Below are 72,089 nucleotides of genomic sequence, written 5' to 3'. Positions count from 1 at the left end.
TGGTAACACAGTAGTACGTCACTTAGGGAGGTCATAGGACACTGGGAGATGAGGTGGACAAGCCTTGTTTGAACAATGGATGCTTTTGGAACACTAAGAGTCTTGAAGACTCAATGAAAGGGGTATGTTAAGAAGACAAATATGTCCAGGCCAGTAAGAAAAAAAAAAGACGAAAGAGAAAAGAAAATAGAATATACTATAATCAATTAATGTCATCAACCTTACAACCTTACATCAAGAGATATGGAACTGGATCCGATTAAGAAGCAGATGAACTGTTAGGAGCTCAGTCAAGCATTCCAAAATGTGGGAACACTTCAGAAGGATGCAGAATTCGAGGGTCATACATAAATCATGCAGAAACAAAATGCTGTGGATAAAAGAAATATTTCCATTTCTTTGAGGTACCACAGTATTTTAGGATGAAGCACCACATACAAGGCCTGAAAGATCAAAGGCTGAGGAGATGCTAGATTCTAGAATGGAGCACATTGGTGGAGGGATTGGCTGTCCTGAGCCTCCAAGGGCCACTGGCTCCCTAGGATTACATAGCAGCTTTGGTTCACCCTTTCTCTCAGAGCTGTTCTTTGGCTGAAATTACAATGAGGACAAGGGGAAAATTGTGCCTGTAAGGTTTGCTTTAGAAGCCTAAGTGATTCCATTGAAAGAAACAGTGGCCATAGCTACTGTGGCAAAGGACTTTTGTCACTAGAGACAGATCTCACTTGATGCAACATGAGGATGCCAGGAACACAGAGACCAGAGAGGAAACGAACATCAGGAGGTTTTGAATAAGGCCAACGGGACAGAAGTGCCTCAAGAGTGATTTTGGAACCTGGGGCCACCACCAAATTTGTGACCTTTGCAAAGGTACCATAATGTAAACCAAAAATAAAATTCTAAGGCCCCAACTATCTGAATGGACTTCCTCCTCAGCCAGGGCTCTTTTAAAATTTAACTCAAAAGACTGGTTCAGGCCTTGATGGGAAGTGGGGGTCGAGCATGCCTCCTTATATCTCTCTGGCATTAACATCAACACACACTTTAAGTCTGACAAAAAAAAACATTTTACAGCCTATTGCCTCTGAAGCCTGCTACCTACAGGCTTCATCTTTATCATAAAACTTTGGTCTCCACAGCCACTTATCACAAACCAGATATTCCTTTCTATTGATTCCAGGTCTTTGAATAAACTCAACCAATTATCAACCTATGGCCTGGAAGCCCCCCCACCCTGCCTCCTGCTTTGAGTTGTCTCACCTTTCTGGACAAAAGCAATGTCTTTCTTAAATGTATTTGATTGATGTCTCATGACTCCCTAGAATGTATAAAACCAAGCTGCACCCTGACCACTTTGGGCACATGTTCCGAGGATCTCCTGATGGCTGTGTCACAGGCCATGGTCACTCATATTTGGTTCAGAATAAATCTCTTCAAATATTTTAGAGTTTGACTCTTTTCATCAACAATAATGTCTTAAAGGCCATGCTCTGAAAGAGAACATAATATGCACACATTGATTTCTCCATCCTCCACTGAAGGCAGCATGAAAAGGTGCCTGAATTCAGCGTTAATTGATTTTAACACAAATCATTGACTCTGAAAATCTGGAGTTGACTGTCATCCTTGAGATTGAAAATCAAGGTTTCTTTTTCTCCATCTACCCGCCTTCCTTGAGATACTCCTGAGTTATTGCTTTGGTGTCTGGAAGTAATATCATGGGTCTAGATGAAGTATTGGGTCTGGTACATAATTTTCCCTGGGCTAACTGTTTAAGAAGCTTGATATTACTGTCATCGTCTATATTTTGCAAATGTGAAGCTGGTACTAAGAAAAGTTGCAATACTGCTAAAAAAGAAAACAATCCTTAATCCCATGCAGAATTTAAGGGAGATATCACTGAATGCAAAGTAGCAAAACCAAAAAATGAAGCAGGATGATTATGGGAGTGTTTTCTTAACTCCCAGGGTAAAGGAGTTTTATTTTATTTTATTTTATTTTTGAGACGGAGTCTTGTCTGTTGCCCAGGTTGGAATGCAGTGACTTGATCTTGGCCCACTGTGACTTCCACCTCCCAGGTTCAAGCAATTCTCCTGCCTCAGCCTCCAAAGTAGCTGAGACTACAGGTGCACATCACCACACCCAGTTAATTTTTATATTTTTAGTAGAGCTTGGGTTTCACCATATTGGCCTGGCTGGTCTCAAACTTCTGACCTCAGGTGAGCCACCTGCTTTGGCCTCCCAAAGTGCTGGGATTACAGGGCTGAGTCACCGTGTGCAGCCTAATTTTTTGTTTTATTTCTTCCTGGGAACCTGGTAATGAAAGAGAATTTACACCAAACTGTGTAGCATAATTATATTGTTTATAATGTAGAATTGGAAAGTTTTGTCTTATTTTGTGAATTCACTATGTGCCATTTTAGTGAACTATGTTGGACAACATGGTTTAGCAGAACAGAGTGAAAAAAACAAGATAAAATATCTTAAATAAACCTTTCTATTAGAAAAGTTTTAGACTTACAGAAGACTTGTGAAGGGAGCAGAGAGTTTTCCTCTGCCCCACACCCGGTTTCTCCAATTATGAACATCTTACATTAGTATGATACACCATTAATGAACCAATATTGATACATTATTGCTAACTGAAGTCCACACTTTCTTATCAAGATTTCCTTAGATTTTGATCTAATGTTCTTTTCTGTTCCAGGATCCCATCCAAGGTGCAGCATTCCACTTAGGTGTCCTGTCTCCTTAGGCTCCTCTAGACTGTGACAGTTTTTCTTACTTTCTTTGTGTTTTATAACTTTGAGAGTTTTGAGGAGTACTGGTGATGTGTTTTGTAGAAACTCTCTCAATTGGAAGTTACCTGATATTTTTCTCATGATTAGACTGGTGTTTGGGTTTTGTGGAAGGAGATCACAGATATAAAGAGCCAGTATCATCACATCCCATGAACAGTCCACACTATCAACATGACTTACCACTGTTACTCTTAGTCACTTGGTTGAGGTGGTGTATGTCAGGCTTCTTCACTGTAAATTTACTCTTTTTATTCCCCTTTACATTCTGTATTCTTTGGAAGGAAGTCACTATTCACAGCCCAGACTTAAGGGGTGGGGAGTTACGTTTATGAATCCAAAGCCCGATGGCCTGTGTGTTCTTTTGCCATAGGCTCCCCTCAGTGAACTGAGAGGTTGCTGAGACCTGTGATTCAAACAGCAAATGGAGTCAATGGGGTCCAGGAGAAGGGTGGGGTGGGTGGCCCTTTGGAGGTCCTCCTGAGTGTCCTGTTGGTCGGGGTCCAACTCCACGGTAACGGTCTTTATGGTAAGCCAGTTGATAAGTATATTCAAGAGATCTACATCAGGTATTGTAGGAGTGATACCAGTAGCCAAATAGGTCTACTAATTGCTGGGGTTTTTTTTGTGGTTTTCGGTGGGGAGGGACAGAGAAGTTCAAAATCTTGACAACCATCTTTGCAATGAAAGGCTTTTCTCCTTTCTGAATTATGCCCAGGAGTTTTATTAGTTTCATTTGGATATTATTAGGTCTTTTTATCTTGTCTGTGTTAATGGCCCAGCTGTGTTGCTGCATGTGGATCAACAGGGTGTCTAGTCCTTGTTGGGCAGTCCCTTCGTCTGAGCCCACCAGGAAGAGACAATCAATATAGCAGAAGGGCAGAGCTTTCTACAGGAGTGAGACTGTGTGTAAATCATGGCCCATCACTCCATGGCAGATACCTGGGAGCTCAGGTGGCCTTGCCTGTGCATGTGCTCTGCTGTATTGGTGGTGGCTGTTCTCAGGGCACTGCGAGAAACAGTGTCTGGAGTGACATGGCCGCATGGTGCCCCTCTCCCTCACTAAGTTCTACAAGATTGCCTTCTTTATCATGCTTACCTCTGAAGTCTGCAGTGAAATATTATTAAACCACCCACGCATTCTCAGTATAATTACAACTTGGTAATGATATATGTTACACTGTGGGATTATATTTCCTTGTGTTTTAAATATGATTTTTCAGAGACTGAAAAATATTTGAAAACTTCTCCATCTCTTATTGCTCTGGTTGGGTTTAGATCAAGATCTTTTAAAATGAATTTGTAAGCATTCCCTTTTTAAAAAAAATCTTCTGAATATTTTGAATAATATTTCCATTGTCTATTATTTTTAGTATCATATAACTCACTTCTCAGGACATGGTGTTTTATTTATTTAATTATTTATTTAATTTGCATATGTATATTTTAAATTACTTCTAATTTTTAGGGTATTTAATATTTATTTTAAATAGTAAGTATAGAGTGTATTCATTTTTATTTAGATTACTAATATATCAGATTTTACATGTACAACATTTTATATTTTCCTTTCTATTCACCATGATTTAATTTTTCATTTTTCCAATTTCTTTTCTTGTATTAGACTGACAAAATTTTGTTTAATTTCCTTCTTATTCTTTGATGGAAGACCCAAGAATTGCCCTATGGATTAAACAATCACAGACAATCACCATGTAGGCCCTCAAATTTGTACCTTATATTAAGTTGGCTTTGCATTTTCTCAGTTCTCATGCTGGATATGGTTGAAGAGAGAAAAGGCAGTATTCATGGAAAACAGACCTGGAAGTGGCTGAACTGTCAGGCCAAGAAACACACACTACTATTTAGGAAGAGTTCCCCATTAAGACAGAGCTCCCTCAATATTTTAATGCAGTGTTAAGTGCATGAGGCTTTTGGTTTGACATTCACTTGGGAAAAGCTGAATGCACATCAATTAGCTGTGATCACTGTTGGAAGTATGGATCAGAAGAAAATGTCCTTGGGCGTAGGGCAGACAAAGGAGTGACCTGTAGCATGCACTTGTTGCCAGCCCAGAATCCATCTTCCACTTTCCTCTTCCCAGCAATCTATGACTTCTGATTGGGGATCCGTGTAATTCTGAGGACTGACCCCGCCCCTGCCTCCACTGTGCTCTGGCTCTAGGCCCAGTCAATGTGCTTTTCACCCCCACTTTACACTGCAATGATTGAATCAGTGTGGACATGTAACCTTACGTGGTCTCATCAGAATGATTCTCAATCGTCTTGTTTTGAAACTCTAGACTATTCTAAAAACACTATTCTTCCAAACTACAGGGTGATATATGGATGTAAGGCCTAGACTTGATGTAGACATTTTTGCTAAGAGGTGGGAAATCACCCTAAGCATGAAGCCAACACACAGAAGAGGGTAGAGCTAATACACTACACAAAGGTACACAAGAGTTGGGGCTGGAGCCTCCATGACATCTAAACATCTAAACCAGTAGCTCCAATCTTATCTGAAGTTTGCCTCAACTCTGCAGTCTTCAGATACATTAGCCTACATTTTTTGTTTTGACTTTCTCTATATGATAAATAATGTACTCCTCCCTCCTCCCATCCTTCGCATTTAGAAACACAAAAAATGATTTGTTTAATGTCACAAAGACCACTATTTCTCCAATTCAGATTGTAATTTAGATAAGTAAACAATCAAAATCCTTTACTCTGAGCCCTGGAAATGAAGGATGAAAATTGAGGAGAGAAAAACAAAGAAACCAGGGCATTCATGGTGTTGGATACAGTTAGGTTCCCACTTCAAACAGCTTATCCAGTTTCCCCATTCTCTATCCTATAATTCCACATACCCCCTTGCCTTTGCTGCACCCCAACTTGTCTGAACATGCCTAGGCATGCCTGAACTTGCTACAACCCCAGTCCACATTCCTTTCCTTATTAGGGAATAGGTTACCTTCCTAATGTCCCCATAAATGACCACTCATCTCTCTCTTCTCACCTCCCTTACATGTCTACCTTATCTAAGAAAGCTTAAATGTTTAGCCAGTCAGGACTAGTTTAGACTGCTGTCCAGCCCTAGCCAATAGAGGAAAGACACAGAAGCAGAAGCTGCATTAGAGATAATAAAAACCCCTGCTTTCCTTTGTTCTGTGTGCTCTCGCCATTGCTCCATATGCGAGACACACCCTTCTGCAGAAGTAAATTTGCCTTGCTGAGAGACCCTTTCTCCTTTGTCTCAGTGCTAGTTCTTTTTTGTGACACTGGGCATTTGTTTCCAACAATGGGGACAGGATATGGAAAAATGAATTGGAGAGAGGCAATAAAAATCTTTCTTCTCTTAACTAATATATGAAAAACACTGGCACCACCAAGTAAAAAAGATAAGATCCCATCCCACCAGGAATTTAGGCTCCTCCTTATGGGTACTTAGACAAACAGTTTTTCTAAGCTATAGGAAACTGATACTGAATTGACAAATCTTGATGAATACCTCATAGGCTGTGGCATTCAGTGCTACTATTTTGAACCTTACAGTGCAAAAGAAATATGTTAATACACCGCCTAACATTCATATCAAGTAATTACACTGTCTACTATTCCTACATTGTCTTATTTTGCTCTTGTTCCAAATTCACATCATTTTCCCTGTTGTTATTACTCTCTTTTCATGAATGAAGAGGTTTTTGAAAACAGATTTGCTACAGCAACAATTCTCTGCTTCACATAGGAGGGACTCCTAAGTGCCAGCCTCTGTATATGTGAACAGGGCTGCCATTTTAGTCTCACCAGTCTAGAGTTGTCCTAGGTTCCTATTCCAAATAAGCTACCATTCACAATTATTTTATTCAGCCAATATTTATTAAGTACCTGGCCCATGCAGCACTATGCCAGAGATCAGTAATACCTGTGGAAGATAATGTCCCTGACCTTGAACACAGTACATAGGGAGCATCACGAGAGCACAAAGTTCAGATATGCTGGCTAAAATTTCCCTTGGGAAGAGGAGGCTTCATTGAAAATTGACATTCAAATCGTGCTTTCAAAGAAGAGCAGGTGCTTGTACCATATGCATTCTAGGTAGGGGAATCGGTGTGCACAGAGGCTGGAGCCCTGAAACAGTCTGGCTTACTGGGGGACCTGCAAACACTTTGTTATGATTCTGTCACAGTGGGAGAAGTGACAGTTTCGTTTGGGTGAGAGGTAAGATCCTGGATGTGCAAAATGTGGAATTCACAGGACTCCAGATGCTTCCTGGAGACATTGGGCTTTGTCATGCAGGCAATGTGCAGCCACAGAAGGATTCAAGCAGTGCAGTGACAAAATCCCATTTCTATTCCAAAAGTTCCTATTATAGTAGTGAATGTAAGGGTAAAGAAAGGCAAATAAAGCTCAGAAAATCCAAAATAATAAGACATGGGATAGAATATTAATATTAGGCAATAAAAGATCTAAGGAAAATTCTCAAGTATGACAAAGGAGGGCATTTATAATGATACGTTGTTTAGAATCTTATGATCAATAACATATAATATTCTACTAATAAAAAATGCCTAGGAGTGTGAGAAACTAACAAAAACACAGTACTCATGAGAATTTTTAACATATATAAGTTTAGAGGAATGTAAGCCAAAAAAGGTGATTTGAATTATAAAATACTTGAATGAATCAACACTAAAGAAAGCATGCTTTTTAAGAATCCTTGGTACATTGGCAACAATTGACCATATATTCATCCCAAATAAAACCTCACTAAATTAAAACAAAAAATGCAGCCCACATTAACTAATCAATAAAACTAGAGGTAGATAATACAAATATTTGTTACCAAAATAAGATTAATTTCAAGCCCAATGAATATTTATAGATTTTTAATTGTTAATAATCAGATTAAATGCCTAAAGTGAATATATTTTGGTCATATTAAAACAAAAATATAAAGTGTTCAGTAATTCACTTAAGTGGAAACACGAAGAACTTTTATGAGGAAAGACATACGCCTTTTATTTAGAAACATAGACAGAGACTTGACTGTATTGACTTATTTCTGGTTGTCAGTTATTCCACATTTTTTTCAGATGTAATATAATATACTTTCAAATAAATCTCTTGTGGAAATTGACTTAATGTTCTTTATGTTCATGTGGAATAAGTATGACTAGCCAAAACTATTTTAATAAAGACTAACGCTGAAGTAAAGACAGTACTATTGGAAATTAAAACGGAGTATACAATAACTAATACAAGTGATGCGCTGTGTTGAAATAGACTGAATGGCAAGAAAATGAGAATAGAATGCCCACATAGTAATCATAGAAAACATATAAATGGATAAAGTGCATGACCAGACAATTTAACTAAAGAAATAGAAATGGCCATGCACTTATGCATGAAAAAATGGATTTGAAAGCAAATAATTTGTATAATGAAATAAACAAAAAGTGATGTGTCTTGAAATGCAAAAAGAAAAAAAAGTGGTTGATGGAGAACAGTTCTGAGAGTACCGCAAGAGGAACAGTTAAGATATGAAAGTCCCTGGAAAAGAGGAAGCTGGGACAGGACATGCAACATTGCACTTTTCACAGGATCAGCACCAAGAGTTTGGAGTTCAAGTTCCCAGGGACTTTAGTTCAGTAAGACTATGTGATAGCTGTTATGCGGTCATCTGGGGGCTGGTGGTGAAACTCAAGCTCTGCCGTCTTCTGATTGTGTCTAGTCAGAATGTACAACAATTATGCCCATGAGGCAATTTCATGGCATGGCATTGGTATATTTCCTTCAGGGCTACAGAGACAGTCAAGTGAGGAAGACTGAAGCCGGAGACTGAACATCAAAGTTATACATCTTGACATCCATTGTCCTTACTTGTGTTTTAAAAACCCAGGCCCAGATAACTCCAACACTAGGTTTCTCCTATAACTGGCATTTGGAATCTTGTATTATTTGTTCAGAAGAAGTATTGAAGAGGCCTCAGTGCACAGGCTCGGGACTGATCCTGTGACAAAGGTCATCAGATGACACCCAGGCCCAGCTGGTCTCAGCCAATGGCTCAGGGTTGACCCTAAATATGGAAAACCAGAGAATCAGGACTATAGCTGCCTACCATGCCCTGAATAACCAGTTATATGGATTGTATCTGGTAGAAATCCTGTGCAGGGGGTGTTAATGTCATCCTTTGTGGAGTCTCTTGGTTGGATCTTCAACCACTTAATATATTCATCAAGAATTTAGTTGCTGATCCTATTTGCAAATGATCCACAAACAAGAAGTATAATTTATAAAATGAGAGTGTCCAGATTGAAGATACAACCCAAAAGTCTGGAACATGAACGTTGGAATACGAATCAAATTTAATCAGATAAAATTTAAGTCCCAAGCTTATGTTTAAAAACAAAATCACCTGCACAAACCTGAGATGGGACTAGAACTTGCTTAACAGAAATTAATGTGAGAAAGGCCTGAGCCTTTCTACTAGTTAGCTGAAAGGATGGAGACAGAAGCAAAAGACTCTCCAAGAAGTCTGCCTTTGCCTCTAGAGCAACGGATCTCAATCTTGTCTGAGCATTGGGATAACTTAGGAAATTTTAACACGTACTAACACATGAGCCCCATTACCAGGTATTCTGATTTAATTAATATGGATTATGGTTGGAGAGTCAAAATTTTTTGTAGCTCTTCAGCTGATTCTACCGTATAGTCAATGTTGCCAATTACTGCTATAAGCCTGTAGATATCAAACTTGAGTGTGTATCAAAATCTGGAGGGCTTGTTAAAACACAGAATGCACACCCAGAGTGTCTGATGCAATAGGTCTGGGGTAGGGTATTTGCATGTCAGCCACAATGTCAGGTGATACGATGCTACTACTCTGGGAACCATATTTTAAGAGCTACTGCTCTAGACGAACCTGGAGTTCTCCAGATGCAACTAAAGCCTTTTTAATTCTACTGCTGGTATTGAGCCAGGATGCATAGAACCTGGCCCTGTGCCTATCTTCTCTTCTGAGTAGGATTTATTCCATAAGCTTTGGCCTTCTCTTTGCATCTTCATATCTGTGTATGGAGGGTAGGGCCAAGTTGGACTTGGGGAAACTAAACTGAGGCCTTTTATTGTAAGGACAGAGAGTAGGATGTGATGTCTTGATGCTGCTTCAGGTTACTAGAGGAGACAATGATCTCAGTTCAGAACCAAGCTTCAAGTTATAACATCTCTCGGGGACTATTTGTCTCAGGAATGCAAGCTGCAAGCTAGGATTTACTTTTCAATCTTTCCCCAGTTTCTTTCCCAAAAGTAACATATCTTTGGGAAGAAATTAGGATAAAAGAGCAATGGTAAGCTCAAATCCTGGCATCAGGAAAATTCTCCTAGCACTCGTGGTATGACCTGTTCACCATTGACCACAAAGACATGTAGAAGGTGGTGCACAATTTTCAGGAGTCCAGAAATACAAACAGTTCTCTTAATACTTGCTCTGTAGACTCAATTGTTGTCATCTCTTTCCCTCTTTCCACACACACATGCACACACACACACGCACACACACGCACACAGGCAGTTCTTACAATATTGAGATGCTTTGCTTAGACTGGGCTGTATATAAGAGACCTGATTTACATCTTATAAAAATAGAACATCAGAGTTAGAAGAGACGTGGAAATCTTCCTACACTGAAATATGAGAAGTCTGTGGCCCAGGGAAAGAAAGTGATTCACGTGAGTCATGAAGGTAATGAATGTATAACCCAGTTTTTCTGTTTTTCCTTTTATCCCCTTCATTTTGACACTGACGTGTCATATTTAATTGAGCCATAAGAGGGAGGCAGTGGACAAGAAATTGTGCTTTGAATTCCTACCTAATCTGGTGTCTTCTGGGAAGACCTTATGAAAAGTCAACTCCCAGCTCTGGTCTTGTGTACTAGCGCTGGGTTGGGTCCCATTTCTATCCCATATTCTCTGGGAATCTAGTGGATACAGTAAGTCATCCCTCTGACCCTCAGTTTTTTCATCTGCTAAATGTAGGTATTATTTAGATATTATTACTTGTATTGAAAGGTGCCTATCTGAGAATGAATATTAAAAACATCACAAGTTGATTTTCAAGATAATATTTAAGTGCTTTAATTTCAAAGGGTGCTTTTTGTACCATCCTAACTTTATACCACTTTTTTGTCCACCCCCACCCCATTCTCTGCACTCTGGTGAACTGAAAAACATATTTTAGATTTTATCTAATTGTTATTTACTCTAGTCTCCTCTCCCTTCTCCTGTCTTTCCGCACATTCTGTAAAATGTGAGCGCATGCATGATGGAGGAGGGTGTGGATACAGCTAGAGGGAGAGGCTGAGACTGCACATCTCACCTGGTCTCATATTCTGAAAAATCTGGGTTATAAATGGCACACCAGAGACATTACCATGCCCTCTTCTCTGCTTTTTGGAACATGGATCTCATTGCAGAAGGTGAGGGTTTGGGAAGGCTTCGGGATGAGTGGCCAGGTGGCACCATCTGTGCCTGGCTTCTTCCCTTCTTGGTGGAACAGCCACTGGCCTCTCATACAGGAAATAACCTGAACCAGCCCGACCCTGAGAGCTTCCCGCATGGTGTTGGACTTATAGATCACATATTAAGGAAATATGTCCATGAGAGATTTTGGGATGACTCATATGGTTTCATGGATCTAGAAGTGACTTTGAAAGTGAATGAGCCAACCTAGTCGTTTCTAGTGAAGCTGACTGATGGAAATGAACCAAGCATTTATTTTCCAGTGCCATAGAGTGGGTCAGTGAAAGCTGGGTGGAGAGAGGATTAAAAGAAGTGAAATAAAGTTAGGACTTCTTAACGTTTCTCTAATACCCATTCCCATAATGGCTGGGCCAGTACCATTTTTGGAGTGTTTTGTTTCTCTTTCCCTTTATTGTACACAGTATAGAAATTCACTGACTACTCCTCAGATTTTTCCAGTCCTGCCTCCCCAGAGGAAATTTACTCACATCCCTTTTCATGCCAGTAACCACTTGGTGTTGCTCGAGCACCTCCTAGGATTCTCACTCTTTACTCAAAATGGATAATAAAGAAATTTTCTCAAAAGCAATTTAGGTGAATAAAATTTAATCTAACAATATGTGTGAACTATTCTTCTGAAATAACAATGCTGATAGTGAGTGGAACCACGCATTTATTTTCTTGATCCTGATAATACAAATCCCTAGCAGTTATCTGGACCAACAAGTGGTAAGAGCAGAGGTCTTGAGGTGAGCACATTCCGTGCTTCTGAGGAAACAGTACGTCTGGAGATATGTTAAGACTGGAATAGGGAGAGGAGAAGGCAATGTTGTCTGAGGTTTCTAGGGGGCTGGATTATAAAACGACTTGAGGCTTATTAAGGAGATAAGGCTTATTCTGAGTGAGATAGGAGGCATTGGAAGATTTTCAGCAAAGGGAAGACAGGATCTAACTTGCATCTTAACAGGACCACTCTGGCTGCCTGTCTTGGTAAGAACAGACTGAAGGCAGGTGAGGGAAGATGTGGGGATAATCGTGAGGAGGCTCTGGCAGTAGTCCCAGAGAGAGGATGGTGGGTTGTGTTGTTGAAACACAGCATCTCTGCTCATTCAAATCCTGGGGGGGGGTGGGTGCCTATGCCTCTCTTTCGCTCCCCACATTCAATCATTTTGAAGGCTCAGGTATCAGTAAAGGTGTCCTCAAGAAACATAATTCATCCCATGTGACTTATTTAAGGGATTTTTATGAAGACCTCGCAGAATTTGGGCAGAGTTAAGGGAACAAAGAAGGAAAGGGAGGTCACTACAGACAAGAAAAGCAGGAAGGTATGAGAAGAGAACACAGTATTATGTGGACCAATAAAGAGCAGAAGTCTTGTAAGAAGAGCTGCTTTGTAGTATAATTGTGGAAGAAGTAGCTACTTTCAAAGGCTGTGTCAATGCAGAGAGAATAGGAGAAGCAATGCTTTGTCCTCTCTCTCTTTCCAGCCTCTAATTCTCCAAACAAACCTGAATGGTTTGCTTTACTATCACACATTTATAGGGGATTTCTGGAGATTTTCCCAGAGTCACACAATTGGCAAAATGTTGAATTGTCTTGAGCTCAGACCTGCTGCTTTTTAGCCCTGTGGCCTTTCTATTACACTACCTGGTCCCCCTCCAGAGAGAAACAATTAAATGAGACTTGGCTTTGGCTCACTGAGACAATGAATAGGGAAAGTTGGAAGTATAAGTAGGTGAGAAGATATATTGTCAGCTCATTCCCTTTTTTGCCCTCCCAGGAGAAAAAAGAGCTGGCATTTTTTTTTTTGGAATGAGATATTTTCTTTTTCTGATAGTGTTCCACGGCTCTTCCTGATGTTTTCTGTACCTTTCTTTTTTTTAAACTTTTATTTTATGTTCAGGGTACATGTATAGTTTTTAAATAAATAATCTGTACACCAAACCCCGTGACATGCAGTTTGAAAGACAACTGTAGGTACCAACCTCCCAGGATTTTAGTGAGAAGCAATGCTGCATCCCAACAACTCAACCCACCATCCTCTCTCTTTGACTACTGCCGGAGCCTCCTCACTATCCTCCCTATGTCTTCCCTCATCTCCCTTCAGTCTGTTCTTATTATGGCAGGTAGCCAGAGTGATACTGTTAAGACACAAGTCAGATCCTGTGTTCCTTTTGCTGAAAATCTTCCAATGCCTCCTATTTCACTCAGAATAAACCTAAGTCCTTAATAAGACCTCAAGTTCTTTTATAATTGAGGCCCCGCAGACACCTCAGACAACATTGCCTTCACCCCTCCCTATCCCAATCTCAATGTGTCTCCAGACACACTGCCCCCTCAGAAGCACAGGAACCTGCTCCCCTCAAGAGCTTTGCACTTTCCACTTCTTTGGTTCAAATAACTGCTAGTAAGCTCTAAGGATTTGCATTATGAGGTTCAAGAAAACAAATGCTTACATGTCACAGAGGTTTGGTGTACAGATTATTTTATCACCCAGGTAATAAGCATAGTACTCAATAGAGAGTTTTTTAATCCTTACCCTCTTCTCACCCTCTACCCTCCAGTAGGACCTAGTGTCTGTTTTTCCCTTCTTTGTGTCCATGTGTACTCAATGTTTAGCTCTTGCTCATAAGTGAGAACATGTGATACTTAGTTTTCTGTTTCTGCATGAGTGTGCTTAGGATAAAGAAATCCAGCTCCATCCGTGTTTCTTCAAAGAACATGAACTCATTCTTTTTTATGGCTGTGTAGTTTTCCATGGTGTATATGTACCGTTTTTTCCAGTCTACCACTGATGGGCATTCAGTTTGATTTCATGTCTCTGCTATGAACATATGTGGACATGTATCTTTATGGTAAAATAATTTATGTTCCTTTGGGCATATACCTAATAATGGGATAGCTGGGTCGAATGGAACTTCTGTTTTAAGTTCTTTGAGAAATTCCACACTACTTTGCACAAGGCAGAACTAATTTACATTCCCACAAGCAGTGTATGTGTTCTTTTTTCTCCACAATGTTTTTAGCATCTGTTATTTTTTGACATTTTAGTAATAGCCTCTCTGACTGGCATGAGATGGCCACAGTCTCATTGTAGTTTTGATTTGTGATTCTCTAATGATTAGTGACGTTGAGAGTTTTTTAAATATACTTGTTGGCTGCGTGTATGTCTTCTTTTAAAATGTGTCTGTTCATGTCCTTTGCCTGCTTTTTAATGGGGTTGATTGTTTATCACTTGTTAATTTAATTTCCTTATAGATTCTTGATATTAGACCTTTGTCAGATGCATAGTTTGCAAATACTTTCTCCCATTCTATAGGCTGTCTGTTTACTCTGTTGACAGTTTCTTTTGCTGTGCAGAAGCTCTTTAGTTTAATTAGGTCCCACTTGTCCATTTTTTTTTTTTTTATTTTGTGCAATTGCTTTTGACATCTTAGACATGAAATCTTTTCCAGGGCCTATGTGCAGAATGGTATTTCCTAGGTTATCCTTCATGGTTTTTATAGGCTTAGATTTTACATTTAAATCTTTAATCCATCATTAGTTGATTTTCGTATATAGTATAAGTTAGGGATCCAGCTTCAATCTTCTGTAGATGGCTAGCCAGTTATCCCATCACAATTTATTAAATAGGGATCCTTTCCACATAGCTTGTTTTTGCTGACTTTGTTAAGTATCAGATGGTTGTAGGCATGTCACTTTCTTTCTGGGCTCTTTATTCTGTTCCATTGGTCAATGTGTCTGTTTTTGTGCCATTATCATGCTGTTTTGGTTACAGTAGCTTTGTAGTATAGTTTGAAGTCAGGTACCATGATGCCTCCAGCTTTGTTCTTTTTGCGTAGGATTTGCATGGCTATTCAGGCTCTTTTTGGTTCCGTATGAATTATAAAATAGTTTTTTTTCTAATTCTGTGAAGAATGTCATTGGTAGTTTGATAGGAATAGCATTGAATCTGTAGATTGCTTTTAGCACTATGACTATTTTAATAATATTGATTCTTCCTATCCATGAGCATGGAATGCTTTTTTATTTGTCTGTGTCACCTCTGATTACTTTGAACACTGTTTTCTAATCCTCATTTTAGAGATCTTTCACCTCTCTCATTAACTAAATTCCTAGATATTTTATTCTTTTTTTTTTGCCTATTGTGAATGATTTGGCTCTCAGCTTGGATGCTGTTGGTGTATAAAAATGCTACTGATTTATATACATTAATTTTGTATCCTGAAACTTTGCTGAAGTTGTCTATCAGATGTAAGAGGTTTTGGGCAGACTATGGGGTTTTCCAGGTATAGAATCATATCATCTGCAATCAGAGATAGTTTGACTTCTTCTTTTCCTATTTGGATGAATTTTAGTTCTTTCTCTTGCGTGATTGCTTTGTTTAGAACTTCCAGTACTATGAAAAGGAGTGGTGAGAGTGGGCATCCTTGTCTTGTTTCAGTCATCCAGGAGAACTTTCCAGTTTTTGCCCATTCAATATGGTGTTGGCTGTTGGTTTGCCATAGATGGCTCTTATTATTTTATTATTTTGAGGTATATTCCTTCAATGACTAGTTTGTTGAGGGTTTCTTAACATGAAGACATGTAGAATTTTATCAAAAGCCCTTTCTGCATCTATTGAGATGATCATGTTTTTAGTTCTGTTTACGTGGTGAATTACATTTATTAACTCACCTTACGTTAAACCAATTTTGCATCCAAGAGATAAAGCCTACTTGATTATGGTGGATTCGATTTTTTATGTGCTGCTGGATTTGGTTTGCTAGTATTTTTTTTGAGTGTTTTTGAACCTCTGTTCATCAAGGATAGTGGCCTAAAGTTTTCTTTTGTGTGTGTGTGTGTGTGTGTGTTTGTGTCTGCCAGATTTTGGTATCAGAATGATGTTGGCCTCATAGAATGAGTTAGAGAAGATCCTTTCCTCCTGAATTTTTGGAATAGTTTTAGTAGGATGGTGTCAACTCTTCTTTATACATTTGGTGGAATTGGGCTATGAATGCATCTGGTCCTGAGCTTTTTTTGGTTGGTAGGCTTTTTGTTGTGATTCAATTTCAGAACTTGTTATTGGTTTGTTCAAGGTTTTAGTTTCTTACTGATTTACTCTTGGGAGGTTGTATGTTTCCAGGAATTTATCTGTTTCTTCTATGTTTTCTAGCTTGTGTTCATAGAGGTGTTCATAGTTGTTTCTGAACATTTTTTGTATTTCTGTGGGATTAGTGACAATGTTGCCTTTGTCATTTCTGTTTACGTGGATTTTCTCTCTTTTTTTCTTTATTAGTCTAGCTACTGGTCTATCAATCTTATTTGTTCTTTCAAGGAATCTCCTCCTGGATTTTTTGATCTTTTTATGGTTTTTCACATTTCAATATTGTTTAGTTTAGCTCTGGTACTGGTTACTTCTTGTCTTCTGCTAGCTTTGGGGTTTGTTAGCTCTTGTTTCTATAGGTCCTCTGTGGGTGATGTTAGGTTATTAATTTGAGATCTTTCTAACTTTTTGATTTGGGCATTTAGCACTATACATTTTCCTCTTAATGCTGCTCTAGCTATGTCCCAGAGATTCCAGTATGTTATATCTTTGTTCTCATTAGTTTCAAAGAATTTCTTGATTTCTGACTGAATTTCATTGTTTACCGAACACTCATTCAGGAACAGATTGTTTAATTTCCATTTAACTATGTAGTTTTGAAAGATCTTCTTGGTATTTATTTCAGTTTTTATTGCACTGTGGTCTGATAGTGTGTTTGGTATGATTTTTTTTAACTGCCGAGGATTGTTTTATGCCTGGTTGTGTGGTTGATTTTAGAGTATATACCATGTGCACATGAGAAGAATGTATATTCTGCTGTTTGGGGGTGGAGAGTTCTGTAGTAGTCTGTTACACCCATTTGGTGAAATGTTGAGTTCAGATCCTGAACATCCTTATTAGCTTTCTGCCTCGATGATCTGTCTGATACTACCAGTGGGGTGTCAAAGTCTCCTGCTATTATTGTGTGGTTATCTAAATCTCTTCATATGTATCTAAGAATTTCCTTTGTGAATCTGGGTGCTCCTGGGTTTGATGCAGATATATTTAGGATAGTTAGGTCTTCTTGTTGAATTGAACCTTTACCATTATATAATGGCCTTCTTTATCTTTTAAAATCATTGTTAAAGTCTGTTTTGTTTGAAATTAGAAGAGCAACTGCTTAATTTTTCTGTTTTCTTTTGTTTGCTTGGTAGATTTTTCTCCATCCCTTTACTTTGGGTTGTCATGGGTGTCATTTCATGTGAAATGGATCTTCTCTGGACAGCATACAGTTGGGTCTTGCCTCTTTATCCAATTTGCCACTTTGTGCCTTTTAATTGGTAAATTTATCCCATTCATATTCAAGGTTAATATTGATATGTGCAGGTTTTGATCTTGCCATCATATTATCAGTTGGTTATTATGCAGACTTGAATTTTTGTCCCAAAATTTGGACAAGAAGGCCCAAACAGAGCTTCCCAGCTTACCAGGAGCGGAAGTACAATAGGAACACATCAATTATAACTGATGAACTGCTGGATGTTCAATGTGGACTAACTTGGGCGCTAAAACTCCATGAGGCCCAGTCTTGGGGAGAGGTCAAACACTTGCATGGCTTTTACCTCCAAGTGTCCTAGCAGGTACTTAGTGTAAAGAACAGAGAAAAATCTTGTGCTTCTGATTAGGGAAGGTAATATAACCATTTTTGAAATACTCCAGGGCATTCTGTTGTCTTTAACAAAAAAGTCTTCCCTCAAGGGAAACTATTTTTTCAGATTCTGATTGATTCTGATTGATTTGGATAATATCAAAACCTAACCCCAGCACTTTGGGAGGCCGAGACAGGCAGATCATGAGATCAGGAGATCAAGACCATCCTGGCTAACATGGTGAAACCCCGTCTCTACTAAAAATACAAAAAATTAGCCGGGCGTAGTGGCGGGTGCCTGTAGTCCCAGCTACTCGGGAGGCTGAGGCAGGAGAATGGCGTGAACGTGGGAGGCGAAGCTTGCAGTGAGCCGAGATCGCGCCACTGCACTCCAGCCTGGGCGACAGAGCGAGACTCCACCTCAATTAAAAAAAAAAACCTAACCAGTCTTGGAAAAGGTCAATACACAACTCCACCTTCCTCTATCCTTCCACGTGGGAAAATTGAATATTCGGCTACATCTCTCTCTAGTATCCTGCCTGACCTAAGTTCAGGTGGGGGCTAAGAAGCATTTGTGAATTTGATAACTGAGGAGCACAAGCTGCTAAAGGGCTGCGACCTAATTATGATACTAGAGGATGTTTCCCCTCAATCTACACTACCATCAGATGAATCAGGATCCTGTATGACAGCAGGAGATTGCAGTGAATGAACTGTAAACCTCAGACCCTATTTAAGAAGTGGTGTCTAGGGAGATCCAACAATAATAGGGGAGACCAAAACAAGGACATTACAGGACATTTCAGCCTTTGACCCAAATAGCTACAGCAAACAATAAATGCAGCCTAACTTCTAGCCAGATAAACATAATACCTTAATAAAAGGCCTATTTACTTCCTTTTATGTCCAGCTATCAAAAAAAAATTACAATGTATGTTAAAAGGTAAAAGACAAAGTGTGAAGAAACAAAGCAAGCAACAGAACAAGATTCAAATGTGGCAGAGATTTTGGAATTATCAGATCAGAAATTTAAAATAACTATGATTAATATTATAAGGACTTTAACAGGAGAAGCGTACAACATGCAAGAATAAATGGATATGATAAGGGCAGGGCGCGGTGGCTCACGCCTGTAATCCCAGCATTTTGGGAGGCTGAGGCGGGTGGATCACGAGGTCAGGAGATCGAGATCATCCTGGCTAACATGGTGAAACCCCGTCTGTACTAAAAATACAAAAAAAAATTAGCCGGGCGTGGTGTTAGGCGCCTGTAGTCCCAGCTACTCAGGAGACTGAGGCAGGAGAATGGCCTGAACCTGGGAGGCGGAGCTTGTAGTGCGCCAAGATCGCGCCACTGCACTCCAGCCTGGGTGACTGAGCAAGACCCTGTCTCAAGAAAAAAAAAAAAAAAAGAATAAATGGATATAAGCAAAGAGAAGAAATTTCTAAGAAAGAATGAAAAGGTAATGCTAGAAATATAAAATACAGTAATAAAAATTTTAAAAATGTCTTTGATAATTTCATCAGTATACTAGGCGTGTCAGAGGAAAGAGTCAGGGAGCTTGAAGATAAGTCAATAAAAACTTTCCAAACTGAAGAGCAAATGGAAAAAAAAGAACAGAATAACCCCAAAGTGCAGGACAACTACAAAGGCACAACATTACACGTAATGGAAATACCATAAAAAGAAACAAGAGAGAAAGGAAGAAAAGAAATATTTGAAGTTTAAATAATGACTGAGATTTTTCCAAAATTAGTAACAGATGCCAAATCACAAATCCAGGAAGCTCAGACAATACCATGCATAGTAAATAGTAAAACATCTATACATGGGTATATAATATTCAAAAACAGAAAATCAAAGACAAAGAAAATTTTGAAAGAAGCAATAAAGGAGAAAAGGAAACAACTAGAGAGGAACAAGGATAAGTATTACATTAGGCTTCTTTTCAGAAACTATGCAAACAAGAAGTGGGTGAAATGAAATATTTAAAATGTTGGAGGTTAAAGGTTCAGGCACCATTCACTCTTCCTTGTTGCAGTAGACACTGGTTGAGATGTTAGGTCTTTCAGCCCTGGAGTTCTGCCTATGTATGCTGCTATGTTGTAGACAGGTCAATGCAAACTCTTCCATTTTAAGAGTGTCAGCATGTTCCATAGAGCTCAGTATATCTCCAGGCCTGGGATTTGTGAATTAATATCCTCATATTGGAAGAAAAATAGTCATGTGAATTGGTGGTGATGAGATACACATGGTAGGCAGTATTTATGGCAAGGGTGGTGCTCAAAAGAGCTGGTTCATATTGGCAATGAGATAATCAGATGGGAAGAATGAACCAGATGTAGAATCACTGGAGATCAGGCCGGCTGGTCCTTAGAACGTACCTATTCTAACTCTTGAGGATGAAGAAACAAAATATTACTCTACATCACATTGAGTTTAGTTTCTGAGTTGAGATTAAAACTTGGGTCATCTCACTCCCAGAGATATACCTTACTGTCTTCAGCTACTTTCTTTCCCAGACATCCTTCATAGCAAATATTTCTTGCACATGTGAGGAGACTTCATGGGTTCTCTGTGTCCTGGTTTTCCCTTAGTATCATTGATCATCTGTGCTCCCTCTTAGCTCTTAATCTTATGGTTTTAATACTTTTTTCCTAGAAATCATAACAAGAGCCATAATCTTGTTGAATCAAAGTCTGTTGGCCTATCCAAATGTTTATAACATAGTTTTAATTCATCCACTGTTACATTAAAGCAAATTATAATGAGCGACTGCTGGAGAATAGTATTTGCTTGGATTTCTGAATATAGTATAGGTAGCCTGGAATAGCCAAGGAATCTGTGTTCGTAATTCAAAGGAGAGACTATAAAAAATATATCAAAATACTAAAGTTGGTTTTGAATAACTACTGGCATTTTATTTAGCTTTTTGTGGAATGTATTTTAACTGCCTCAAATTCACAAGATAAAATCCAGTGTATTAGAAACATGACTTTAGGACACTTGATCAAATGAAAACATTGGGGAAATTGCTTGCCAGAGATGGTGATTATTATCCTCTGTGAAACTCAATGTTCAAGGGAAGTGAGATTAGACCTCTATAATTGTAGGCCTTTAGATGGCATGTGATGAAATAAAAAAAAGAAAGTTTTTGTTTCCTTTGATAACTTATATATTTGTTCAATTTGAGTGACTTGATTGGCTATAAGTCATTTTCTAAGAGTTTCAGATTAAAACTTAATTTCCTTAGTTGGCAAAAATGGTTGCAGAGCAGTAAATTGGTCAGAGCTAAGAGATCTTGTAATGATAAAGAAGAGAAGAATGTGATTTGCATACACTACTTTGGTGTCAGCATAAACGAGTTGGGCTATTGTCATTAAACAGACCCTGTCCTTAGGGGACGCTGGCATTTATTTTGCATATTAATATACATAGGCACCAGTATCTGAGGTTAAGTGTTAAGAATTTTAAGAGTGTTTTCTTAAGAATAATACCTTTCTTTGCTACATATGTACTATTTGAAGAACCATTTCTTAAGCACAAAGGAAACCCATATGGGAAAAAAAAAAAACATTTTGTGCTTTTAATTTAGAATTATATAGGCATTGGAAAAATATTTTTATTAAAAGGATACAAAATAATATTTTTTCTAGATTCAAAATGAGGAATTACAGTGCTTAGATCTATCACCTCAACTTTACATGACTCCTACTTCCTAATATATTTGTTTTCACATTTTCCCTCTGTTCTAATCTTTTATTCCAGACATCTCTAAGGCTTTTACCATCTCTTTAGCTGAGATTGGAATATAATTTTCTCTGATACTGTATCTCAGTTCACTGCTGACTGATGTGCCACCTACATCCATTCTCTGCATTGATTCTATTTTACCCACCCAATAGCATTCCACAGAAATGTTCCTACCTGGTGTCAGACATTGAGAAATGTTGAAATCAAAAAGATAAATAAGATACATTATCTGTCCTCAGAGATACAATGAACTGGTAAGAAAAACACTTAGAAAAATACAATTTTCAAATAATGGCTAATCTTGGTGGATTAAACACATCTATTTCCTCATGAAACCCAACTAAATGACTATAAAGGGTCTGGGAGAAAGTCATAAATCCAAAAATTCAAAAATAATGTGAGAGAAATTGCATCATTTTTTTAAATGTTAGAAACCAGCTAGACAAGCAATAAATGACTTAGCAGCCTCCAGAAAGTGAAAACCTGACTGATGGAATTGAAAGCTTAGAAAAAATTTGATTCTCTTTGCAGAACCCCAGTAAGTCTCAAGAATAATAAGTGCTTTCAAAAAAAATGTATATTCCGTTGATTTGGGGTGGAGAGTTCTGTAGATGTCTACTGGGTCTGCTTGGTGCAGAGCTGAGTTCAATTCCTGGGTATCCTTGTTAACTTTCTGTCTCGTTGATCTGTCTAATGTTGACAGTGGGGTGTTAAAGTCTCCCATTATTATTGTGTGGGAGTCTAAGTCTCTTTGTAGGTCACTCAGGACGTGCTTTATGAATCTGGGTGCTCCTGTATTGGGTGCATATATATTTAGGATAGTTAGCTCTTCTTGTTGAATTGATCCCTTTACCATTATGTAATGGCCTTCTTTGTCTCCTTTGATCTTTGTTGGTTTAAAGTCTGTTTTTATCAGAGGCTAGGATTGCAACCCCTGCCTTTTTTTGTTTTCCATTTGCTTGGTAGATCTTCCTCCATCCTTTTATTTTGAGCCTATGTGTGTCTCTGCACGTGAGATGGGTTTCCTGAATACAGCACACTGATGGGTCTTGACTCTTTATCCGATTTGCCAGTCTGTGTCCTTTAATTGGAGCATTTAGTCCATTTACATTTAAAGTTAATATTGTTGCATGTGAATTTGATCCTGTCATTATGATGTTAGCTGGTTATTTTGCTCGTTAGTTGATGCAGTTTCTTCCTAGCCTCGATGGTCTTTACAATTTGGCATGATTTTGCAGTGGCTGGTACCAGTTGTTCATTTCCATGTTTAGTGCTTCCTTCAGGAGCTATTTTAGGGCAGACCTAGTGGTGACAAAATCTCTCAGCATTTGCTTGTCTGTAAAGTATTTTATTTCTCCTTCACTTATGAAGCTTAGTTTGGCTGGATATGAAATTCTGGGTTGAAAATTCTTTTCTTTAAGAAGGTTGAATATTGGCCCCCACTCTCTTCTGGCTTGTAGAGTTTCTGCCGAGAGATCTGCTGTTAGTCTGATGGGCTTCCCTTTGTGGGTAACCCGACCTTTCTCTCTGGCTGCCCTTAACATTTTTTCCTTCATTTCAGCTTTGGTGAATCTGACAATTATGTGTTTTGGAGTTGCTCTTCGTGAGGAGTATCTTTGTGGCATTCTCTGTATTTCCTGAATCTGAATGTTGGCCCACCTTGCTAGATTGGGGAAGTTCTCCTGGATAATATCCTGCAGAGTGTTCCAAAATTGACCACATAGTTGGAAGTAAAGCTCTCCTCAGCAAATGTAAAAGATCAGAAATTATAACAAACTGTCTCTCAGACCACAGTGCAATCAAACTAGAACTCAGGATTAAGAAACTCACTCAAAACCGCTCAACTACATGGAAACTGAACAACCTACTCCTGAATGACTACTGGGTACATAAGGAAATGAAGACAGAAATAAAGATGTTCTTTGAAACCAACGAAAACAAAGACACAACATACCAGAATCTCTGGGACACATTCAAAGCAGTGTGTAGAGGGAAATTTATAGCACTGAATGCCCACAAGAGAAAGCAGGAAAGATCCAAAATTGACACCCTAACATCACAATTAAAAGAAATAGAAAAGCAAGAGCAAACACATTCAAAAGCTAGCAGAGGGCAAGAAATAACTAAAATCAGAGCAGAACTGAAGGAAATAGAGACACAAAAAACCCTTCAAAAAATTAATGAATCCAGGAGCTCGTTTTTTGAAAGGATCAACAAAATTGATAGACTGCTAGCAAGACTAATAAAGAAGAAAAGAGAGAAGAATCAAATAGATGCAATAAAAAATGATAAAGGGGATATCACCACCGATCCCACAGAAATACAAACTACCATCAGAGAATACTACAAACACCTCTATGCAAATAAACTAGAAAATCTAGAAGAAAGGGATAAATTCCTCGACACACACACCCTCCCAAGACTAAACCAGGAAGAAATTGAATCTCTGAATAGACCAATAACAGGCTCTGAAATTGTGGCAATAGTCAATAGCTTACCAACCAAAAAGAGTCCAGGACCAGATGGATTCACAGCCGAATTCTACCAGAGGTACAAGGAGGAACTGGTACCATTCCTTCTGAAACTATTCCAATCAATAGAAAAAGAGGGAATCTTCCCTAACTCATTTTATGAGGCCAGCATCATCCTGATACCAAAGCCGGGCAGAGACACAACCAAAAAAGAGAATTTTAGACCAATATCCTTGATGAACATTGATGCAAAAATCCTCAATAAAATATGGGCAAACCGAATCCAGCAGCACATCAAAAAGCTTATCCACCATGACCAAGTGGGCTTCATCCGTGGGATGGAAGGCTTGTTCAATATACGCAAATCAATAAATGTAATCCAGCATATAAACAGAACCAGAGACAAAAACCACATGATTGTCTCAATAGATGCAGGAAAGGCCTTTGACAAAATTCAACAACCTTCATGCTAAAAACTCTCAATAAATTAGGTATTGATGGGACATATCTCAAAATAATAAGAGCTATCTATGACAAACCCACAGCCAATATCATACTGAATGGGCAAAAACTGGAAGCATTCCCTTTGAAAACTGGCACAAGACAGGGATGCCCTCTCTCACCACTCCTATTCAACATAGTGTTGGAAGTTCTGGCCAGGGCAATTAGGCAGGAGAAGGAAATAAAGGGTATTCAATTAGGAAAAGAGGAAGTCAAATTGTCCCTGTTTGCAGATGACATGATTGTATATCTAGAAAACCCCATTGTCTCAGCCCAAAATCTCCTTAAGCTGATAAGCAACTTCAGCAAGGTCTCAGGATACAAAATCAATGTACAAAAATCAGAAGCATGCTTATACACCAATAACAGACAAACAGAGAGCCAAATCATGAGTGAACTCCCATTTACAATTGCTTCAAAGAGAATAAAATATCTAGGAATCCAACTTACAAGGGACATGAAGGACCTCTTCAAGGAGAACTACAAACCACTGCTCAATGAAATCAAAGAGGATACAAACAAATGGAAGAACATTCCATGCTCATGGGTAGGAAGAATCAATATCGTGAAAATGGCCATACTGCCCAAGGTAATTTACAGATTCAATGCCATCCCCATCAAGCTACCAATGACTTTCTTCACAGAATTGGAAGAAACTACTTTAAAGTTCATATGGAACCAAAAAAGAGCCCGCATCGCCAAGTCAATCCTAAGCCAAAAGAACAAAGCTGGAGGCATCACGCTACCTGACTTCAAACTATACTACAAGGCTATAGTAACCAAAACAGCATGGTACTGGTACCAAAACAGAGATATAGATCAATGGAACAGAACAGAGCCCTCAGAAATAACGCCGCATATCTACAACTATCTGATCTTTGACAATCCTGAGAAAAACAAGCAATGGGGAAAGGATTCCCTATTTAATAAATGGTGCTGGGAAAACTGGCTAGCCATATGTAGAAAGCTGAAACTGGATCCCTTCCTTACACCTTATACAAAAATTAATTCAAGATGGATTAAAGACTTAAACGTTAGACCTAAAACCATAAAAACCCTAGAAGAAAACCTAGGCATTACCATTCAGGACATAGGCATGGGCAAGGACTTCATGTCTAAAACACCAAAAGCAATGGCAACAAAAGTCAAAATTGACAAATGAGATCTAATTAAACTAAAGAGCTTCTGCACAGCAAAAGAAACTACTATCAGAGTGAACAGGCAACCTACAAAATGGGAGAAAATTTTCACAACCTACTCATCTGACAAAGGGCTAATATCCAGAATCTATAATGAACTCAAACAAATTTACAAGAAAAAAACAAACAACCCCATCAAAAAGTGGGCGAAGGACATGAACAGACACTTCTCAAAAGAAGACATTTATGCAGCCAAAATACACATGAAAAAATGCTCACCGTCACTGGCATCAGAGAAATGCAAATCAAAACCACAATGAGATACCATCTGACACCAGTTAGAATGGCAATCACTAAAAAGTCAGGAAACAACAGGTGCTGGAGAGGATGTGGAGAAATAGGAACACTTTTACACTGTTGGTGGGACTGTAAACTAGTTCAACCATTGTGGAAGTCAGTGTGGCGATTCCTCAGGGATCTAGAACTAGAAATACCATTTGACCCAGCCATCCCATTACTGGGTACATACCCAAAGGGCTATAAATCATGCTGCTATAAAGACACATGCACATGTATGTTTATTGTGGCACTATTCACAATAGCAATGACTTGGAACCAACCCAAATGTCCAACAATGATAGACTGGATTAAGCAAATGTGGCATATATACACCATGGAATACTATGCAGCCATAAAAAATGATGAGTTCATGTCCTTTGTAGGGACATGGATGAAATTGGAAATCATCATTCTCAGTATACTATCGCAAGGACAAAAAAACAAACACCGCATGTTCTCACTCACAGATGGGAATTGAATGATGAGAACACATGCACACAGGAAGGGGAACATCACACTCGGGGGACAGTTGTGGGTTGGGGGGAGGGGGGAGGGATAGCTTTAGGAGATATACCTAATGCTAAATGACGAGTTAATGGGTGCAGCACATCAGCATGGCACATGTATACATATGTAACTAACCTGCACATTGTGCACATGTACCCTAAAACTTAAAGTATAATAAAATAAAAATAAAAAAGGAATCAAAAAGAACCAAAAAGAAAAAAAAAATTCAGTTGAATATGTCTGGGGACACAGCTAACTGTCTGAGAAGGTAGTTGAATTAGTCTGTTCTCACATCGCTAAAAAAGACACAACCAAGGCTGGGTAATTTATGGAGAAAAAGAGGTTTAATGGACTCACAGTTCCACATGGCTGGGAAGGCCTCAGAATCATGGTGGAAGGCAAAATGCACATCTTACATGGCTGCAGACAAGAGAGATTGAGAGCCAAGCAAAAGGGAAAACCACTTATAAAATCATCAGATCTGGTGAGACTTACTCACTACCACGAGAAAAGTATGGGGGAACACGCCCCCATGATTCAATTATCTCCCAGTGGTTCCCTCCCACAACGTGTGGGAATGATGGTAGCTACAATTCAAGATGAAATTTGGTGGGGACACTGCCAAACCATATCAATAGTGAATACTTAAGTAAGTGAATTCACTGAGAATAGTGAATTAAGATCCCTGAAGGCCTAGAGTGTAACCAGTCTTAACTGGAATAGGAGAATATAAGGCTCCAGAAAGGGAGAATGTCTACAGAAAAATACTAATGAAACAGATCAATTACCCTGTGGGTCTATAGACACTGAGATTTACATTTATGGTGGAGTATTTAAAACAACTTATTTTCAGGTATGTAGAAAACAGCATATGAAACATGAGGCACTTACTAACTTCAGAGAGAAAAATGGTCAAAAGGAAGCGTAATCATAACACTCATAATGAATTAGCCATTAATGATTTAAATACTATAAATTGAGTTAACTAAAAAATCATGATAAAACTATATGGGAGAATGAGGGAAAAGGAAATGTTATGGTGGGAAGGTGTGTCCAGGGTAAAAATGAAGGATATAGGGGTTAGTCTATTGTCTTCAGTAGTAGGAAGTTAGTGGATAATATATAAAACCAAAAATTAGAACAGTATTTAAAATCATTCACTTAGAAATATGGAGTCAACACAAAAAGAAACAATTAAAAATTAAATACTTGCTTCTGGAGAAAGAAAACTGGTTGGGAACTGGGGAAGGGGGCACTAATGATTTCTTTCAGGCTAAATCCAGTGAACATTTTACTGTTGTTAGCTTGTCTCTCTGAACTATTTAATAATAATTGAATAATTTCTTCCTACTGAAATATTTCTGTGCTCAAAAAATGATAAGTAATTTATTTATATTATCTAATATAACCCTTTCAACAACGCTATGACATATTACTATCTATATTTTACAGAGAGTAAACTGAGGCACAGAAAGCCTAAGCAACTTGGTCCAGCTCACATAGGGCATAGGATTCAAAACTCAGCTCAAAGCCAGGCGCAGTGGCTCATGCCTGTAATCCCAGCACTTTGGGAGGCCGAGGAGGGTATATTACTTGAGATCTGGAGTTTGAGAACAGCCTGGCCAAAATGGTGAAACCCAGTCTCTGTTAATATATAATATATAATTATCTATATATAATATATAGATATTCTATTATATATAATAGGATATATATTCTATATAGAGATAATATATATATTTCTCTGTCAAATTTCATGTTATTGTTCTCTTGAAATTGTTATCTGCTAATAATAACCTGATAATGTCTCATTTCATACCATATGGAGTGGGAGGACAGACTGATGCCTGTCCTTAGTCTAGAATTTCAACCTCTCTTAGGAAGTCATGAAACTCTGTACCCTTGTCTTCTGCAATGCCGCATTTTCCGAGTTTGCCTGCTATCTTCCTTACCCTCTTTTTCATAATCTTCTGGGAACTCTTATTTCTGATTATACTGTCTCTATCCTCTGGAAAAAGGGTTCGATGTTTTCTGCCTCCACCCACGAGCCTGGGTGATCTCATCCCTCTGGGTGAAGAGTGGTTGGGTTTACCTCTATAGCCATGTTCTCATTCCCTAGCTCCTGCCAGTTATCCAATTCTTATCAACTTTATTTGAAGGTCCCTACACAACTCTGATTAAATACATTCAAAATTTTACTCTTTGTTCCTGCAGTTCTGTCCTGGTCCATGTCTATTGCCTTACTGAATGGCTCTATCACTCATTCAGTTTCCTAACCAAGAATCTGAGTGTCATCCTTTCCTGTTTTTTCTCCTGATTTACACATCCATTATACCAATAAGTACTGTCATTTCTCGTTCCTAAACATCTTCCAAATCCATTCATTCTCTCCAACTTCACTAGCATCACAGGTAGTTCAGGTAACCATCATCCCTTCCCTAAAGAACTGCCTCTACCTTGAGCTTAACTCTCTGATTTTATTATTATTTATTCCTGTTGTTTGAAACCAGGACAATATTTCTGAAATACAATCTATTTTAATTTTGAGAATTGTAATTTCAGATTATAGAGAATTAAGCAAAACTGGATTTCAATCTCATCTATACCAGCTATACGAATATCTCTGAGTTTCAGTTTCTTCTTCCAAAAAATAGAAATAATAATATTACGTTCCTTCACTCCCCTTCCATTTGTGTGTCTTTTGCTCATTCATCAGGTCTCCAATTAGATGTCCCCTTATCTAGGAAGTCTCCTCTGCCTACCCAATTTTGGGTTCATTGATCCTCCTATGAGCTCTCTTAGGATACCCTACTTTACCTTGCAGATCACTGATTATAATGGGTTGTAATGATGTATTTACTCATCTGTATTGCCACTTTACCTTGCAGATAACTGATAGTAATGGATTTATTTACTGGTCTGTTTTTCCAAGTAGTCTATAAACTCTTTGAGTGAAAATTATTTTTTACCATTTTATCAGAAGCACATGGCACACTGCTTGGCTTATAGTAGTTTTTCTAAAGAAAATGCTGAATGAATGAAAACTGCATACCACTTTGCTTTCCTCCTCCATGTAAAGTAGGCATTAGTTTATTTTACAAATGAATCTTTTTTTTAATCTTTTTTTTAATTATACTTTAAGTTTTAGGGTACACGTGCACAATGTGCAGGTTAGTTACATACGTATACATGTGCCATGCTGGTGTGCTGCACCCATTAACTCATCATTTAGCATTAGGTATATCTCCTAATGCTATCCCTCCCCCCTCCCCCCAACCCACAACTGTCCCCCGAGTGTGATGTTCCCCTTCCTGTGTGCATGTGTTCTCATCGTTCAATTCCCATCTGTGAGTGAGAACATGCGGTGTTTGTTTTTTTGTCCTTGCGATAGTTTACTGAGAATGATGATTTCCAATTCATCCATGTCCCTACAAAGACATGAACTCATCATTTTTTATGGCTGCATAGTATTCCATGGTACATATACAAATGAATCTTAGGTTCAGGAGATTAACAAGGCCATGCAAGAAATGCTTGCCATTGATTTTATCTTAGTCAAAGACCAGCTCGTTCTATGATACCAGCTGCTTCCTTCACTTAGAAAGGTGTTGTTTTATTGCCATACAACCAACTTGTTGCCATCTTATGGCCACTCCTGATGAATCTCTAAAGGTGGGATTTCATGTAAATAAAGCATTTAAGTTGTGTATATTAAGGTTGGTGCAAAAGTAATTGTGATTTTGGCCGTAAAATAATGGCAAAAACTGCAACTACTTTTGCACCAACCTAATAAAATAGTAATAGTAGGGCTCCAGGAAGACAAGAGTACTGTGGAAATGTGTGACACTGTGAAAGGGGGTATTTACAAAATACCATTTACTTGTTCATATAACGACCTTTGAAGAGAGTCTGGCATACAGTAAATCCTCTACCACTGATATCCATAGTAATTAGCAGTATTATTTTCATAGGAAAGATTGTATCAGGCAGCCACTGCTTTTTCAGCAAATTTCAAAATAGACATCCACACCCATATTGGGAACACAAAATCAGTTAATGCTTCCGATATAAAAGAGGAACTAGCTGTGCGATTCAGAAATTCTCAGCACAGCCTTTAAGGTTCCAAACATCTGCTAGAAGAGGAATGCAGATTTAAACTGAGTGAGGTGTGGAGAGGGGGAAGTTGATTGGGTCTAGACCAAAGAACTTTGAGGAACTTGCCTAGAGCCCTTCATGCATCAGACCTACAGCAGACATTGCAGGCCTGAAGAAAGGTAGGTCCAGGGACTTGCCTTCCTAGGCTTTCGGGCTGATGGTTTGTTTCACTTACTGGGTTAAGGATTTCTGGCAGGGGAATGAGAAAAATAATGAGGCCACTTCCCATGACCCAAGCTGGTATTCAGGGTTGGGGTGGGTTGAGTGCACCTTTAAATGTGCATTTGGTGGGGGGATAAGGAACAGTTTTTGCTACAGTTGATGGGAGTTAGAAAAGCCTCCTAAAGGCTGACATTGGAGGCTGGATAAGGTTGTTTAGTTACTTTTGTCCCATAAGTCCTCAGGATATCAAAACACTGAAAGCAACATTTTAAACCTTTGACTAGTTACCTCATTTACTGTTAATGCCCTTCTTCCATGGTCTTTATTCTCTGTGTCTGACTGGTTATTTTTATAACTCAGGATTTAAGAACAGATGTATCACATGCAGAATTTGGTGTACATGGAGTAGGGCACAGGCAGTGTCCCCAGCCTTGTACATTTAGATGGGCTGTGGCCTGACCTAGTTCTCCAGTGGTCTTTGGCACTATTCATGGGGCACCCAGGCAGTAAACTGAGGCTGCTCATTATAAAATCTGCTAATGAAAAACACCTTGTAGACTTTTAGCATTCTTAGGATAAGAAAGAAGTTTGTAAGTAGTCGTGGCCGTTGTAATCTTTCCCCAGATGAAGTAAATGAGACCCATAAAAGGGAAATAATGTACCCAGAATCATACAAGTTAACAAAAGGGCTAGGAGAAAAAAAAAAAAAAAAAAACAGAATTCTTGGTTCCTAGCCCAGGCCTTTCCCCCTTTTCCTTTCCCATGCCACCACTTCTGCATCCCCATCATCTTTCTAAAACCTATCCAGATTCAGGCCTCATTTTGGGTTTCTAGTCTATTTGATAACTTTGCCAAGAAAAAGGGATGGCTGTTTGTACCACTCTCTTCATGCTCTCTCCTTGCAATTGTGACCCGTGATGGGGATGGTGACACAAAAATGAGGAAACAAGAGACTGGTGGTTCTGCTGATCCACAAGGTGACTGGGACCAATAGAAGAGGGAAGAGTGGTCTAGGTTCCCCCACCTTTTTATCAGGGGTGTGGGGGAAAGACATTGTAGTTGTTAAGAGCCTGATGCATATAGGTGATGTGACAAAACCAAGGTTTAGATTCTTCTCCAACCTGGAAGAAATGTCCCTCATATGTATCCAATATTCTCAGCAGTTAAAAAAAAATGAATATAGAGAAGTCAAGCCCTGGATGGTAAACACATGTTTTTGTCCTTGGGGACTTTATGTGCTGTAGGTAATTAACACAAGGATTTCTGTGGTGGAAAAAGAGGAGGCAGTTATATGAATTTACGGCCAGAGTTTCTTAGAATGACAAAGCACCAGCCTTGAATGACCAGAACCTGACCTATGTTACCAAAGAATTATGGGAAAGCATAGAAGTCAGTTACAAGCTTTATTTTGATATAATTGCTCTGCTCTCGAGGAAGCTTACAGTCTTACCAGAGAGGCACTAAACACAGAGAGAGAACCACCAGTGCATTTCATAAGACAGACCCAACATGTCCTAAATTCTCAGTCTGAAGGTGTGCCTGAGAGATTGAGGCAGAGGTTCTTTTACATTAAAGAAGAATAAAGTACACATTTAGATGGACTAAGAAGAATCATCTTTAGTCACTTTCCAAATAACTTTGACTTTTGCAATGTAGAAGGAACATAACATAGACTTCTTAAACCCTTATTTACTGTCATAGGTTGAGTAATCCATGTGTGTGCAATGCTGGGGAAGTGGGGGAATAGTGTCTGAGAGAAGATAGAGACTATAAAATGCTGTTCATGTGTGAGAAGATTAGATGATGTGGTGGGTTTGTTTTTGTTCTTACAAGGTGGTCACAAGAGGGGTGGAACATTCCTGCAAATGGTTTCAATATACGCAGATGTCTCAATATAGGAATGAAATTACTTCTTTGGAACAACTTAAATAAGTCAAATATACTTGGAGCTTTAAAAATTAAAAGGAGAGAGATTTGAGGTAAGACTACAACAATAGATTTGTACTGAAGTAGCAGAGGTTTTGTTATCAACATTAAAAATTTTAACTTTATGCTAAGGGTGGTGAAATGCAAAAGGAGGCTTTTAAAGGGGATGGTGACTCAATTGTTTTTGTATTTGATCATTCTGGCTACAACATCAGTGGTGGATTGAATATCCAAAGCCACAAATGGACACAGTGAACATTCAGAGGCTATAATGAATACTTCTGATAAAAATAGAATAATGGCTTGCCTTGAGAAGATGGGAGAAATACACAGAGTTGAAAAATGGTTGTGTAGGATTAGAATGAGATTGATTGAGCATAGAGGGTAGGCAACGGAAGGAACCAATGACAAACTATCAGATATTTTTGAGACAGGGTCTCACTGTGTTGCCCAGGCTGGAGTACCCTGACGCCATTGTGGCTTACTGCAGCCTGGACCTCAGCCTCCTGAGTAGCTGGGATTACAGGCGCCCACCACCACACCCAGCTAATTTTTGCATTTTGTGGAGAGATGGGGTTTCACCATGTTCCCCAGTCTGATCTCGAACTCCTGGGCTCCAGCGATCCTCCCACCTTGGCCTCCCATAGTGCTGGGATTACAGGAGTGAGTCACAATGCCCAGCTTTAAACTTCCAGATTTTTAACATGGATAGTGTAGTTAATTGCCGGACCTTCCACCAAGAAAGGACACTTGTAATTTCATAGCCCTGTTAGGGTTCCTGTTCCCTTTAGCTCTTGCCACTCTTGATTAGCAACTACTTGCAGGGCTCTGAAACAATCTCCACATACTGTTCCTTGCGCCACCTTACTTCTTTGAAAGAGAAATTTTGAGGAAGACTGGATGTCTTCTATTTAGGTCTTCTAAGGTTTGAAATAAAAATAACCTCTTCTCCCTTCTGGGACAAGTAGGTAAATTGTCAATTTATGGGCTTTATTAGAATGACTTTAAATTAAGCCCAGAGAAGGACAATTCCCTTAAGTGTAACAAAATTTGAGGATGTGGATTAAATGTAAGATCAAAAATAAAACCTATTTTATTTTAGCCATATGCTCCAAATCTAAATTTTGTGTTCTGTCCAGGGAGTGCTAAAGTGTATATATAGGTCTGAATATACCTACTCCATCGCATATAAATGTAACCCACCTCACAAATTCCATTATCATTGGAACAGAGACTGCAAGAGGAAGACGAGGGCCTCTTGGCCCACCTCTACGTAGTCTTGTTATCTAACTTATTCCAAATTGGGTGGTTTCTACCTTTTAGCTATTATAGATAATGCTGCTAAGAAAATTAATTGTACAAGTTTTTGTGCAAACAAAAGAGATCTTCTATTCACCAGACTAGTTTAGTGGATCCCCTTAAGCAAAGGAGTTCTGGAATTACATCACCTGGATTTAAATTTTGGCCCTGCCACTGTTTACTCAAGTTACTCAATCTTGTGTTTCTATAATTCTGTCCTGTGAATAATAGAGTATATCTCTCAAGGGAATTTAATGATGAAATAACACATATAAAACATTTAAACCAGTGCATGTCACTTAATAAATGCTAAATACATATTGACTATTATTATTGGTATCCCTACTATCACTTACTCATTTCTGGCTTGAAGTATAAAACATAAACTTCCTTTAACACTTTCCTGCCACTCAAGGACATGCTAGACAGGGACTTTATTCCTGTCATCACCCTGCTCCAACCTGCTCCGGTCTTGGGGAAAGTGGAAAAGCAGATAAGAGGGGTCTATATAATTGGTGAGAGCATGTTTTACATGGTACCATGTGGTCAGAGGTTGACTCTTCCTCTCTTTTGCAGTTTGTCTCAAAGATTGGTCAGAAGAGTCAGGATTGTCCTCCTTTTTTGCTCTCAGTAAGTTAGATACAAGACTATGCAGAGGTGGGCCAAGAGGCTGTCCTCTTCCTCTTGCAGTCTCTGTTCTAATGATAATGGAGTTTATGAGGTGGGTTACATTTACATGCTATGGAGTAGGTACATTCAGACCTATATGGACACTTTAGCATCCTCTGAGCAGAACACAAAATTTAGATATGGATCAAAGGGGTAAAATAAAATAGCGGGCCTTATTTTTTGTCTTAAATTTAATTTGTACTCTCAAATTTTGTTAAACATCAGAGAACTCTCTCCATCTGGGCTTAATTTAAAGTCATTCTAACAAAGCCCATAAATTAACAATTTACCAACTGTCCCAGAAGGGAGAAGAGGTAATTTTTATTTCAAACATTAGAATACCTAAATAGAAGGTATTCAGCCTTCCTCAAAATTTCTCTTTCAAAAAAGTAAGGTGGCACAGGAAAAGTATGTGGAAATTATTTCAGAACCCTACAAGCAGCCTCTAATCAAGAATGGCAAGAACTAAATGTAACAGAAACCCTAAGAGGGCTATGGGACTGCAAGTGTCCTTTCTTGGTGGAAGGCCCAGCAATTAACCACATTGTGTTAAAAATTTGGAAATTTAAGTTTGGGCATGGTGGCTCACTCCTGTAATCCCAGCACTACTGGAGGCTGAGACAGGAGGATCACTTGAGCCCTGGAGTTTGAGACCAGCCTGGGTAACATGGAGAAACCCCATCTCTACAAAAAATACAAAAATTAGCTAGGTGTGGTGGCACAGGCCTGTAATCCCAGCTACTTGGGTAGCTGAGGTCGAGGCTGCAGTGAGCCACGATAGTGCCAGTGTACTCCAGCCTGGGCAACAGAGTGAGACCCTGTCTCAAAAAAGTCTGGTAGTTTATTGGGGGAACCAGCCCCCAATATTTCAACATAGGTTATTTTCTATTTTCCCTAAGTGTCAGCCAGTCTGAGAAATAAAGAGAAAGAGTACAAAAGAGAGAAATTTTACAGCTGGGCCTCTGGGGGTGACATCACATGTCAGCAGGCACCGTGATGCCCCTGAGCCACAAAACCAGCAAGTTTTTATTAGGGATTTCAAAAGAAGAGGAGTGTACGAATAGGGAGTGGGTCAGAGACATCACATGCTTCAAATGGCAATAAAAGATCACACGGGCTGGGCAGAGCAAGGTCACAAAGCCAGGGTGAAATTAGAATTACTAATGAGGTTCCATGTCCCGCTGTGCACGCATTGTCATTGATAAACATCTTAACAGGAAACAGCGTTCAAGAGCAGAGAACCAGTCTGACTACAATTCACCAGGCTGGAATTTCCTAATCCTAGCAAGCCTGAGGGTGCTGCAGGAGACCAGGGTGTATTTCATCCCTTATCTTCAATCGCATAAGGCAGACACCCCCAGAGCGGCTGTCCACAGGCACCCCCTGGGAATGCATTCCCTTCCCAGGGTTATTCCTTACTGGGAAAAGAATTCAGCGATATTTCTCCTACTCGTTTTCTGCAATAAGAAAAATATGATTCTGTTCTGCCCAGCCCTGCAAGCAGTCAGACCTTATGGTTATCTCCCTTGTTCCCTGAACATCACTGTTATCCTGTTCTTTTTCAGGGTGCCCAGATTTCATACTGTTCAAACACACATGTTTTACAATTTGTGCAGTTAACACAATCATCCCAGGGTTGTGAGGCAACATACATCCTCAGCTTACGAAGATGATGGGATTAAGAGATTAAAGTAAAGACAGGCATAGGAAATTATAAAAGTATTGATTGGAGAAGTGATAAATGTCCATGCAATTTTCACAGTTTATGTTCAGAGATTGCAGTAAAGACAGGCGTAAGATATTATAAAAGTATTAATTTGGGGAACTAATAAATGTCCATGAAATCTTCACAATTTATGTTCTTCTGCCATGGCTTCAGCCGGTCCCTCCGTTCAGGGTCCCTGACTTCCCGCAATAGTAGTTTGTTATTAATGACTTCTCTTACCCACCCTCTATGCTCAGTCAATCATTAAATGATGACCTTCTTTGCCTCTTTTGACAGTTTTTGACTTGAAGTTTATTTTACATGATCTAAGTACAGATAATTATTCTCTTTAGGCTTCTATTTGCATGGAACAGTCCGTCCCTTAACTTTCAATCTATGTTTCTTCTTAAGGCTAAAGTGAGTCTCTTACAGCATCTGGTTAGATCTTGTTTTTTAAAAATTTTCTAGCCACTCTTTGACTTTTGTTCAAAGATTTAATTCATTTATATTTAAGGTTAGCATTAATGGATAAGGATTTACCAGTGACATTTTATTATTTTGGGGGGGTTGTTTTTGTAGATCTTTGTTTCTTTCTTGCACTCTGGTCTACCTTTGTGATTTAGTAATTTTATGAATTGCTAAGCTTTGAATTCTTTAACATTTGTGTATCTGCTGTAGTTCTTTGCCTTGTAGTCATCATTAGGCTTACATAAAACCACGTAGTTTTATAAATTGACTATTTTAAGGTGACAATAACAATGTTTGTTGAAACAAGAACTCTAGACTTGTACTGTCCTCCCACGAAATTAAATTTTTGATATCTTTGTTTTCTGCAACTGTAAAAGACCATTGAACACTGGGTAATTTATTATAAAGTTGTATTTTGCTTATAGATCTAGAGGCTGGGAAGTCTAAGCATGCATGGTGTAAACCTCTAGTGAGGGTGATCCCATCAAGGAAGGTGGAAGTGAGCATACAAAGCAGAGAGAGAGATGGGGCCAAATGTGTTCTTTTATCAGGAGTCTACTCCTGTGATAACTAACCCTCTCCAGTGATAATGACATTCATCCATTCATGCAGGTAGAGGTCTCCTGATGCAATTACCTCTTGAAGGTCTCACCTCTTAATACTGTTAAAATGGCAATTAAATTTTCAAATGAGTTTTAGAGGGGACATTGAAACCGTAGCACTTCATCCACAACCCTCCAAAACTCGCGTTCTTCTCACATACAAAATACAATAATTCTGCCTCAATAGCCTCAAAAGCCTCAAAATTTTTACCCATTCCAGCATTGACTCTAAAGTTCTAAGTCCAGAGTCACATCAGAAGCAGATATGGATGAGACTCAAGGTATGATTTATCTGGAGGCAAATGTTTCCAGCTGTGAGCCTGTGAAATCAAAACAAGTGATTTGTTTTCAAAATATAATGGTGGAACAGGTGCAGAATAGACTTTCTCAGTTCAAAAGAAAGAACTAGGCAAGAAAAAGGTGGAAGTGGTTTCAAGTGAGTCCAAAACCCAACCGAGAAAACAGCATTAAGCTTTAAATCTGGAGAATAATTTCCTTTGACTCTATGTCCTGAATCCTGGGGACACTGATTGGGGCCCTCAGACAGTCCTGCTCCCATATCTTTGCTGGGCTCAGTCCGTGCTTCAGCTCTGTTAGGTTGGCGTTGCATGCTAGTGGCCCTATAGTTCTGAGATCTCAAAGGTAGCCGCACTCCCATGGCTCCACTAGGCATATCCCTAACTGGGACTCTGTGTTGGCTCTGACCCCACATTTTCACTCAGCATTGCCCTGATGGAGGCTCTTTGAAGTGGCTCCACTCCCATAGCTATTTGTGACATCCTTTGAAACTAGGTGGTGAAAGCCATGCCTCTACAACTCTTGCAGTCTGTGAGCCTATAGAGTTAACACCACATGGTTGCCATCAAGGTTGACAGTTTGTATTTTTTAGGCACAAGTATTATAGTGGCTGTGGAGCTGGGGTCCTAGGCTCAGAGTCTTGCAAAACTACTGTGGCACAGGTTCACTTACCAAGGCATGGTTGGAGGCAGATTACCCACAAAGCTGAGGCTGTAACTCTAAAGCACACCTCAGTAACTCAAGCCCATGGGGCAGGGATGGAATAGTTACTGATTCTGGGGTCAGTGCACAACACCAGCATGGCTCCAGGGAAAGAGGGGTGCTCTGGAGGCTTGAGCTCTGGGGAGCAGGTTACTGTTGAAATTTTGGTTCCAGAGACAATAGGACACTGCAGCAACTCCAACCCTGGGGGATGGAGTGCCACATAGTGGTAACTCTAGACCCTGGGATGGTAGGGCATGGCAATATCCCAGGCTGTGTAAGGCTGGATGTAGCAGCAGCAAGGCCTCAGGAATGACTAAGCCTGTCTGTGGCTTGGTCCTTGGGTTTCTTGAAGCAGTATAGAAATGACCCCCTGGGGAGCCAGGGTTTTTCAGAAGCTTGGACTCCAGGGAACTAGTCAGTTCTAGGGAGGCGGGGCACTGCAGTTATTTTGCCTGGATTGTTGGGTGACACAGCTCAATCAAAGCTATGTGTCCTCAGAGAGTGGGACACAGTTTCAGCTTGAATTTGGAGGGGCAGGGTGCACCAGTGACTAAGATGGGGGCATGGAGCAGTTCCATGGCAGCCTGCCCTCGGCAGGTAGAGAATAGACAGGAGCAGTTTGGCTTAGGTATGGCTACCAGGTGTGTGTGGTGTAGCGGTGGTTAAGCCTCAGAGATAGAGGGGTGCAATAGCTACTCACTTCTGAAGGAGAATGCACTGTAGCAGTGATTCACTTCCAAGAAAGGGCAACACAGTAGCAGCTCAGGCCATGGAGGCCAGGGCATAGTGTCAGTGCCACCTCTGGGATAGGACAGACATGTGGACTTCAGGTAGCTCCGTCAGCTGAGCTCAGAGCCTGTGAAGACTCTGTCTCCAGTAGTAAGATTACAGGTATCCATGGTGGTGATGGGAGCTGCTGGGGTCCTCTCGCTTACCTTCTCCCTGCAGGAAGAAGGCCCTGCTGACTCAGAGCTGGTCCTAACTGGGGGAAGGGGTGGTAGAAGAAAGGTGTTTTATCTCCTTCTTCATGTAGCCATCCTGGGTTTCTATGATCTACAAGATTTCTGCTACTCCTTCGCTGTTTTCAGGTGCTCTTCTTTAGTTACTTTAGATGGAATGCATTTGTTTATTCATTGTTTTGGGGAGTGTGTGCATGTGTGTGTGTTGATGATGATGAGGGTTAGGAACTTCTAGTTGGCCTTCTTGGTGACATTGTTTAGAATTCTAATCAGATATATTGTAGACCTTTTAATTCTACACTTCTAATCTTTTAACCTCTCTTCTATTATGACCATTTTCTTGTTTCTCTATAGAATTCTTGGTGATTTCTTCAATTTTTCCTTCCAGTTGACTAATTCTATTTTCAGCTATTCCTTGTTATTTAACACATTGACCAATTGTTTTCTGTCAACACTATTTTGTATTTGAAATTTGAGATTATGTTCCAAATATGTCCTGTCACTCTATGCGCTTTATCTTTGACTTTATTTTTGTGATTTAATTTTCATTTAAATAAGTTATCTATACTCTTTACATATTCTATATGTGATATATATCCAGATGCTCCTAATCTGTGGGACTTCTTGGAGGCTTGTATCAAGGATATCTACTTCCTTCTTTATGGACTCTAATGGAGGACTTATTCAGAGACTGATTGCTTTCTAAATATGTGTCTTTTTGGTGGGATTTCTCCTTTCCTACTGACTTTGATGATTCTCAGAACTATACTTTTCCAGGGAAGTGACAGTTATCAACTGATGTATTTAATTCCCAGGATTATAAACAATAATTTATGTTGTACACCTCAGAGGGCCCTCTCATCTTTGATAAGTATACTCTGAAATCTGTGGCCATTGTGTCCTGTTTCTTTCATACTCTTGCTACAATTCTCCCCAAATTTATCGTCATGTAATCTTTGTTTTTAACACTCATTTCACCTGATTTATAGAAATGTTAGTTGTTTCCCACTTTCATAAAAAAATGGAGTTCTAATTCTGTTTGTCCAAATTGTTTTCGGAACTTTTCTAAAAGTGATAAGAATAAGAACATTGATTTTTTGGTTACATTCTTATATTTAATTTCTTATCTTAACTACTTCAGTCACATTTACATTATATATTTCTTATTTATTATATTTGTCTTTCTTTTTTAAAAGAAATACTTAACTTATTTTATAATTTGTAATTTTGTACTTTTTATTTTACTATTTTTCATAATTTTAAGTATACACATTACTAAAGTTAAATTAATGTTCTAAATGATTAATCTTTTCATTTTAACATTTCTTCTCTATCTTTCTCTGAAATTCACCCTCCTTCTTCTGACTTTAATCAGTTTTATTGTTAGACAGCTAATAATTTACTTCCATTGATGTATCAAAAATAAATACAGGATGATAATTTTTTCAGAGAAATCTTAATTTTTTTCTCAACATAGCAAATTTGGAGTACAACAATTTTTTTTCATTTATGTTACCAATAAAAGGGCACACATCTCCAAAGGAGACTTTTATAGGGGCTCAATGAAGAATAAATGGTATCAAAATTAACTGTTACTTGAAGGACATTAGCAAGCTTCATTTCCCTAAAAATTTATGGAAGTTGATCATGAAACACCTGAATATGAATTCAACTACATAGATAAAAATTTCCATGTGGCTTTAGCCTATCTCTACATGACTTGGTTGGAGTTATTATACTGAGGACAGAAAGACGTATAAGAGTAATATGTTTGTGCTTAGATTCTCAAAAAATTATTTGATGGATCCTTGCTATGCACCAGCAAGTTAGGATTTAAAGTAATGTAATAGGACAAGAGATTTAGATTTGTGGTGCCAAGAATATGACTCAGAGACATAAGTTTCATTCCCAAAGTTCAGAGTTTGTGGCACAAAATACAAGGTTACATAAATCACACTCAGCAAGGATGAACATGGGAAGATTTTCAGCCCTGTGAATTTAACTGTGCTCTGATTAGAAAAGGAGGAACTATACAATACTATACAATAAATTGGAAGGCAGATTAGTTTGTGTAGTTTATTACTATTATAAAAGTAATCCTTCAGCTGGGCGCAGTGGATCAACCTGTAATTTCAGCACTTTGGGAGGCCAAGATGGACGGATCATGAGGTCAGGAGATCGAGACCATACTGGCCAACATGGTGAAACTCTGTCTCTACTAAAAATACAAAAATTGGCTCAGCATGATGGCACGCGCCTGTAGTAACAGCTACTTGGGAGGCTGAGGCAGGAGAATCGTTTGAACCCAGGAGGCAGGGTTGCAGTGTGCCAAGATCGCGCCACTGCATTGCAGCCTGGCGACAGAGCGAGACTCTATCTCAAAAAAAAACAAAAACAAAAACTAAAAAACAAAGTAATCCTTTGTGGGTAAGTGGCTGTAATCAAGGGATTAGGCAGTAAGAGGGATAGGAATAAAATCTGAGCAGACTTGGAATTGGAACTTAAAGACATTTCTCTAATTTTAGAGGTCCAATAGGTTTACCTCGCTTCTGTCAACGTGTCCCTCTCTGCAGGATTTTCCAGCATCTTGATATCTCATGATATTTAGTTTATCTCCCACCACCCACCCCCACCCCCACACTTAATGTGTTGCCTATTCCATTTCCCCAGCTCTAACAGCTATTATGATATGGGAAGAGAATGTAGACCAGATTTTGTCCTTAGGGAGGAACCTGCCCCAAAGTGTCATGTCCTCTTTTGCCATTTCCAGGACATCATCCTAAATTACATTTCTTATTGTAGCACCTTTTCTGCTGCCATGACAACCATGCAAGGAATGGAACAGGCCATGCCAGGGGCTGGCCCTGGTGTGCCCCAGCTGGGAAACATGGCTGTCGTACATTCACATCTGTGGAAAGGATTGCAAGAGAAGTTCTGGAAGGGGGAACCCAAAGTCCTTGGGGTAAGTTGCCAATCTAGGGGAAGACCAATAGTGTTGTAAACTCATATTTCATAAGACCTTATGTCAAATACACTGTCCCACTAGCCTCATAATACAACAGCCAACCCTCGCGACATCAGTAATTACTTTTCAGGATCTTCATCTGAAAACCTATATAGTATCTGTCACAACGTGCTTCCAGTTGAGTTATATTTAAAATATATTGACTTCAGATCTATTCTAGGGTTGTGGGTCATCCATGATAATTGTATGTAAACTCAGTGTGGAAGAGCAGCAAAATAAAAGGCCACCTATGCACTACTAGCTGATGCCCCCTTTACAGGCTTTCCTGATGGCTGACAGACACATATTGCTACTATTTCTTTCTGGCACCTTTTCTTAGCCCCCTGCTCAGAGGATGAAAAATCTATTCTCTGAGCATTTCCATCTGGAGTCTCAGATGAGCAAGCCTAAAAGAAATGAAGGATTAAAAGAATGACAGAATAGGGCAGGTGAAAGGATATTAAATATAGGTTTATCACTAGCCCAAGCTTCAAACCACTGGGAAAATGTCACTGTGGATATTTTGGATCCTTTTTTCACATTATTCATTTTTTGGAGGGGGGGAAATACAGTTATTTCTCATAAAATATGTTATTTATGTTGGCACATACTAGGTTTATTTGTTTATTTATTTTTAATTTTATTTTTAGATGGAGTCTCGCTCTGTCACCCAGGCTGGAGTGCAGTGGCGCAATCTCAGCTCACTGCAACCTCCGTCTTCCGGGTTCAAGCGATTCTCCTGCCTCAGCCTCCTGAGTAGTTGGGATTACAGGCATAAGCCATCACGCCCAGCTAATTTTTGTATTTTTAGTAGAGACGGGGTTTCACCACATTGGTCAGGCTGGTCTTGAACTCCTAACCTCGTGATCTGCCTGCTTCGGCCTCCCAAAGTGGGTTTATTTTTTAATGTATGAATAATTATTTTAAAATATACTGTATGTTTTAGAGCAGTTTTAGGCTTAAAGAAAAATTGAGAGCAAAGCACAGATCTATCCCATATGCCCCTTGCCCCCACAAATGCATGGCTTTTTAATTATCAACTTCCTCCACCAGAGTATAACCTTTGTACCAACTGATGAACTACATTGACACATCATTACTAAAAGTACACAAATCACAATGGGGTTCATTCTCTGTGTTGTGTGTTCTGTGGGTTTTAACAAAAGTATAATGATATGAATCTACCTTTATAGTATCATATAGTATCCCACCAATCCCTGGCAACCACAAATCTTTTATTGTCTTCATAGTTTGCCCTTTCCAGAAAGTCATACAGTTGGAATTGTACACTAGGTGGTTTTTTTAGATTGCATTCTTTCACCTAAAAACACGCATTTAAATTTCCTCCATGTTTTCTTATGGCTTGATAGCTCATTTATTTTTAGTACTGAATAATATTTCATTGTCTAGAGGTACCACAGTTTATTTATGCATTCACCTACTGAAGGACATCTTGATGGCTTCCAAACTTTGGCAATTAGGAGTAACGTTGCTATAAATATCCGTGTGCAGGTTATGTGTGGACATAAGTATTTCAACTCATTTGGTTAAGTATGATTACAGTATTGTAGGTAAGAGTATGTTTAGTTTTTTAAGAAACTGCCCTACTGTCTTCCACGTGACCTTGTCATTTTGAAGATTTCTATCAACAGCCAGTGAGTTCCTGCTGTTCTACAAAATCTCCAGCAATTGGTAGTGCCAGTGTTCTGGATTTTTACCATTCTAACAGGTGCTAGAGGACTTTCATTATCATTTTAATTTGCATTTCCCTTGTGACATAAGATGTGGACCATCTTTTCATGCGTCTCTTTACCATCTCTATATCTTCTTTCATAAGGTGTCTTGTTAAATTCTTTGGCACATTTTTAATGAGGACGTTTATGTTCTTACTGCTAAGTTTTAAATTTGTTGTATATCTTGGATAACGATCCTTTGTCAGATATGACTCTTGCAAATATCTTCTCCCAGTCTGTGGTTTGTCTTTTCATCTCTTAACAATGTCTTCTGCAGAGCAGAACTTTTTAATTTTAAGAAAATTAAGATGATTTATTCTGTATTTCATGGTTTGTGCCTTTGGTATCGTATTGACAAATTCATCACCAAACCCAAGGTCATCTAGATTTTGGCCTATGTTATCCGTTAGGAGTTTTATAGTTTTTAGTTTAATATTTATGTCTGTGACTCATTTTGAGTTAATCTTTGTGAAAGATATAAGGTATGTGTCTAAGTTTTATTTTTACTTATGGATATCAAGTTTTAATTACTATTTTTTAAAATACTTTTTTTTCATTGTATTACATTAGTTCATTACCAAAGATCACTTGACTATATTTGTGTGGCTCTCTCCAGGCTTTCTACTCTATTCCATTGATCTATTTTTCTATTTCTTTGCTAATACCACACAGTCCTGATTGCTATCACTTTATAGTATGTCCTAAAATTGGGTAATGTTAGTCCTACAACTCCTTCTTCTTCTTCTTCTTCAAGATTGTGTTTGCTATTCTAAGTTTTTTGCTGTTCCTTATAAATTTTAGAGTCAGTTTATCAATATATACAAAATAACTTGCTGGGATATGATGATTTAATAATGATGATTGTATTAAAGCTACAGATCAAGTTGGGAAGAACTGACATCTTGACAATGTTGAGTCTTCCTATCCATGGACATGGAATATCTCTCCACTTATTTTATCAAAGTTTGTAGTTTCTTATAGATTTTGTACACATTTTGTTAGATTTACACCTAACAAATACCAAATACCAATACCTAAATATTTCATTTTTAGAGGTGCTAATTTAAATGGCATTATGTTTTTAATTCCAAATTTCACTTATTCATTATAAGTACATAAGAAAGTAATTGTCTCGTGTATTAATCTTGTATAAATCTTGTAAACCTAATATAATTGTTTGTTAGTTCCAGGAATTTTTGGTTGATTCTTTCAGATTTTCTACACAGACATCATGTCATCTGGGAACAAAGGCAGTTTTATTTTTCCCTGACCAGTCTGTATATCTTTATTTCCTTTTCTTGTCTTACTGTTTCTGCTATGACTTCCAGTACAATGTTGAAAGGAGTAGTGACAGGGCTCATCCCTGCCTTGTTCCTGATCTTAGTGAGAAAGCTTTGAGTTTCTCCATTAAGTATGAAGTTAGCTGTAGGTTTTTCATAAATATTCTTTATCAACCTGAAGAAGTTCTCCTCCATTAATAGGTTTTTCAAGAGTTTTTATAATAAACAGGCATTGGATTTTGTTCAATATTTTTTCTGCATCTGTTAATATAATCATATGATTTTTCTTCTTCAGCCTGTTGATGTGATGAATACATTAATCAGTTTTTGAATGTATAGTCAGCCTTGCATACCTGGGATAAATCCCAAGTGGTCATGGTACACAATTTTTTTAATGCATTGTTAGATTTAGTTTGCAGATATTTTGTTGAGGATTTTTGCATATTTGTTCATCAGAGATGTTGGTCTGTAGTTTTCTTTTCTTGTAATGTTTTTGCATGGTTTTTGGTAGATGGTAGTGCTAGCTTCAGAGAATTAGTTAAGGAGTATGTCCTCTGTTTCTATTTTCTGTAAATAATGGTATAATTTCTTTCTTAAGTGTCTGGTAGAATTCACCACTGATCCCTTCTAGGTCTGATGCTTTCTGTTTTGGAAATTTATTAATTATTGATTCAATTTATTTAATAATTATAGGCTTATTCAGTGTCTCTTCTTGTGTGAGTTTTGACAAATTGTCTTTAAGGAGTTATCCATTTTATCAAGGCTATCAAACTGTGGGTGTAGAATTGTTCATAACATTATTTTATTATCCTTTTAATTTCTATGGGAACTGTATTAATGTTCCTTCTTTCATTTATGTTAGTAATTTTTGTCCTCTCTCTTTTTCTTAGGCTGGCTAGAGGCTTTTTAAATTTTATTTATACATACATATATTTTTAAAAACTGCTTTGGATTTTATTGATTTTGTCTATTCATGTTCTGTTTTCAATTTTATGATTTCTGCTCTAATTTCTATTATAGCTCTTCTGTTTATTTGGAGTTTAATTTGCACTTCTTTTTCTAGTTTCTTAAGGTACACTCTCAGGAGATTGATTTTAGATCATCATTTTCTAATATATTCATTCAATGCTATAAATCTTCCTCTAAGCATTGCTTTCACTACATCCCATAAATTTTGATAAGTTGTTGAAATGTTTTTGATCTTTTGGAACGCCATGGGATAATTGTACTCTTACTCTGCTATGTTTAGATCCCTGTGTACTCATACTCATGTCCTCATACCCCAGACTTCAAGAAAATATCATATTTGTTTTTCTTGTTTTCTTCCCCTGTATATACTCTCCTTTCTTCAGGTTAATTCTCCTTGCTACAATAATTGCTTTATAATTCCTAGGCCACTTCTCTGAGCTCATGACAAAAAGAGAGAAATAGTTGTGGTAGAAGTAACATCGTAGGTATCAGAAAAGCACCTCTGGGCTGGTTCTGGCATACTCTTTTTAACCTTGAAATTACTGGCAATGGCTTTTGGATATCGGGTAGCCAATATGGCCGAATAGGAACAGTTCCAGTCTACAGCTCCCACCGTGAGCAACGCAGAAGACGGGTGATTTCTGCATTTCCATTTGAGGTACCGGGTTCATCTCACTAGGGAGTGCCAGACAGTGGGCGCAGGACAGTGGGTGCAGTGCACCGTGCATGAGCTGAAGCAGGGCAAGGCATTGCCTCACTCAGAAGTCAGGGAGTTCCCTTTCCTAGTCAAAGAAAGGGGTGACAGACAGCACCTGGAAAATCGGGTCACTCGCACCCTAATACTGCACTTTTCCGACGGGCTTAAAAAATGGCGCACCAGGAGATTATATCCTGCACCTGGCTCAGAGGATCCTATGCCCATAGAGTCTCGCTGATTGCTAGCATAGCAGTCTGAAATCAAACTGCAAGGCAGCAGCGAGGCTGGGGAAGGGGCACCCGCCATTGCCCAGGCTCGCTTAGGTAAACAAAGCAGCCAGGAAGCTCGAACTGGGTGGAGCCCACCACAGCTCAAGGAGGCCTGCCTGCCTCTGTAGGCTCCACCTGTGGGCGCAGGGCACAGACAAACAAAAAGACAGCAGTAACCTCTGCAGACTTAAATGTCCCTGTCTGACAGCTTTGAAGAGAGCAGTGGTTCTCCCAGCACGCAGCTGGAGATCTGAGAACGGGCAGACTGCCTCCTCAAGTGGGTCCCTGACCCCTGACCCCCGAGCAGCCTAACTGGGAGGCACCCCCCAGTAGGGGCAGACTGAAACCTCACATGGCCGGGTATCCTCTGAGACAAAACTTCCAGAGGAACGATCAGAAAGCAGCATTCGCAGTTCATGAAAATCCACTGTTCTGCAGCCACCGCTGCTGATACCCAGGCAAACAGGGTCTGGAGTGGACCTCTAGCAAACTAGCAGATCTGCAGCTGAGGGTCCTGTCTGTTAGAAGGAAAACTAACAAACAGAAAGGACATCCACACCAAAAACCCATCTGTACATCACCATCATCAAAGACCAAAAGTAGATAAAACCACAAAGATGGGGAAAAAACAGAGCAGAAAAACTGGAAACTCTAAAAAGCAGAGCGCGTCTACTCCTCCAAAGGAATGCAGTTCCTCACCAGCAACGGAACAAAGCTGGATGGAGAATGACTTTGACGAGTTGAGAGGAAAAGGCTTCAGACGATCAAACTACTCCGAGCTACAGGAGGAAATTCAAACCAAAGCCAAAGAAGTTAAAAACTTTGAAAAAAATTTAGATGAATGTATAACTAGAATAACCAATACAGAGAAGTGCTTAAAGGAGCTGATGGAGCCGAAAGCCAAGGCTCGAGAACTACGTGAAGAATGCAGAAGCCTCAGGAGCTGACGCGATCAACTGCAAGAAAGGGTATCAGTGATGGAAGAAGAATGAAATGAAGCGAGAAGGGAAGTTTAGAGAAAAAAGAATAAAAAGAAACGAACAAAGCCTCCAAGAAATATGGGACTATGTGAAAAGACCAAATCTCCCTCTGATTGGTGTACCTGAAAGTGACGAGGAGAATGGAACCAAGTTGGAAAACACTCTGCAGGATATTATCCAGGAGAACTTCCCCAATCTAGCAAGGCAGGCCAACATTCAGATTCAGGAAATACAGAGAATGCCACAAAGATACTCCTCGAGAAGAGCAACTCCAAGACACATAATTGTCAGATTCACCAAAGTTGAAATGAAGGAAAAAATGTTAAGGGCAGCCAGAGAGAAAGGTCGGGTTACCCACAAAGGGAAGCCCATCAGACTAACAGCAGATCTCTTGGCAGAAACTCTACAAGCCAGAAGAGAGTGGGGGCCAATATTCAACATTCTTAAAGAAAAGAATTTTCAACCCAGAATTTCATATCCAGCCAAACTAAGCTTCATAAGTGAAGGAGAAATAAAATACTTTACACACAAGCAAATGCTGAGAGATTTTGTCACCACCAGGCCTGCCCTAAAAGAGCTCCTGAAGGAAGCACTAAACATGAAAAGGAACAACCGGTACCAGCCACTGCAAAATCATGCCAAATTGTAAAGACCATCGAGGCTAGGAAGAAACTGCATCAACTAACGAGCAAAATAACCAGCTAACATCATAATGACAGGATCAAATTCACATGCAACAATATTAACTTTAAATGTAAATGGACTAAATGCTCCAATTAAAAGACACAGACTGGCAAACTGGATAAAGAGTCAAGACCCATCAGTGTGCTGTATTCAGGAAACCCATCTCACGTGCAGAGACATATGTAGGCTCAAAATAAAAGGATGGAGGAAGAGCTACCAAGCAAATGGAAAACAAAAAAAAGGCAGGGGTTGCAATCCTAGTCTCTGATAAAACAGACTTTAAACCAACAAAGATCAAAGGAGACAAAGAAGGCCATTACATAACGGTAAAGGGATCAATTCAACAAGAAGAGCTAACTATCCTAAATATATATGCACCCAATACAGGAGCACCCAGATTCATAAAGCACGTCCTGAGTGACCTACAAAGAGACTTAGACTCCCACACAATAATAATGGGAGACTTTAACACCCCACTGTCAACATTAGACAGATCAATGAGACAGAAAGTTAACAAGGATATCCAGGAATTGAACTCAGCTCTGCACCAAGCGGACCTAATAGACATCTACAGAACTCTCCACCCCAAATCAACAGAATATACATTTTTCTCAGCACCACACCACACCTATTCCAAAATTGACCACATAATTGGAAGTAAAGCTCTCCTCAGCAAATGTAAAAGAACAGAAATTATAACAAACTGCCTCTCAGACCACAGTGCAATCAAACTGGAACTCAGGATTAAGAAACTCACTCAAAACCGCTCAACTACATGGAAACTGAACAACCTGCTCCTGAATGACTACTGGCTACATAACGAAATGAAGACAGAAATAAAGATGTTCTTTGAAACCAACGAGAACAAATACACAACGTACCAGAATCTCTGGGACACATTCAAAGCAGTGTGTAGAGGGAAATTTATAGCACTAAATGCCCACAAGAGAAAGCAGGAAAGATCCAAAACTGACACCCTAACATCACAATTAAAAGAAATAGAAAAGCAAGAGCAAACACATTCAAAAGCTAGCAGAAGGCAAGAAATAACTAAAGTCAGAGCAGAACTGAAGGAAATAGAGACACAAAAAACCCTTCAAAAAATTAATGAATCCAGGAGCTGGTTTTTTGAAAGGATCAACAAAATTGATAGACTACTAGCAAGATTAATAAAGAAGAAAACAGAGAAGAATCAAATAGATGCAATAAAAAATGATACAGGGGATATCACCACCAATCCCACAGAAATACAAACTACCATCAGAGAATACTACAAACACCTCTATGCAAATAAACTAGAAAATCTAGAAGAAATGGATAAATTCCCTGACACGTACACGCTCCCAAGACTAAACCAGGAAGAAGTTGAATCCCTGAATAGACCAGTAACAGGCTCTGAAATTGTGGCAATAATCAAAAGCTTACCAACCAAAAAGAGTCCAGGACCAGATGGATTCACAGCCGAATTCTACCAGAGGTACAAGGAGGAACCAGTGCCATTCCTTCTGAAACTATTCCAATCAATAGAAAAAGAGGGAATCCTCCCTAACTCATTTTATGAGGCCAGCATCATCCTGATACCAAAGCTGAAACTATTCCAATCAATAGAAAAAGAGGGAATCCTCCCTAACTCATTTTATGAGGCCAGCATCATCCTGATACCAAAGCCAGGCAGAGACACCACCAAAAAAGAGAATTTTAGACCAATATCCTTGATGAACATTGATGCAAAAATCCTCAATAAAATACTGGCAAACCGAATCCAGCAGCACATCAAAAAGCTTATCCACCATGATCAAGTGGGCTTCATCCCTGGGATGCAAGGCTTGTTCAATATACGCAAATCAATAAATGTAATCCAGCATATAAACAGAACCAAAGAGAAAAACCACATGCTTATCTCAATAGATGCAGAAAAGGCCTTTGACAAAATTCAACAACCCTTCATGCTAAAAACTCTCAATAAATTAGGTATTGATGGGACGTATCTCAAAATAATAAGAACTATCTATGACAAACCCACAGCCAATATCATACTGAATGGGCAAAAACTGGAAGCATTTTCTTTGAAAACTGGCACAAGACAGGGATGCCCTCTCTCACCACTCCTATTCAACATAGTGTTGGAAGTTCTGGCCAGGGCAATTAGGCAGGAGAAGGAAATAAAGGGTATTCAATTAGGAAAAGGGGAAGTCAAATTGTCCCTGTTTGCAGATGACATGATTGTATATCTAGAAAACCCCATTGTCTCAGCCCAAAATCTCCTTAAGCTGATAAGCAACTTCAGCAAAGTCTCAGGATACAAAATCAATGTACAAAAATCACAAGCATTCCTATACACCAATAACAGACAAACAGAGAGCCAAATCATGAGTGAACTCCCATTCACAATTGCTTCAAAGAGAATAAAATACCTAGGAATCCAACTTACAAGGGACGTGAAGGACCTCTTCAAGAACTACAAACCACTGCTCAATGAAATCAAAGAGGATACAAACAAATGGAAGAACATTCCATGCTCATGGGTAGGAAGAATCAATATCGTGAAAATGGCCATACTGCCCAAGGTAATTTACAGATTCAATGCCATCCCCATCAAGCTACCAATGACTTTCTTCACAGAATTGGAAGAAACTACTTTAAAGTTCATATGGAACCAAAAAAGAGCCTGCATCACCAAGTCAATCCTAAGCCAAAAGAACAAAGCTGGAGGCATCACACTACCTGACTTCAAACTATACTACAAGGCTACAGTAACCAAAACAGCATGGTACTGGTACCAAAACAGAGATATAGATCAATGGAACAGAACAGAGCCCTCAGAAATAACACCACATATCTACAACTATCTGATCTTTGACAAACCTGAGAAAAACAAGCAATGGGGAAGGGATTCCCTATTTAATAAATGGTACTGGGAAAACTGGCTAGCCATATGTAGAAAGCTGAAACTGGATCCCTTCCTTACACCTTATACAAAAATTAATTCAAGATGGATTAAAGACTTAAATGTTAGACCGAAAACCATAAAAACCCTAGGAGAAAACCTAGGCATTACCATTCAGGACATAGGCATGGGCAAGGACTTCATGTCTAAAACACCAAAAGCAATGGCAACAAAAGCCAAAATTGACAAATGGGATCTAATTAAACTAAAGACCTTCTGCACAGCAAAAGAAACTACCATCAGAGTGAACAGGCAACCTACAAAATGGGAGAAAATTTTCACAACCTACTCATCTGACAAAGGGCTAATATCCAGAATCTACAATGAACTCCAACAAATTTACAAGAAGAAAACAAACAACCCCATCAAAAAGTGGGCGAAGGACATGAACAGACACTTCTCAAAAGAAGACATTTATGCAGCCAAAAAACACATGAAAAAATGCTCATCATCACTGGCCATCAGAGAAATGCAAATCAAAATCACAATGAGATACCATCTCACACCAGTTAGAATGGCAATCATTAAAAAGTCAGGAAACAACAGGTGCTGGAGAGGATGTGGAGAAATAGGAACACTTTTACACTGTTGGTGGGACTGTAAACTAGTTCAACCATTGTGGAAGTCAGTGTGGCGATTCCTCAGGGATCTAGAACTAGAAATACCATTTGACCCAGCCATCCCATTACTGGGTATATACCCAAAGGACTATAAATCATGCTGCTATAAAGACACATGCACATGTATGTTTATTGCAGCATTATTCACAATAGCAAAGACTTGGAACCAACCCAAATGTCCAACAATGATAGACTGGATTAAGCAAATGTGGCATATATACACCATGGAATACTATGCAGCCATAAAAAATGATGAGTTCATGTCCTTTGTAGGGACATGGATGAAACTGGAAATCATCATTCTCAGTAAACTATGGCAAGGACAAAAAAACCAAACATGCATGTTCTCACTCATAGGTGGGAATTGAACAATGAGAACACATGGACACAGGAAGGGGAACATCACACTCTGGGGACTGTTGTGGGGTGGGGGGAGGGGGGAGGGATAGCATTAGGAGATACACCTTAATGCTAAATGACGAGTTGGTGGGTGCAGCACACCAGCATGGCACATGTATACATATGTAACTAACCTGCACATTGTGCACATGTACCCTAAAACTTAAAGTATAATAATAATAAAATAAAATAAAATAAAGAAATTACTGGCAATGATATACATCCCGAGAGATAATATTGGTAAGATAATATTCACGGTTATTTATGTGAAAAAAAGAGTGATAAGAGAATACTAAGAAGGTCATATGACCATATCAAATGAAGGAGAATAAGGATAGCTTAGTGATTGGAAAGCAGGTGGCGGAAGCACCATTTTTGTGGTGGATAATCAGTTTTTGCTTTCTTCATCATTTCTAGGTTGTGCAGATTCTGATTGCCCTGATGAGCCTTAGCATGGGAATAACAATGATGTGTATTGAATTTAATACTTATGGAAGTAACCCTATTTCCGCGTATATCGGGTACACAATTTGGGGGTCAGTGATGGTGAGTAGAGTATCTTTTAATATAATTGAAGATAACATAAAGCAGTTGTCAATACCCTGATCTTTGGAATCCTATTCTAACTGTATCTTGTAATTCTGTAAATCTGAGAGTGGTATCTAACCATTTCTTACTCAATTTTCTCATATTTAAAGTACTACTAATAATATAGTATTATATTAAATCTAGGCAGATTAAATATTTATATATATGTCAGTTAGATATATTACAGCAGCACATTGCCAAAGACCCAAACCAGAATGGCTTAAACATTGAAAGCACTGATTATTTTACAACAAACAAGATTAGTGGCTTGTCATTTCTAGGATGGCTTCATTCAGTGATGCAGGGATTTCATCAAGGATTGCTAGCAGACCATATCAGAGGGGAGATGGTTGACACATCCAACTTTTGGTAAATATTTCATATGCATATTCCCAAATCAACTGTCAGTAAGGATAACGGACTTGCCATTATTGGCTTGGACTAATCAAGATTTACCTCTGTAGCTGGGAGGAGTCTACCCTACATTTAGCTCATGAGAAACTGAACAAAATGATGGTTTCGTTAGCAAGGAAGAAGAGGAGATGTGGCTGGTACACAAGCAGTTTCTAATATCTAGTCTATTGACTATCAAAACTCAGGAAATTGTTACCTTAGAAAATGAAAATGTTATTTGGCATATTTTGTTTCATAAGTTCAATAAAATAACTATAATTATTATAATTAATATTAAATTAATTATAACTATTATTAATATTAAATTAAAATTAGAATTGGAATTTAAATTTAAAAACCTCCTCCCAAGAGAAAACACAAGATAGTTTTAATGCAAATTGAGAGTAAAATTGAGAATAAAATACCAAGTTTCATCCATTGATGAGAGAAAAATAAAATTTATAAGTTGCGTTTATGTTAGAATCAGGGAATCTATTCTAGCATTGCAGAGTTTCCATTTATTTCTAAAACTGAGAATGAGATAGTTTAGAGTTTTATAGAAGAGCTTGCTTTTTGCTCCCATTCACCTGTTTACAGCAGAAGTGCAAGATTGGAAGTACAGTAAAGCTGTGCTTTACTTCTAGAAAGTTGCACAATACTTCATATATCCAAAAATACTAATGCCAATTACAGCTCTTATTAAACTCTTACTATCATGTGGACACTCTACTAAGTGCTTTATATGTGCAATTTCATTTCAAACAATCACCACAAACTTCTGATTTTTCATTATAATCATTTTATGGATGAAGAGAGGTTAAGTAACTAACCCAAGATCACAACTGTTTGGTACAGGAATGAAGATTCAAATAGGGTCAATGTATTTTCAGAATTGCATACATCTAACCACTTAGTTTTCTGCTTTTATTTCCATTTCCTTTTCAAGATCACATTAAAAACCAGCTTACATGGTGAAAGCCTTCCACACATGTTCAGTAGATTACCAGGAACTGCAGGAGCCATTTGTCCACTGAGACATCACTGAGACTCTCGTAGATGTTCCATTAGATAAGCCTTTACTTAATTGATGAAGTGTTTTCTGCGGCTACCTTCCATTATTCTTTCAACCTTTTTTCCCAAACCTCACCTATGAAGTGCCTCCTTTTTCTCTTTTATGCAGTATAAGTACCAATACCAAGAACCAGTCACAAGTTCCTCGTATTTTTGGCCTCTTCAGTTCTGTTTCTGTGTATGTTTCACATTCCTTGTTTTTTCCTCTGAGGTAGTACATACATATTTTTTCCTGTGGCAAATGAAGTCCTCTTATTCAATCCTATCTTCAAATACACAGACATACATACACACTTGTAATGTGTATATATAATTTCTGTATAGAATGTTTTTCCAAGGTGACTTATTGAATTTTTAGAATAGTTTATGGTAATTTTTAGTTCATGTTCTTGAATGTTTGCAATATATATTGTTCATACTTAAATAAGAATAGTTAAACCACTTGTTCCAACTATTTTTCTTATATAATTATTTTGGTAAATATACCCAGAATAGTATTACATAATAGTCAGCATCTTTATCTTGATTTTGACTTTAATGAAATGATCCTACATTTTTATCATTAAACATAATAAAGACTTTTAGACTGAGACAGATTTCTATCATGTTACAGAAATTATAATTCTTTTTTTTTTTCTGGTTTTTGGTTTTTGGTTTTTTGAGACAGAGTTTTGCTCTTATTACCCAGGCTGGAGTGCAATGGTGCGATCTCGGCTCACTGCAACCTCCGCCTCCGGATTCACACCATTCTCCTGCCTTAGCTTCCCAAGTAGCTGGAACTACAGGCACCTGCCACCACATCTGGCTAATTTTTTTGTATTTTTAGTAGAGACGGGGTTTCACTGTGGTCTCGATCTCCTGACCTCGTGATCCACCCACCTCAGCCTCCCAAAGTGCTGGGATTACAAGCATGTGCCACCATGCCCGGCCAATAATTCTTTATATTTTACCAGTAATGTTGCAGTTACTAATAATGTTGAATTGTATTAAATGTCCTGTCCTATCAACACTGTAAACATGAATAGCAACAAGCATGTAATTTTTTTCTTAAATTCGTTAATTGTGTAAATTAGAATATTTCAATATTAAAAAATGTTTGTAGAGCTGAAGGAACATCCCAAATGTTCATGATGTATTTTATATCATATGATGGGTGATTCCCTCTAGTGGTTTTATTCCAGTGGCGATTTAGATACCATGAATCATCTATGTCTGGGTATTTGGAAGTTAGTTAAATAAATTTATTGAGCTTTTTTATTAGTTCAATATTTTTTCTATTATGATATAATTTTTGAATCATCTGAAATCAAATTTGAAAAGTAAATAAAAAACTCCAACAATTGACTATTATAAGGTAGAGAGTCTAACCAACTTGACTAGCTATTTTAGCTAAATGAAAAATAATTGCCTTATTGATGGAATCAAATGAACTACTATATTCTAGTCATCATCTAATTGGGAATTTACATTTTTTTGCTACTATTTTACTTATAACTTTAAAAATATTCTAAATGAGAATAATTTTAGTGTATTTTTTGTTTAAATATCGTCATCAATTTTGGTACCATGTAAGAATTACTTTGTATCAGGAGTTTGGAAACTGTATCTTTTAGTGCCCTCAAACAGTTTTAATATCATTTCAGTTAGATATTATTTGAAAAACTTGATAAATTCTCCCATGGATTTATCTGGTATAATTTCTCTGTTCTTTCTGGGAAAATGGAAAATAATGTGCAAACCTTTGTGGTTTTCTCTAAGATAATTGGTCTTATTAACATATCTATCTAATTTAGAATTAAGTTTAGTAAGTTATGACTCCCAATACTGGCTTAAAGTTTTTTACCTTCATTTTTTCTCTCATTTTTAGTTTATTATTTCAGGATCCTTGTCAATTGCAGCAGGAATTAGAACTACAAAAGGCCTGGTGAGTAATATTTTCTTTTTTTTGGTATCAAAAAAAGGAAGGATTAATAAAAAATGTATTCTGCCAGGGTGTAAAACAGGTTTTGTTTCTTTGTAAAAAATCAGGAGCGATTGTGCATTTTACCTACTAGAATCTGTCTTTCAAAAACTGCAGTCAGGCTAATTGCTGACATAGGACTGGATATTTTGGCAAGGTAGGGAATCTTACCGTTGCGGAGGGAATCTTTTTGAAGATATAGAGAATTATTGAGAAGAAATATCAAGTGGGACCGCTCCAAGAAAACCCTGCAGCATGAGTCAGCCCATGACAGTGACACCAAGCATTGGTGTTGTGTAATATTTACTGATCCATTGATTATAATGTAGACTCCAACTGTGTCCAGAAAGGATTTTGAGTTTTCAATAAAAGAAATTCACAATAAGGTTATTACATAAGAAGCAAATTTAAAATGTAATTCTTATGCCAAGATGCCTTTCATAAAGGCAATACAATGCGAAAGTCCGTATCTCAATAAATGTTTTTTTTTCTAGTTAAAGTCCATATTTGAGTTTTCTTTGTTCAAAAGAAAAATATCAAATTCTGGAGCATGATCAATATGGGTTTTCCAAATCTGGCCTAACCCAACTCCCTAGTGTCCCCTCTGGCTGCAGCCACATTACACATACTCCTCACACTTTGCTGTGCAAGTTTAGTTCTTTTTTTTTTTTTGGTTTTTGGTTTTTGGTTTTTTGAGACAGAGTTTCGCTCTTATTACCCAGGCTGGAGTGCAATGGCATGATCTTGGCTCACCGCAACCTCCGCCTCTCAGGTTCAAGTGATTCTCCTGACTCAGCCTCCCGAGTAGCTGGGATCACAGGCATGCATCACCATGCCTGAGTAATTTTTGTATTTTTAGTAGAGATAGGGTTTCTCCATGTTGGTCAGACTGGTCTCAAACTCCTGACCTCAGATTATCCACCCCGTTCGGCCTCCCAAAATGCTGGGATTACAGGCATGAGCCACTGCGCCCAGTCAGCAATTTTAGTTCTGATTAAAAGCCCTCTTACCTTTATCCACGAGAAGAGAATGTACAGAAAAGAATATACTGCTGAGAGAGATAACACACAAAAGGTATAGAGGCATGACAGCAAACAGCATTTAGAAAAATGATAAGAAATCAGGCATCAGAAGCAAGGAATGGCAGGGAAGGATACAGACAGGGCTGTCCAGCTAAAGTGTGAAGGACATTGAAAACCCTGCTAAAGAGATTTGGCGATTATCTTATGTGCCCACAGGAATCATCTGAAGAATTTAAGCTGGGGAATAATGAGATCATGTTTGTGTTTTGGCAAGAGATTAGAGTTGAAACCACAAGACAAGTTAGAAGACTATTGAAATAATCAAGATAATGATACATGGCAGTAAGAAAGAGATGGTGGGTGTAAAGTGATTCCTGGACATGTATCTGAGGATGTTGTTGGATTGTTTAATTGATTTTCATTCCTTTCTAGGTCCGAGGTAGTCTAGGAATGAATATCACCAGCTCTGTACTGGCTGCATCAGGGATCTTAATCAACACATTTAGCTTGGCGATTTATTCATTCCATCACCCTTACTGTAACTACTATGGCAACTCAAATAATTGTCATGGGACTGTGTCCATCTTAATGGTTGGTACTGCCTCTTTTCAGGGGATATTATTATAGAAGCAAGTTTGGGGAGTGCTGGCTCTGGCAAAGACAATAATTAATATTCCCTAATTGATGAATGACTTTGGGAAGCTGGAGTGATTGAGAAATAGAATAATCTTTCATTTAGGAGTTAGGTACATGTCTCATCTCTGTCTTTATTCTTCTATATATGATGAGGCAAAATGGGAAGAAAGCTTATAGTTATAGAACACCTACTAATTAATAGTTACTGTGCTGGGTATTTTGTATAAATTTTTCTGTTTAATTTTAAAACATTGATGCAGTACATACTGTTATCCACTCTAAAAATGGGGCCCTGATGTCAGTCCCTATTCTCTAATAATGAAATAAAATTGTCTTGAACAGTATTTTACAAGTGGTGAGTAGCTCAGTACCCTTTCCAACATCTTTGGATGTTCTTGCAAGGTTAACCACTTTTATCCTCCACATCTAGCTCCTGATAAATTCTCAGTCTTCATTATGACTTTTACTACTTTTTTGTACCAATTGTTCTTATCTTAATGCTATCCTAATTGCTTTATTCTGAAAATGCCACCTACACAATATTTTGTAGGTAGTAAAACTTCTTGACATTTTGGGCCATTGGGTAATTGTGGGGAGGAAAAGTTCTTGCAGCACATCACAGCAGACTAAAATGCACAATTAAATCTCTATTATTAAAAAGCCTGGCAGGGTGCAGTGGCTCACGCCTGTAATCCCAGCCTTTGGGAAGCTGAGGTGGGTGGGTCACCTGAGGTCAGGAGTTCAAGACCAGCCTGGCCAACATGATGAAGCCCTGTCTCTACTAAAAATACAAAAATTAGCCAGGCATGATGGCATGTGCCTGTGATCCCAGCTACTCGGGGGGCTGAGGCAGGAGAATTGTTTGAACCTGGGAGGCAGAGGTTGCAGTGAGCCAAGATGGACACATTGCACTCCAGCCTGGGCAACAGAGTGAGACTCCGTTTCAAAAAAAAGAGAAAGCCTATTGGTCATTTTCAACACCTGCAAATTTTTTGTTACTTTCCCTCTATATGAACTTTCAGCCTTTCGCCTTGCTGCTTAGTTCTCTTCCTCACCATGTCCTTCACTTACGTAAACGTGGAAACCCAACATTCTTCCTAACTTACTAGGCAGAATCAGTTGCACTCTGTTTACTTCATTCCTAGCTAATCCTACATAGTTTTGTGGGCTATATAATCACACCAAAATAACCCCCTGAGGTGTCTTTGCCAAACTAATTTACTTCCCTTGAGATTTCTAATGCTTTTATAGTAAGCAATTTTACTTCTTGCCACTCACTCAAAATAAGAAAAAGCTTCTATAGAGAATTTGACAAATTCTTTCAAGGTCATTCAGTTAGAAATTGGCAAAAGGAAGATTAGATTCTACAATTTCTTGTCTCTAATTCCCCTATTATTTGCTATCATTATTCTGAAGAAGAACCTTACTTTTAGTTTACAAAGGTCTCTTCATTGGTAGATTTTAAGGGCACAATGATAGAGACAAAATCTGGAATTGGCCAACTTGATAGGGCTGATTTCGTGGGCATGGGACCTGTGCAGTTACTCAGGATTTCACAGTTAAAAGAGCCCTGTGCTTGATCTAATGCTCTGCTGTTGCTATCTTAAAATTCTTTTTAAAAATTTTAAACAAGAGACTCTAAATTACATAGCTGGTCCTGCGTTCATCTCAATCACCTTTCCCAGAGTCCATGATGAATCCTGTTAATTGTGTGAACATTTTTATGCCTGTTCTTATAGCAGAGGACCTCCATAAGGGCTTCCTGGGATTTGAAGTAATGGTTCTATTCTTGCCTGGGCACCTGCACAATCAGTTCACAGGTCTATATACATGCTACTCTTTTTGGAGGCCCAGCCCTGTACCTGTTTTTGTAAATAAAGTTTCATAAATAAAGTTTAATTGAAATATAACGAAGCCCATTTTTTTTTACATATTGTGGAGTGCTGCTTTTGTATTATAACAGCAGGTTTGAATATGTGTGACAGAGACTTTATGGTCTGCAAAATATAAAATGTACATTATCTGGCCTTTACAGAAAGCTTGCCATTGTCTAGTCTACACTTCTAGATGGTAAAATCCTTGAAGACAGGGGAATTGTCTGTTTTGTTTGCTGCTCTGTCTTCTGTGCCTACAACAATGTTGGAAACACAGAGGCCACTACAGCTGTTGAAGGCACAAGAAAATAAATAAGCAATGAATGCAAATATTCTCAAGGTCTCCTTAAGTCGCCTCATTCATATCCTGAGCTCTTGGTCTATTGGCTCTTCTGCAACAGAGGGACTATCCCTAACCATGGAGAGAAAGAGAGAGAATATTTAAACCAGATAATCCCTGCATCAATCCAGGGTAAAGTTAATAGAAATAAGTGTACTGCCCAATGTTCTCCAAATTTTGACCATGTTTTATAGCTGAAGACTAGACCTAAAGCCAGTGCTCTGGGCAGATGGATTAAAGACTGACCTACTTGATGTTCATTGTTGTATTAGCTTCTTATTCTTACTGTAACAAATTACTACAAATTTCGTGTCTTAAGACAACACAGTTTGGTTATCTTGTATTTCTGGAGGTTAGAAGTTCAAAATGGGTCTCACTAGGCTAAAATCAGAGTGTTGGCAAAGCTGCACTCCTTTCTGAAGGCTTAGGCAACAATAAGTTTTATTGCCTTTTCTGGCTTCCTTAGGCTGCCTATGTTGCTTGGTTTGTTATCCCATCCTCTACCTTCAAATCAAGCAATGTAGCATCTTCAAATCTCTCTTGAACCCTATTCTGGCTCTTGCTTCCACTTATATGGATTCTGTCATTATTTTGAACCCACCTGAATAATCCAGGAAAATTCTCTTATATCAGCTAATAAGCAACCTTGATTTCAGCTGCAAATTTAATCCTTTTCGCTATGCAAAAAAAAAACAATGGTCCCCCAGGGAGGTCTGCATTCTAATCCCCTGAAGCTGAGGATTAGGGGACTAGGATGCAGACTTCCCTGGGGGACCATTACTCTGCTTACAATCACTAAGATATGGAATTATAATATTTTCTCAATGATATGAGTTTCTAGTACTCAATAGGATAAGATGACAATTATCTTTATACTACCTGCCTAACTTTTTAAAGCACTTTCATTTTCCATGCACACAATAGCACTGGGAGGTACTGAACTAGGGAATAAATGTTTGTGATTATTTTATCAGTGAAAAAAGTGAGAAGTTACTTCAGCAGATCAAGAATTGGTCAAGGGTATGGCTGCCACTGGGAGGCAGGTTTCCTGACTCCCAGCCAGTGCTTTTTCTCTTATGACACTGTGGTTACTGGTAAATGTTTTCACTTGTCATCTCCATTTCTCACATTCCTTTGTTATGAGTTTTCTCCTAGTGTATGGATGGCATGGTGCTCCTCTTAAGTGTGCTGGAATTCTGCATTGCTGTGTCCCTCTCTGCCTTTGGATGTAAAGTGCTCTGTTGTACCCCCGGTGGGGTGAGTATTGACCTTCATTTGAAGATGTCTGTATTAGTTTTCTATTGCTGTGTAATCAATTACACACACTTAGAGTCTTAACACAGAACACATTCATTATCTCTCAGCTTCCGTGGTTCAAGAGTCTGAGCCCAGCTGAAGTACGTCCTTGACTCAGGATCTTACAAGGCTGTCATCAGGGAGTTGGCTGTGGCTGTGGCCTTGCTTGAAGCTTCTGATTCCCTTCCATGCTAATGTGGGAGAATTCATTTCCTCTCAGTTGGAGAACTCATGACAATGTATTTTATCTTTGAAATCAGCAGGTTGCTAATGCTTTAATCCTCTCATAAAGGGTTCACATGAACGGATGAGGTCCATTCAGAATAACACCTTTTTTGATAAACTGAAAGTCAAGTAGTTAGTACCTACACACAGGACTTGTATCTCATCCTATACACAGGTTCCATCCACACTCAAGAGAAGGGAATCACAAGGGGTCAGTGAGTGTCACCTTAGAACTTTGCCTAGCACAATAGCTACATAAAAGCTCTTTTCCCCCTTCCTTTCTCCCTCGAAGTGCATAACCTCTGAATCCAGATATGAGGATATTTCACAATGAAGAGGTCCCCAAAAAGTATTTTATTTTATTCCATTATCCTATTACAACTTTTCCTGGTGTATTTCCATGAAATATCATGATCTCAGACTTCTCTATCAGTCTGTGCCCACCTGCCCACTCGTTTACCCTGAGACCTGCAGCTGATGCTGCTCCTGGCAGCTAAACCCAAAGAATGTCACACAGAGAGAGGAAGGTAGGGAATGGAAGGAAAGAAGAGACCAAGAAATAAGCTCTAGGAAGAATGGGGAGGGATATCCTCCAAGGGTTGAAGGTTCCAGAATGAGGAAATGGATAGTGAAACCCCAACAGCTACTCATTAGCTTCATTACCCAAAGGCCCACAGGCAGACAAAACCGACAGCCAAATAATAAAATAATCATAGTTTGATGAGATGGTTCTTCTGGTGCCCTTCTCCATCATTTTGCACCTCTTTGTCTTCTTTTGAGGTTCCCAGGCAACACCACATCCCACTCCCCCACAGCCCTTCCTCACAGAAGAGAGATTGACTATAGCACATTAACTCTAATAGTGGGCTTTTGCATTGTAAAACCTGAGAAGGGAGAGATTCTCAGCAATTACCAATGATTTTATAATTTCAATGAGTAAAGCTTTTTATTTTCATTGAGTGAAACATTTGGACATGGAGGCAAACTCTTTAGTAAGTTTCATGTCATAATATTTAAGCCTGTGTTCCCTTTAGCTCTTAGCATAGGAGCTGGGGAATGTTGTTTCCTAATCTCCTGATGTGAATTCAGAAAAGCAGTGGTTTGGGGGCATATGACAGCTAGGTCTCTATCTCTTCCTGTTCTTCCACCAACCCTATGTCACACTGACTTTGTGGAAGAATAACCAGAACTTTTCTTAGTTTTGTGATTATCCCTGCTATTCTGGGCCAGTGTGGTTTCTGCAATGCGTTATTCATAACTAGCAAATCATGATTTGGGTATGTTGATGCCATCAGCATGAACAACCTGGTTTGGAAGAAGAGCCCCATATTTTTCATAACACCTTGGTTTACCCAATGTATTGTGCACTGTCATCCACATGTAAGATTGATCCACTTGCGAGACCAGGGCAGTGGTCATCAGCAGCTCAGGTCAACAGCTATCACTGGATGTTGTGCCCTAAATCAGGCCTGATGGAGAAAGTGACTGAGAAGCCTCACATACGTGATCTTGAGAATGAATCAGAGAAGAAAAGAGTAAACTCTGATAACGATGACTTTATGTGGGCAGGAAAGGGGCACTCTGAGGTGATGTGGGTGACTCACCTATGGCATTCTGATTGTTTCACAGGTTGTGTTAATTCTGCCATCAAATTCTCACATGGCAGAAGCAGCATCTCCCACACCACTTAATGAGGTTTGAGGCCACCAAAAGATCAACAGACAAATGCTCCAGAAATCTATGCTGACTGTGACACAAGAACCTCACATGAGAAAGTACCAGAATCCAACTTCGACACTGATAGACATATTGATATCATTATTATATGTCATCCAATTATGAACTGTGTGTGTATAGAGAGAGGATAATAAATTTAAAATTATGTTCTCATTTTTTTCCCTGGAACTCAATAACTCATTTCACTGGCTCTTTATCGAGAGTACTAGAAGTTAAATTAATAAATAATGCATTTAATGAAGCAACAGCACTTGAAAGTTTTTCATTCATCATAAGAACTTTATATAAAGGCATTAAACTGGCAAATAAGATTTGGAAGCAGAAGAGCAAAAAAAGGTATTGTTAAAATGTGGCCTCTATGCAAAACACATACTTCCCTCCCATTTATTTAACTTTTTTTTCTCCTACCTATGGGGACCAAAGTGCTTTTTCCTTCAGGAAGTGGAGATGCACGGCCATCTCCCCCTCCCTTTTTCCTTCTCCTGCTTTTCTTTCCCCATAGAAAGTACCTTGAAATAGCACAGTCTGTCCTTGCATGTGCACAAGCTATCATTTGAGTAGAAGTATACATGGAGTAAAAATCATATTAAGCATCAGATTCAACTTATATTTTCTATTTCATCTTCTTCCTTTCCCTTCTCCCACCTTCTACTGGGCATAATTATATCTTAATCGTATATGGAAATGTGCAACATATGGTATTTGTTAAATACATTTGTTTTTATTGCAGAGCAAAAATAAATCAAATTAGAAGCAATACTGTCATGTGCTACCTACTTCCTTTTCAGATGCAATATGGTGGAAAGAGACTAAGTGTTGATGTCAAAAATACAGTATGGTGATAAATAATGTGGGATTTCTAAACAGACAACCCTGGGTTTTCATCTTGTTCTCCCATCTTTGTTGTTTACTACTTATGTAGTACGAAGATGCCACAGAATTTCTCTGTGCTTCATATTTCTTTTTAGGAAGGTAGTAATAATATTGTCTGGCCCATACACCTATGATAATTACTTGGTATAAGAAAGGTAGAAAAACCAGGACTCTGACTGGTACATATGGAGCCACAAAAGTTTTAACTAATATATATACATGTATATATGTAAATAGATATGTATTAGATATATATATCAATTTATCATTTTATTCAGCATATACCTGTAAAGTATCGATAATGAGGCAGACATTGTTTTAAGCATGTAAGAAAATAGTGGTAAGAGAGATAATATCTTATATATATAAGATAATAGTGGAGGAATAAGAGAGATAATATCCTTCCTCTCTTGTAGGTTAAAACTTTTATGGGACAGGACATAGATTAACATATAAACAATCAAAACCTTTTTATATGTTGTTAGAAGCTAACTGGAAGGATTAATGTGCTAGAGAGTGGCTGCTGTAGTGGTGGTGAGAGATGAGTCATTAGAATGTATCCAGGAAAGTTTTTTTTTTGAGGAAGTGATATTTTCATTATGATAAGATAAAAATTATTGAATTTGCATGGACATTCATATTTTCCAATTCAGTATACAATATTTCTAGATTTCTCATTCTGCCCTACACTCACATATCTATTGTATCCACCTCTCTCCATGCACGCTTTTCACGGGAATGTAAGGCCCTCCTTCTATCAGTGCTAACCTGTCTACTTTCTCCAGCTCCAGGGATGGACAAGGTGTGGTAAAAGTCAGTTAAGACCTTCTGTCTTCTTGGTTGAAAGTTGGAAGGTAATTAGCAAGAACCACCAAATAGAACTTAATACTATTACTTTTCTTTCTTTTTTTTTTTTTTTTTTTGAGACGGAGTCTCGCTGTGTCGCCCAGGCTGGAGTGCAGTGGCGCTATCTCGGCTCACTGCAAGCTCCGCCTCCCAGGTTCACGCCATTCTCCTGCCTCAGCCTCCCGAGTAGCTGGGACTACAGGCGCCCGCTGCCACGCCCAGCTAATTTTCTGTATTTTTAGTAGAGACTGGGTTTCACCGTGTTAGCCAGGACGGTGTCTCGATCTGCTGACCTCGTGATCTGCCCGCCTTGGCCTCCCAAAGTGCTGGGATTACAGGCGTGAGCCACCGTGCCTGGCCTATTGCTTTTATTTCAATGTAGGTGTTCTATAGCTCTTATTGGACATCAGTAAGAATACATGTAGACTGCTTTATTACTGGCATACGTGTATATCTATAAAGGAAGTAGCTTTAGGAGAAAATCAAATAAGCAGAAAGAGCAATAAATGGAAATAAAATGAATCCTTGATTCCATGAGAAGGTAGGTCCTGAAACTTGTCCTAACTCTGATATTTAATAAATATCATGGTATAAACTATTTCAGTTGAGTTTCTTATAATTAAAGCACATAGTTTTCCCATTTTCATTTTCTGTGAGTTTTTTAATTGTTCCTATTTTTTAGCTATTTTCCTTTTCCTTTTTTTTTTTTTTTTTTTTTTTTGACCGAGTTTTACTCTTGTTGCCAAGGCTGGAGCGCAGTGATGTGATCTCAGCTCATTGCAACTTCTGCCTCCCATGTTCAAGTGATTCTCCTGCCTCAGCCTCCCAAGTAGCTGGGATTACAGGCACGTGCCACCATGCCCGGGTAATTTTTGTATTTTTAGTACAGATGGGATTTCACTGTGTTGGTCAGGCTGGTCTGGAACTCCTGACCTTACATGATCTACCTGCCTCAGCCTCCCAAAGTGATGAGATTACAGGCATGAGCCACCACACCAGGTCTCTTTTACTTATTATGTATAGAAATGTTCATATTAGGAATACTAAACCATAATCTACATGGTATACAGCACAATTAAATTTTTTTCAGTCACCTATTTTTTTTCAGTATATTAGAATCATAGATTATTTATTGAAAATAACACTTAGGAGTCACTACAATTGAATTTAGTAATCAGTCCTTAAATAAAACTACCTATAACTTATTCCATAAGGATAAATCTCTATCCCAAACTTCACAGAGACTGTATAGACTCTTAGAAATTCACCTGACAGTTTAACAACTAACAGGATAACAAACCTGTCCTTCCCTGGGCCATATTTTTTTTATTTAGATTTATTTTTGGTGTTTCTTGCTATAAAATTATGTTTTATTTTAACATCATAATCTCATAATTGTATTTATGACATATTTTTAATTGCTTGGAAAAGTTTTTCTTATTCCAACTTTAAAACATATTATTTTGTATTTTCTTCCCTTGCTTAATAATTTTGTCTCTGGCATTTATTTTTATTAGTATTGTTTAATATTGTACATTGAACATATTTTTCATGTTCTTAGCAATTAAGCCTATAGTACTTAATGCAGAGCCCATCATCACCTCACTGACATTAACTGTTAATGTTTTTTTTTTTTTAGACGGAGTCCTCTGTTGCCCAGGCTGGAGTGCAGTGGCGCGATCTCGGCTCACTGCAAGCTCCGCCTCCCGCCTCCTGGGTTCACGTCACTCTCCTGCCTCAGCCTCCCGAGTAGCTGGGACTACAGGCGCTCGCCACCGCACCGGCTAATTTTTTATATTTTTAGTAGAGACGGGGTTTCACCGTGTTAGCCAGGATGGTGTCTCGATCTCCTGACCTAGTGATCCGCCCGCCTAGGCCTCCCAAAGTGCTGGGATTACAGGCGTAAGCCACCGCACCCAGCCAACTGTTAATATTTTACCATGTCATAAAGAGATATTAGTCTATGTATGTACCTAATTCCAATCTTTTAATTATTGTGTATGTACTGATAACTTACTTGTTTTATTTCTCCAATATTGTATTAATATTTGGCAGATTTTGTACTCAGCATTTATTCTCCATTTGTTCTGACAATGATGGCCTGATTTCCTCCAAAAAATCATTAATTTATGTACAAGGGTGGAGCTCACCCAACCCCCAGCTTCAAGAGTTGACCTGTGTCCTACATCAGGGAAATGGCAGAATTACATCAACTCAGCTAGAGTGAAGTTCTGTGGTAGCCTTGTGACCTAGGAAAAACCAATTGTGTGAATGACTGACAGGTTTGCAATCAAAATTAATCTCATCATTTTCACTTCACTGACCAAGAAATGGTCTCCCCATCTTTCCTCTTTCCTGTTGGGTTTGGAGCTGTGAGGAGGTAAGTTTGCTGCCATCAGCAGCTATATGAACCCCGTGACAGACAGATGCTCACAGACAAAAGCAGAACTGAGAAGTGCCAAGTGAAAGGTCAGACCCTAATGTAATTCTTTTGAGTCTCCAAGTCAAGTTTTACCTGAAGTTGGCCCAACCCCTGGGGTTTTAAATACATAAAGACAAGGAAAGAGGTTTATTCAGATAGTGCAATAACTGGGCAAAATCCTTCAATGGCTTCCTCTCTAATTCAGAATAAAAGCCAAAGCTCATATAAATCCTACATAGTCCTTACATCACCTGATTCTTTGTTGTTTCTTGGATTTTTAAAATATCCTGACATATCCTGATATATTGCTTTGAGATTGTTTAAAATGGTCAGAGAGTGCCTTCTCTTGGTGAAAATTAGTGCATAAATTTTTTTAAGTTTAACACTTACATAAGCAACCTAAGATTAGTGCATTTTTAGTTGTAAAAAGTTCATGCAAATATTTTGTGCTATTAGTGCAAGATATTATGATTCCAACTTTCAGACAAGACTACCTGCCCTTGTTTCATGTCATGTGATTTGAAATTTATTCTTCATTTGGTTATTCTTGGTTTTATCTATATGTGATTAGAAAGCAGTAGGAAAATGTCCGTGAGACTTTGTCTCCTTTTGCTACTTTTACAATAAAAATAATTATTGTTTCATGGGTTTGTTTTTTTTTTTTAAGAGAGGGTCTGGCTCTGTTGCACAGGCTGGAGTGCACTGGAACCTCTGCCTCCTGGACTCAAGCCATCCTCCCACCTCAGCCTCCTAAGTAAATGGTACTACAGGTGTGCACCACCACACCCAGCTACTTTTTCTATTTTTTGGAGAGACTGTTTCACCATGTTGCCCAGTTTGATTCCCTGTCTGCTTAGTGATTGCAAGAGGCTCCACTGCTGGGTTAAAGTTGGGCCAAGGATTGCCTTTGTAGTGATTGGTACAGTTGGGATGGTATGGTTAAAGTTGAACTCATTATCAAGGGAAGCATCTTGGGACTGCTCTTCGCCTCGTAAATAATTGGAAAAAAAAAAGTTATAAGGTCTTGAGTACATAAAGTGATATTATTGATAACTTCTAACTATAAGTAGTCCAAGCTCTTCAGGTAGATGCAAGATATTTGTGGCTAAAAATGATTTTTTAAAAAAATTTGAATCCAGTATTTTTGGGTTTTTTTTGTCTTAGACTCACTGAGGCAAAATGAAGGCTTCATGCTAAGTTAAATTTGTGTTATCATATATTTCTGTCCCCTTTCTCCTCTAAAATCTAATTTCTCTTCTCTACCAGTCCTAAATATCAAAGATTATAAGAAAAGTAAGGATAATTAAAGATTAAAGAATATTGAAGCTTGTGTATTTTTTCAGTCAATGTTAAAGAAATGGGCAATCAATAATAAGCAACTGGTAAGTGTATATAATCAGCATTGCTACAAAAACTGCTATCTATTGAGAAAACATGCATCCAACTATTAAAAGTAATTTATATTTATAAAATCAAATTAAACCCACTCGTAAATGTAAGAGAAGTCTCAAAGGGCTCATTGTTATAACAGTTATAATAGGTATTTTTACATTTGAGGTTGTAAAATGATAATACTGTATGCAAAGTTAGGGGCAAATCAACAGTTCTAACAGTGATGTGTTACCCTTACATTACTCAGTAAATTGGGTCATAGAGCATGGAACAGTTTGGGGAAGAATCATCTCGTGTGTTCCCAATGACCATTAGAAATCTGTAGTTTATCTTAAATTAACTATTTTTAAAATTTGCCATTTTCCACAACTCTTATTTTTCCTGATTCTGAGTCCTGATCCCATAAACTTGCAATACTCTATGGAAAGGATTTCAAGAGAGACATACTTTTATCTTTAATAAAACCATGAATTAAACCAGAAGGAAGGAAATAAAGAGTTGAAGGCCACTGCTGTGGCTGCTGAAGTAATCGATGCATTTTATCGTAATACCTGACTAGAAATTTCCTGTATCTTCATTTTGTATCTTATTATGAATCTTCATTATTAAAATGTATGATAGCTTTATGGTAGGTCTTGAAATCAGGTAGCGTATGTCTCATATTATTTTTCTTCATTAACAAAATTGATTTGGTCAAAGTCTTTAATTATTTCATGTAAATTTTGGAATTACTTCATCAACTTTATGCAATCCAAAAAGACCTTCTTGGATTTTGATTAGGAAGGTATTGAGTCTATAGGTCTATAAGGGAAAATTACCAACTTAACAATATTGAGTTTTCTAATCCATTAACAGAATATACCTTTTCCTTTATTTATTTATTATTTTTATTTATTTATTTTTTTTGAGATGGAGTCTCGCTCTGTCACCCAGGCTGTAGCGCACTGGTGTAATCTTGGCTTACTACAACCCCTACGTCCTGGGTTCAAGTGATTCTCTCACCTCAGCCTCCAGGTACCTGGGATTACAGGCACGCGTCACCACGCTAGGCTAATTTTTTGCATTCTTTTAGTAGAGATGGGGTTTCACCATGTTAGCCAGGCTAGTTTGAACTCCATAAATGCACAGCTTAGTGTTAGGAAACAAATTTAGAATACTTCCCTGCAGATTTCTGGACCTCTGTCTCTCCATAGCTATCCGCTTTATGGTTCTCTTCTCACTAATTACAGCTGTCTCAGTGCCCTCAAATTCTGGTTTTTGTCTTCTGAATTTGGCAATATCAGAATGGATCCCTCTCCCTGACCATGGTCTGGAAAGTTTCTTCATGCAGAAAACCAGAGCAATTATTATATTCACATTTGTTTTCACTTTTTCTGTGTTGAAAGTCCGGCACTAACTGTTTCCCAATGTCTGGAAGCAGTTGTGCTTAATTTTTTTCCGGTTTTATTTATGATATAAAAAAATTTTTGAGACAAGCTCTAACTCTGACACCCAGATTCGAGTGCAATGGTGTCACTGCAGCCTCAAAATACTGAGCTCAAGGGATTCTCGAACTTCAGCCTCCCAAAGTGCTGGGATTAAAGGTATGAGCCACTGTGACCAACGCAGTTTTCTAACTGAACAGAGTGGAAGATTAAGTCTGGTTCTATCGTAGTTGAAAGAGCTGAGTTTCAACTTTAAAAAGATGATCATAGGCTGGGCGTGGTGGCTCACGCCTATAATCCCAGCACTTTGGGAAGTCGAGGGGGGCATATCACTTGAGGTCAGGAGTTTGAGACCAGCCTGGCCAACATGGTGAAACCTCGTCTCTACTAAAAAATACAAAACTTAGTTGAGCATGGTGGTGTGCACCTATAATCCCAGCTACTTGGGAGGCTTGGCAGGAGAATTGCTTGAACCCAGGAGGCAGAGGTTGCAGTGAGCCAAGATTATGCCACTGCACTCCAGCCTGGGCCACAGAATGAGACTCTATCTCAAAAAAAAAGCTCATGAACACAGATGTTAGCATTTTTATTTCATTTGTTTATATTTAAAATCGATTTAAGCATGTCAACATATGTAACTTAATAAAATCAATACTTATAATTTAAAATATTCAAGCAGAAAATTGAAGTATTGTGCTTTTCATATGCTGATATTTTACTCACCTTATTTGGGTTTCATAAGAAGCAACTATTAAAAGACACTAGCATATCACAGTTATTTT

At 38.5% G+C, this 72,089-nt stretch overlaps 1 protein-coding gene across 2 annotated transcripts; it reads left to right on the top strand.

Moving 5' to 3' along the window:
* The first annotated feature begins 30,902 nt into the window (after positions 1 to 30,902).
* On the top strand, positions 30,903 to 65,107 carry MS4A4A (membrane spanning 4-domains A4A). 2 transcript variants are annotated; one of them, XM_009246298.3, is made up of 7 exons: positions 30,903 to 30,953; positions 42,429 to 42,588; positions 53,626 to 53,754; positions 57,128 to 57,184; positions 58,675 to 58,833; positions 62,248 to 62,349; positions 64,243 to 65,107. In XM_009246298.3, the coding sequence occupies exons 1-7, from the start codon at positions 30,913 to 30,915 to the stop codon at positions 64,312 to 64,314; spliced, it is 720 nt and encodes a 239-aa protein (XP_009244573.3). In that variant the 5' UTR covers positions 30,903 to 30,912; the 3' UTR covers positions 64,315 to 65,107. The 2 variants fall into 2 exon arrangements, with proteins under 2 accessions (XP_009244573.3, XP_024111066.2); XM_024255298.2 differs by lacking the exon at positions 58,675 to 58,833.
* The last annotated feature ends 6,982 nt before the right edge of the window (positions 65,108 to 72,089 follow it).

Source organism: Pongo abelii, chromosome 9 (genome assembly GCF_028885655.2).
Source record: "Pongo abelii isolate AG06213 chromosome 9, NHGRI_mPonAbe1-v2.0_pri, whole genome shotgun sequence".
NCBI lineage: Eukaryota > Metazoa > Chordata > Mammalia > Primates > Hominidae > Pongo > Pongo abelii.
Note: the sequence above shows the minus strand (reverse complement) of the source record. Positions and strands in the feature narration are given on the sequence as shown.

Excerpts from the sequence above, each read along its gene's own strand:
- MS4A4A (XM_009246298.3), top strand. The coding sequence starts at position 30,913 with ATGCATCAGACCTACAGCAGACATTGCAGGCCTGAAGAAAG. Across the intron at positions 42,589-53,625 it reads GGGAACCCAAAGTCCTTGGG|GTTGTGCAGATTCTGATTGC; the intron begins GTAAGTTGCCAA and ends CATCATTTCTAG. Across the intron at positions 57,185-58,674 it reads TTAGAACTACAAAAGGCCTG|GTCCGAGGTAGTCTAGGAAT; the intron begins GTGAGTAATATT and ends ATTCCTTTCTAG.